General features: G+C 37.8%; 3 protein-coding genes and 1 non-coding gene across 4 annotated transcripts; 2 read left to right on the forward strand and 2 right to left on the reverse strand.

The window, feature by feature from the left end:
* Positions 1-10405: 10405 nt before the first annotated feature.
* LOC113275045 (xyloglucan galactosyltransferase XLT2-like) lies at positions 10406-12418 on the reverse strand. Its single transcript, XM_026524477.1, has one exon. The coding sequence runs from the start codon at positions 12287-12289 to the stop codon at positions 10712-10714; it is 1578 nt and encodes a 525-aa protein (XP_026380262.1). The 5' UTR covers positions 12290-12418; the 3' UTR covers positions 10406-10711.
* Positions 12419-12909: 491 nt separating this feature from the next.
* Positions 12910-12982, forward strand: TRNAR-UCU. The gene has a single exon. It is a non-coding gene; the product is annotated as a tRNA-Arg (tRNA).
* Positions 12983-25286: 12304 nt separating this feature from the next.
* On the reverse strand, positions 25287-25982 carry LOC113273679 (CDGSH iron-sulfur domain-containing protein NEET-like). The gene is made up of 2 exons (XM_026523322.1): positions 25641-25982; positions 25287-25547 (listed from the first exon to the last, which is right to left on the reverse strand). The coding sequence occupies exons 1-2, from the start codon at positions 25856-25858 to the stop codon at positions 25439-25441; spliced, it is 327 nt and encodes a 108-aa protein (XP_026379107.1). The 5' UTR covers positions 25859-25982; the 3' UTR covers positions 25287-25438.
* Positions 25983-26606: 624 nt separating this feature from the next.
* Positions 26607-30084, forward strand: LOC113275046 (putative transcription elongation factor SPT5 homolog 1). The gene has a single exon (XM_026524478.1). It carries the CDS (start codon positions 27454-27456, stop codon positions 29914-29916), a length of 2463 nt encoding a protein of 820 aa, XP_026380263.1. The 5' UTR covers positions 26607-27453; the 3' UTR covers positions 29917-30084.
* The last annotated feature ends 42005 nt before the right edge of the window (positions 30085-72089 follow it).

A 72089-nucleotide genomic window follows, 5' to 3' on the forward strand; every position in this document is an offset into this window, starting at 1 on the left:
TGGTCGTACTTGGACTGTTGTTCAGTCTATGGAAAGATTGTATGAAGTCAGGTCTCCCCAGACTCATTCTGTAGATCTATTGCGGAAAACTTGTACATGTCACAGGTGGAGAGTTAATGGTTTTCCTTGTGCCCATGCTTGTGCTGCCATTCAAGCTACTAGAGAAGACATCTATTCATTTGTTGAGCCATACTTCACCACCGAATGGTACAACAGGACATACCAACACATCATCTTGCCAATCCCCAATTATGACAAGACGAAGTCTTATGATCCTAGTGATAGGGTTATTGTTCTTATTCCTGTTCCTCCACCGGGTAGACGAAGAACACATCGCATCAAGAATGCATATGAGAAGCAAAAGCGGGCTATGATGTGCACACTCTTGGTCACCACAACAGAACTACCTGCCCCATGATTTGATGATTTTTACTATGTTTCATTTGTTCAAAAGATTCTATGAATTTTGGTAATGTATTTTCAATTTTCTTTTGGCTTGGATAATTAGTGTCAGGAAATGTGTACCATTATGTACACCTTCCTGTAAACTTCAGTTTTTCTTACCTGCCTTTTTACAGGTGTACCTCTATGTACACCTTGGTGTACAATGGATGCTTCTAGTCTATTTTTGCTTAGTAGTATTATATGTTTTCAGATATGTATAATTAGTAATTACTTTTGCTATTTAGAACCATTATGTACACCTTCTAAATATTTTATGCTCTTGTAACATTAACAGTAACTGTGCACAATCAAGTACACCTTAATATTTCAAAACCTGGTGAATGAGATAAGTCAAAAACTTGTAACATTAATATTGAAACTAATAAAAATATATTAATTCAAGGTATTTATAGTAGTGATAAGTCATAAACAAATTGATAAAAACTGAAATTTGAAAAGAGATAAGTCATAAACAAAGTGACAAGTCATAAACAAAGTAATAAAAACTGAAATTTGAAGAGTTTTCTGAAAGATAGAAAACTTTTAGAAAAGACTCTTCTTCTTCCTCAACGGATTCTTTTCCATACTCAGGCCCTACTGCTTGTGCTCTTCATCCGTTGCTACATCCCACACCTTTTTAAACACTCCAACTTTTTTCAGCATCTTTGCCACCAATTTTGCTCTCATATCCTGACAAATTTTTTCGGCCCTCTGCTGATCTCTTTCCATACTCTTTCTCTTCTTCATACCTCGTTTCATAAAGTAACAAGTGTACAGGGGGCAATCTGGATTGATTCCTTGTGTAGGGCATTGCATTATGTTTATTTCGTGCGGTTCTATAGGTGCATCACCATTTAGCGCTCTCTTCTTATTGAGTTCCAACTGCACCACATTTGCCAGTTGTTGTGCATCTTTTTTATAGTCCTCATTTGAGTGCAGCGAGTTGTACCACTTCCACTCTTCAGCTATGAAGTCAAATTTCAAAAGTGACCAGTGAAGTCCTACTGCCAATTGTACTGTAGAGTGATTGAGGGGGATTAGAAGAACTTCCAAATTGTCAGGCATGTCCCGTATGAAATCTACCACAAGCCTTTGTACCTCGCTGATGTTGTTGTTCTTCACATAGTACTGAAATCAATAATTTGTTGGAAAATAAAATTAATTAGATATACCTAAATCAGACCTATATAAAATATAACAATCAAGCATTCATGCAAACACTTAACATAGCATTCGTCAATCATATGGCATACTGGTGTATATCTATGTCCACTCCTAAAGAAATCTACAAAGGCATACTAGTGTATATCTATGTCAATCAGGTGTACTAGTATGTATACATCATTAAATTATCTATATATGACATTTTTTATTTATTTTTTGAGAAACTTACACATGCAGTAGGACTCATAATTTCGCATCTCATGTACTTTTGATCATCTGGATGACGGATGTTGTCTCTGACTATTGCATTGCAACGTCGATGGATGTAGAACTGCAGTACCGCTTGATCCAGATACTTGTTGAACATCAGTTCAGCAAGTAATTTTCCCACAATCACAACATCTTCCCTGACTCTCGGATCTTCGAGCCTTGTTAGTTCCCAAGCTACAGAGCTGCGGAATCATAAAGGAAATGTTAACATGGTGTACATAGTGGTGCACATAACTTTTTTTCAATAAGATTTAATTATTCATATAGTGCGAGGTATCGTTTTGTGAACTTACTTCAGGCTTGCATAGTCAAATAATTTTTGTACCCTTTTTTTGTCCTGTCCTGGGTCCATGGCATGGTAAAGTGATGATTGACAGATATCTGGCAGTGGGCGATAAGGATGATACTCATTGACCTTTCTCCTTTTAGGTGCAGGATACAGTTGTTGTTCTTCCTCTTTTTGGACCCCCTTGCCTTTTTGATCCACTTTCGTCCTAACTTGTCTGTTTTTACCATCGTCAGTGAAATCAGCAGGAAGTTTTTTCTTTGCATTTCTCTTTGGTGGTGTTTTGGACACCCTGCCAGCAGCTATTGTCTTCAACATCTCTGCTTCCTTCATCTTCCCAGCTCTTGTCTTTGCTGGTGGTGTCTTCTGCTCTTCTACTTCTTGACTGCTAAAAAATGCATCTCCATGTTGTTGGATGAACTACACTGCTTCAGCAAAGATCGTTTCCCGTACATCATCATTGGATAATGATCTTTGCGATGACTCTTCTTGAGGATCTTCTTGGCTCAACAAATGAAATCTTGGACATTCGTGGATCACGGTTGCCATCTTTTCCTTCACGTCAGATGTTGCCATTCTGTAACAACCTTTTTCAAGCTTTATGAAAACACTTTCAAACAAGTTGTCTAGGAGGTCCTCAATTGATGCATAAGGATCATTCTGCTGATCTTCTCCCTGTGTGAGTAAAAGCAGATCTTCTTCAACCGGAAACATGCCTTTAGGGTCCAGCTGAGATATGGCTTCAGCTGCGATTATAGTAGCCTCATCAATTTCAGTTGTTTCAGTGGCATCCTTGTATGCAGCTGTCTCTGGCAGAGAAGTTCTGAAAAAATGCATTTTTTGTTAGGTTTACACCTTGGTACACATATATAGAAAATGAAAAGAAATGAGATCATTTTATACCTAGGCTTCTTAGCAGTTTTAGACTCAACACCTTGCCTTGTTCCATCTTTTCCATCCTTCTCTTCATTTGTCTTTGACAGAGGAGTGCTAAAAGATTCAAGTTTATAGAAAGGGTATGAGTTATAGCATACTGTTGTACAACTATTTACACACATAAAAATAAATGACTGCCACATTTAATAAGAGTGATTTTATACCTTCGCTTTTCAGATTTGCCACCCTCGTCATCACCACCTTTGCTACCCTCTTTGTCAGTGTCATCACCGCGCATATCACCATATTTGCCACCTTGCAGATCATCATCATGAATATCACCACCTTTGCCACCACCCTCCTCATCATCCTGCTGATCATCACCACCTTTGCCACCACCATCCTCCTCATCCTCATCACCCTCCTCCTCCTAATCCTTATCACTGTCATCCACGTCATCAGCTTTGGCACTTCTATTGCCTTCCTGACCTTCTTCATCATCACCATCATCACTATCATCATCATCATCACTGTCATCCACATCACCAGCTTTGCCACTTGTCTCACCTTTCTCACCTTTCTCCTCCTCCTGCTCATCATCATCACACTCATCCTCACTTTGTAATTGTTTGTTTAATGAAATGATTTCTTACAAGGTTTCAAAAAATAAATCAATATCATCCTTATCATTTTGCACATTCCTCAGATCAGCTTCATAAATTTTCTTGGCTTTTTCTTCAATGAAGCTAACAAGCTTTTGATGTTTAACCTGCAAGTCTGGAAGCTCTTCCAATGCTTTATCTCTTTGCTGTTGTGCTTTGTACAGATTTTTCTTCAGTGCATCTGTGCTATGTTGTTGCATGTTCTTCCTGTACTCTTCCATAACTTGTTGTTGCTCATCACTCCAAGGTTTTACCCATCCAGGTTGCATCTGAAAACATGCCAAAGTATCAACATGGATAACAGGTGTTCATCTTTTTACATCTATGTTACAGGTGTATATTGTTGTACACATGACAAAATTTTGTCACCATTTTGTAAACCTTATCAAGGTGTACATCTAATGTACACATCTAGGAAGAAATCACTATCGTAAGAAAGTTATCGAGTTACCTTTTTCATAGCTTCATTAATGTCTTTCTCTATTGTATTGCTGATGTCACTTATTACCCACCTTAGAAACCTAAGAAAACCTTGTTCATTGCTTGGCGTCATGTTGTTGTTGTGTTCAGCAAACCAAAACTGCATTGACAAACAGGTAAAAGAGTTAGAAATGTTAGGACCCAACAAATACAGTGAACAAAAGCATGTAAATTGGTACAACTTAAAACTTGTGTAAAACAATGTAGACATGTAAACTCACCAACAGGTAAACCATACAACCATTAACTTTAAGTGGTTCCTCAACATTTTTCCTTATGTTATCCATTAAATATTTATGTATATGCACTGGCCAGTTGGTTTTTTTCATTCTTTCGAACGATTCAAAGTAGGGAGAAAATTTTCTCTTGGTAATCCCGCTTCCATTTGCTGTGGTAAAAAAAACAGTGATGCACAGATACATCGCAAACAACACTACCAAGTCCTCAGCATTCCTCTCAATCTCGATATCCAACTTTGGTTTTAACTTCATTATACGCAAGATTCCATTCTCGACATCTAGTTTCCCCAACTTAGATTTTTCCTTCAGTTTCAATCGGTTTATTAGTGAACCGAATTTATGCTCATCTCTAGTTTTGGTACATTCTCCTTCAAAAGGTTCTGATCCCACCATTTGTAATTCAAAAATGAAGAACAAATCTTCTGGCATACTCTCTACTTCCACAAACTTTTTATCCTCGACAGTATTGAAAACAAAGAAATCTCTTTCTGAATGATCATGGCGGAACTGGTTCACAATCTTCAAGATTGATTCTGGACTCTTAAACCACAGATCTCTCTTCTTCTCCTGTTTCTTTTATGAGTTTTCCTCCTCCTTATTTTCAGCTTTTTTGTTAACAAAGACATCAACTACATGCCAAAAAGGGCTCTCCTTTTGTTTCTCTAACTGAAATTCTGTGAACCATACTTTGTCACGTCTCTTTTTACGCACTTCTCCATCCTTTTCAAAGTTCTTTTTCACAAACTCGTTGATTGCATCAAAACCTGATCTATAAGGTTTGTTTGTATCTACGAAAATAGACAAATGAGAATAAGAAAAGAGAAGCATAACACATGATACTCATACAAAAATGTTGGTGTACAGACCAGTACACTGGTACAGATAGTGATTACACTAGGAAAGATATGAGTAAAAAACACATAGCATGCCATGAATCACATTTAACATGGATACTGTTTAACATGCCATTAACCATAACATCACATTTAACATGCCATGAAGCACTGCAACAGCATGGTGGTGTACCAGTATTTACACACAAACAACAATTCTCATAAAAAATTGCTAAAAAACAGACACAACATGAAATGAAGCACTGCAACAACATGGTGGTGTACCAGTATTTACACACAAACAACAATTCTTACAAATGGTCTAAAACACAGAGAACATGAAATGAAGCACTGCAACAGCATGGCGGCAACAACACACATCAAGCCGGAAAAAAAAGGGTGAAATAGCATGCTGGTGCAAAGGTGTGTACACCAGTAAACACAAGTGACGGCACAACACACATTAAGCAGTATGAAGGTGAAATAGCATGCTGGTGTACAAACCAGTAAACTGCTACAGAAACATCTTTAAAACATACATAACATGAATCACTGCAACAGTATTGTGGTGTACTAGTGTGTACACACCAGCAACAATTCCAATAAAAATTGCTAAAAAACAAGATAGAACTAGACATGAATCACTGCAACAGCATTGTGGTGTACTAGTATGTACACACCAACAACAATTCCCACAAAAATTTCTCAAAACACAAGATGGAACTAGACATGAATCACTGCAACAACATTGTGGTGTACAGATTTGTACACATCAACAACAATTCCCACAAAAATTGCTCAAAAACAAGACAGAACTAGACATGAATCACTGCAAAAACATGGTGGTGTACTAGTATGTACACACCAACAACAATTCCCACAAAAATTTCTCAAAAACAAGATGGAACTAGACATGAATCACTGCAACAGCATTGTGGTGTACTAGTATGTACACCGATACAAGAAATTGAATAAGAATTGCTCAAAAATAAACAGAACTGGACTTGAATTTTTACCTTTTTTTCTTTTAATAGATGTTGAAGGATTTGAAGACTTTGGAGGCTTTGGAGGATTTGAAGGCTTTGATTTCTTCTTAGCTAGTGATGTTTTTGAAGTTTCTTGTACTGAAATTGATGGTGAATCTTCTAATGATCTCTTCGATCTCGTTTTTGGTCCTGTTGATTTCCAAATTTCTTCTATTGCAACTAATGGAGTTGGGGATGAAATTGGTGTTGAATCTTTTACTGTTGACTTTGATTTCGTTCTTGGTGATGTTGATTTTTGAATTTCTTCTACCGCAACTTCTTCTTCAGTTAATGCTGAATCTTCCACTGTTGGTGTTGCGTTTGTCTTTGAAGCTACTTTTTTTCCTCTCAACATGATGTTCCTGATACTGCACTCATCTAGATGTTTTGATTAGTAAGATTTTAGGGTTTGGAAAGAAATGTTTTCAATATTTTGAAGAAATTTCTAGGGTTGTCTGCAAAATTTCGACCGATTTTTTTTCTTCTGCTTTTAGTCTGCAAAACAATTAAAATGGATTTATTATTTTGTCCGTTACGCCGCAGTTTTTAATCTTCAATTCAGTTTCTTTTTTTGAGCAAACGTGTCGCAACCACGTTCATTGTGTCGGTTACAAAACTGATTCCATTCACCGCATGTGTGCTTTATAAAACACGCGTGGAGGTCAGCAACGTCTTTATACATTTCTTGGACTAATTTGTTCCTAGTTGGATCGGGTTGGACTAATCTGTTTTTTTTGAGCGATTTTGGGCTGAACCGTTTTTTACCCAAAAGAAAAAGGGCCTGGTACGAGCACAGTTTCATCTGAAAAGTGTACTGTTACATTTTTTTACACGGGACTAAGTGAATCTAAAAGTCCTAAAAAGGAAGGGAAAGTGAACAAATAATGTGGTTGTCAATTTTCATGAGTATAGTTTTCAAAAGGAACACGAGTTTGAATTACAGTTTCTTGATGCCACTTTACAGGTCAAAAAGTCTTTTGTTCAGTCCGGGACTCACGGTTTATGGATTTTGTAATTTTTGTTTAAAGCCACTTTAAAGTCTAATTTAATAAGAAAAAACAAAAAGAATATAAACAAGGAACTAGAAACAAGTGTCGGTCACAAAGACCATTGTGAAAATATTGTTGTATTTTACTATTCCCTCCGTCTTTAAAAGATAGGCAGGTTTGGATGTAAATTTACACAAAAACCTGCCAATTTTTTTAGAGACGGAGATAGTAGTATTTATTTATAGGTTGTTGTTGGTAGAGGAAATGCGTGAGCGTGACACTATCTTACAAAATAATATTGCTGGCTACGTAGGTGCTATTGGGATATTGGAAGTGACAAGCAAGCAAAGTAGCATTATAGATGGTAATTTAGAATCGTGTCCTAAGTGCTAAATGGATCTAATAATTTTGGTGCTATAATGGAAATGACAAATTATAGAACCAAAGAGCTTAAGTCCCAAGGCATCAAAAGCTAAAGAAGAAGTGTAAAAATTGCTTTGCAACCACCAAAAAGAATGCCAATATCGGGAAGTAAAACTGTACATGTAACCAAAAAAAGAGAGACAGCTAGAAAGAAGGTTGTTGAGAAGGAGATACTGATCAAACGGATGATACTTGTGTTTTACATGTAGCTTTCCCCTCCTCACCTTTTGATGGGAAAAGAAGGATATTAAAATTATGAGTTGGTTTTCTTTGCATTATTATAAAGCTTGGACTCAGGGGTCAGGGCCACAACAACGCAAATCAAAAGATTCTTACCTCCACTTTCAAAAGAATGATTTTTTTAGGGATCATGATTTTTTTGAGGGATCATGGTTTTATTAGGCCACCTTCCTTATAGTGATAAGGGGTGTCCTAAACGTTGAAATGACTAACCTAATCTTAATCTAATTTAATTTAAAACCAACCTAATAACCACCTATATATATATAACCACCACCTCCTCCCACCACCATCACCGACCACCGCCGATTACCTCCACCACCACCTCCGATTACCACCACCACCAACAACAACCACCGATTACCACCACCGCTGATTACCACCACCACCACCACCTCCGATTATCACCACCACCAACCACCGATTACCACCACCACCTCCTCCCATCACCACCGCCACCGCCTATTTAAGAAATGTAACAACATCAATGCAATCACAATTAAGTTCGGTTACATAATAATTTTATCGAATATAAAAGAAGCCAGCCGCAACCTGATTCTGCCATGGGACCACTCCGGAGGTATTTTCCAACAAACCCTTTACTTTAATTTGATTTTGATTGCTTCAATCGAATAGAAATCATCAAAATAGGGTTTTAATAGGAGTTACAGAGCCATGTTCGGTTAGGTCGATTTTCCAAAAAACCCTAGTTTACTAACCGAACTTCTTGAAAATGAAGAACATGAAGAACAATTCGGTTCTATTGGATTTAAAATTAAGTCACCGAACTCTCTGTTCGGTTGTTTCGCAAAAAAATTTAAAACTAAAAAGTAACCGAACTCCACCCTTAGAACCGAAAAAAACAAATCCAGTCTAACCGAACTGTGTTGTTGTGGCCACTATGTTGAGTTCCAAAATAACTGAACTTAGCCAATAGAGTTCGGTTTGTTCGAAAAAACTTTTAAAACTACAAAGTAACCGAACATAGCCAATAGACGCTGAAACTTCACATTTTTTTTGTTTGTTAAGTTCGGTAACTTCACAATTTTATCGCAGAAACCGAACTCAGAGTTCGGTTGGTTAGCTGTTAGGTTCAAGTTTGCGAAAGAACCGAACTTTGTAAACTTATATACTCTTATATTACGTAAAGTTCGATTAGATCAAAAGTGCATGCAGTTTGTGAACCAACCGAACATAACATTGTAACTCCTAGAAATTCTATTATTTGAGAGTTCGGTAACCTGCGTGTTTGGAACAAGTAACCGAACTACACTTTCAGATGAGTTCGGTTACTTGTTCATCTCACTGGGCAACCGAACTACAGCTTCAGATGAGTTCGGTTACTTGTTCTTCGTATAAAGTAACCGAACTGTTCAAAATCCAGTTCAAATCCGGATCATTTTGAAGATTAACAAATATTCTAGGAGAGGATGGAGATGAAGAATCAGATGAGTTTTCATCATTTGAATACTCAAACTTAGTGAATTGGAATTTTTTTTTATTTTCCATGTTTTTCTCCTTCATCTTCTCTAACTCTACTCTCTCAATAATTCTACTCAACTAATAATAAACCCATCTTTTAATTTAATCTCACTAATTGTTTTTAACTAAATCATTCACTAATCATAACCTAAAATTAATTAAGAGGGTAGATTAGGTATTAAATAAATAATTAGATATGGAGTGACCTAAAATTACTTCTAATGCCTTTACCCAAAATAAAATCATGATCCCCAAAAAAACCATGATCCACAAAAAATCGTTCTTTCAAAATATGTGTCTACTTTTAATTAGTTAAATTTCTTAATCTCCATCTTCGACTTTATGCCCGATTAGGGATTACAGGAGTTCATTATGAAACAAAACACTGAAAACAGAAGCACCGTCAAAAGCAATAGACAAACTTGGGTTGGAAATCTCATCTACGAAGTTGGTGATGTAGTCATGTAGCTTCTTCTTAGAGCAAGTCTTATGGTGGAATCCAAATTATTCCAAGTGTGGAAAAACCATGGAATGTCAAGTCTAGTGGCTTCCAAGTTGGGGTCTTCCACAGAAAATCCAAGCAAGGTTCCACGATTTAGTGGTATCCATCTAAACGCCAATAAGAATAGCGCTAAAAAAACGCCATTAAGAGTTGCGTTTTTATTTATCCGTAGATTTAAAATGAGTTGTTGAAATCTAAACGGCTGAGAAAAAAACTCCATTCTTAATAGCGTTTTTTTAACTCCATTCTCAATTACGTTTTTTTAACTCCATTAAGAATAGCGTTTCTACTATTCCACCATTATACTTGCGCTTCCATCTACAATTCCAAATGTTGAGATGGCATGGAAGATGGATGGATTCCACCATTAAACTTGCTCTTATGCAACTTTCACTTTGGAGAAAAAAAACGTCAACGTTCTCCCAAGAGAAATATTCACACTATTACAAAGAAATTCACAAAGAATAAACTAAAGGTGACAATCATTAGATGGAATAAATTCTTAAACTCGATTAGACGACAAAGCTTGACCTCCATTTTAAGGCTTCTCCATATCATCTTTAAGCATATGCTTTGGATTCATTATTGTCATAATTAAATTAAATTATTAAGCATTTAGCATAATGCATAATGATTATATAATCTCCCTATATTAGTATCCAAAAAGAAAAAGTAAAAAAGAAAAGTACGTAGTAGTAAAATTCTCACCAACGAATATAACAAAAGATTGTACACAAATCATCGTCTATCCTCCCCCAATATCCTAAACCAATTACTTACACTCTATGTAATTTCTTTATTTCAGTAACTTTCTAATGGTAGTATTTTCATCTTTTGTATCCCACATATTCCTATGTGCCTTAAACCTCTTCAAAACCCCATCAATGGCAACATCAAAAGCATCTTGTGTAGACGACCCTAATCCATCTCTAGAATCAGCGTACACAAATTTAGGTACATACTCGATCACTTTGTCTCTCATTTTCCTCACTTCATTTTTACTGAACTTTTCTAGTACACCTCTAATAGAGGTTCCATTAATCACATCTCTCCGGTCTATATAAACCGAGTAACTCTCCGGCTCGCTTGGTAAAAACCATTCGTACTGATAATAAGCAGACCGGTGCCAGAAGAAAACCGGAATCGAACCGGCAATCATACAGTCAAAAATTGATCTCCTTGTAAAACTATCGCCTCTTGGTTGTAAACAAAAATCCGATTCCAAAAACGTTTCGAGTATCGCTGAACTACCATTAACACACCGATTCCCACCACAATCAACGATTTTACACCGATTCCCACTATCTTTACACTGATCCAACAGTAACCCTCTAAAATCATTCTTAATCGTACCCCTTGTAGCTCCGGCAAATGAGAACAAAGTTTTTCTTACACGTGTACGTGCAAAATCTTGCCACTGAGTCAGCTCCGATTCATTCTTAGGGTGAAATCCAGTAGGATAAGGTACGCCAATATCAAAATAATCCCATGGATTTCTTTCGATCAATAACCTAGTGATATTATGCATCGCAGGCATGTAAATAAAACTAGACCCCCAATCATTATCCTTTGATCTTCTAAAATCCCAACTAATTCTACCCAACATGATGAAATGATCCCAACCCTTTGATCTCTTAAAATAAACCTGTTTCTGTACCCACCTAAGCAACTTCACGGAATGATAATCACGATGAACGGAAGTGTAATTATCTGACCATAAATATTTACCGACGGCGAGACCAGCATAGAACGGTAAATAATAAGCTGAAGCAGAAGTAGGATCAAAAGTACGACATTTATGGCGTAATATACGATTATGGTAAATAATTTCAGAAGCAAATTGATCAGTAAAATACCATGAAGATTTAAGTTTATCAGGAATTACTTTACCAATGATTCGCCCATCATTTGTTGTATATTTACGACCTAACCCCTTATTGGAAATAGCTTCACAACGTGAATTCCATGGATTTAACTCATCACATTTCTCTGATAATTCTCTGTTGAACATTTTTGGCAGCTCATATACATATACTCTCCCGTCACTGCATATATCATTAGTTTGGGTTGGAGTTGGGATTGGGATATCCTCTTCTTCTTTGATGATTGCTGTGGTGGTTGCGGTGGTTTGGGGGGTAGTAATGACGGAGGAGGTGTTTACTAGTGGTGGTGGAAAATGATGAAAAGAGAAAGAAACTGGGAGTGAGTAAATACAGAAAAGGAGAAATATTTGGAGTGATAATATACATAGAAGAATCCATGAACGTGGATGAGTTGAAAGGAAAGTCTGAATTGAAGAGCAGTAATAATAAGAAGAAGAATGGTCTGAAAATGATTTTGATTTTAGTAACGGAGGGTCAGTTTTTGGTAGCATTACGAGGTCAAAAGACTGAAAACTGTTTTGGGTGATTTCCGGTGAGTAACTTACCGGAAATAATGGTGGGATTTAGTTGAAGATGTAAAGACTAGAGAGAGAAATCTGGAAAGAAAATGTGGATGTGGTTGAGAGAAGAAAACAGAGTTGGTTTGGTTTTTAAGTAATCGAGGTTTTCAGGATGGACACGTGTGGGAATAGTGATGACCGGCTGAGATGGGTGATTGACGGCGGAGATGTAAGTCAAATTAAATACACGTGCCGGTTGTTTACGGAAAGATAATCTTTTTCAGGTTAAAATGTGGAAGCCATGATGTTCAGTTCAAGTGTTCGTATCATGACGGAGTACTATGTTTTTGTATTTCTTGTTAGTTGTAAGGTTTTGGACGTGTAACGCGGTGGCTAATACACCGCTACTGTTGTGGGTCCGGGAAATTATCTCGTGGACCCACTCGTGGATGGTGAATACTTGGTGCAGTCATTATACGGTGCTGGCCGATGGTGTTGGGCAGAACATATAAGGCGGCTGAACGCTGGAACCTGTAAGCAATAGAAGATTCAAAATGAGTGTGGTGAATGGTCCGATGTTGACCAACCTTCTTGTTAAAACTAACAAAAAAGCACCCGTGGCCTAATGGATAAGGCGTCTGACTTCTAATCAGGCGATTGTGGGTTCGAGTCCCACCGGGTGTGTTTCATTTTTATTTTGTGTTTGTTAATTATTTTCCGACGATCTAAAACCGCAGCATCAGCTCATAAATCAGTGCCATTTTACATCACAATTCAATGTTATAATTTTCAGTGAAAAATGATCAGTGCCTATTATGAGAGTTGCAGATTAGATGTCAGCATCAGGCATTACATGCTGTTTTCTAGGGCGTCATAATCGGCCATGAGGAGGATGCTAACAAAAAGATAGGATTGCATGCATGGTGTCTTGTTATTGCTGCAGCTAAGGAAATGCTGTATTTATTGTTCAAGTGCCAAATACGATTAAATGGTTGGTTGGCCCCCTTAGTTTGTTGACTCGAGTCTAGTGATTAAAGATGACCACCGACAAATTTCTTTCATGTACAAACTTTACAAAGTTTATCAAGTTTTACATCCAACGTTGACACTGATGTTTAACGCTTTATACCGTGCTAGCTGCCAGGCAAAGTGTCAAGCCTCTTTATTGTGGTCGCTGGATTTTACTCGAAAAAAGTGGCAAATGAGGGTCATATTATTATTATTTTTTTTAACAAAAAAGCAACCTTTTATTAATGGTCGAGGTTACACTGAGTTTAAGAACAAACATAAGAGAATACAAAATAACAAGAACATACCGTAAAAGTACAATACCAAAAAATCCGACAAGAGAAAGATAAGGATTATCAGAGTAAAACAAATACAAGTATGAATAAGATCCGATTAAATCGGAGGAAGAATGGTTTTCTCGCAATTAAAATCCAACCATTTAGTTTGTTTTTCTTCTTTAGAAAGATATGCTCCCAAAATAAGAGAGTTTGCTCAAGTCTCTTGTAAGTAGATGAAGCTTCCGTCGTCAAAAAAAATCATTGTTGAAGATTCAGTCGCCGGATAAGTTGATGATGAAGATTTCGTCGTCGGAAACAATAAAGATGAAGATTTCATCGTAGGAGAACATCAATATATCTTTTAACGCAACCCAATAACCAAGAATTTTCATCAAAGCGAAGTAAACCTCAAAGGAGTAGATAAAACCACCATAATGGTATAAATAAGTAGAAAACATGATAATAACTAAACTAAAACTACTAACTAACATATAAAGCAAGGAATAGTGAAGAAACCTGCTCAGATCCGGTCCATAGAGAAAGGATGTTGGTGATGGTTTTGTTGAAGAAGAAGAAGGAGGAGTGAGAGATGAGAGGGAGGAAGAGGAAAAAGAAAAAAACACTATTGTGAAGCGGCTAATGAGGGTATTATTTTGCATTGGGGTGTATCAATTCAATGGAAAAGGATGTGTTGTATCGGTATACCTCCAAGTAAGTTTGTACCCCTAAAAGGTTGAATCTTATGGAGTATGCCAAAATCTTCCATTCATTATGCCAGGTATTCTGTCAAACCATCCGCGCCACGATGGGAAAACAAATCAACTAGGAAGATGATATCTAGTAATCTTGACTATCACCGCCGGTAGATTTTTTATCGTTGGGGATTTTGACTATATCGTCGATGGTAGACTCTATCACGTCTATAAATGCTCACACCTTCCATCATTCTACTTTACAACTTCTCTTCTTTCTCGAACTTTTTTTAAACAAAAATCTTTGGTCACTAGTTATTTCTCTCCAAATATGAGTTTGAAATAAAAAAGACAAAGAAACATAAAAGTCAAAGGATCAACCAACACCCTAGCAACGGGATTGAATTATAAGCAGAATAGAGAATATCAGACTGAAAATGTTAGACAACTAGCTAGTGATGCTATTGTTAGAGCATTGCTCGGTTGAAGTCACCAAGCGTTGGTATGTCAAAGTTGGTTGTCACATTTTAGTATCAAAACTCATCTAGAGTCTCTTGATTAAATACTAGAGTCAACTTCGTTTAGGTTAGACTAGAAAGTCTAGGAATGTTAAGACATACAAGGATTACTCTGAAGACTTTTAGTTGATTATGTGTGCATCGTATAGTATGATTTCATCCTAGAAAACTATGTATCTTTATATTAGTTTAAGGAAGTAGATGTATGACCCTCGGTTAATGCTCAGAATTTTAGAAGATTTAGAGCGAGCACCAACATATAACTGGCGGGTCTTCAATTTTATCAGAACTTTCCATGACCCTCGGTCAATGCTCTTCGGGTACCAAAGAAATCCTGAATGGTCTTTGGGAAGGGTTGGAGTTAATAACCATTTTTTTTATTCCCATCATTTATTTATTGTCATTCCATATTGTGACATGGTAAATGTACTAAGCCAACAATGTTATTATTTTTAGTATTGGTGGTATACTTACTACCTTATTTGGGTACCTTATCTTCACAATAGCAACGATGTTTTTCCAATCATACGGAAGTACAATTCCAATAATTAGACAAACGATTATATTGAAGATGCTCAACATGTTGCCGTCGTTCAGATGATTCAACAGTTGTCTAAAACAAGTAATAATATTGTTAACATATGCCGTATCAATCAACCCATGAGTTCGAAGATGTGGAAGCCTAGAGGATGCTACAGCTAATCCTTAAGCAATTGTGCCATACAGTCCTATTTATGAAAAGGGTGTTTGGTATTATGGCGAAAAACACCTTCTTCAATTGCAGGGAAGAAAGGTAAAAGTCATCAACCCATATCCAAGTGGAGATATTTCTCACGATGATTGGTTAGTTTTGATAAGGATAGTCTACCTTGGAAACAAGCTAAAGATTTGATCCAGGAGTCTCATGATGAAGCTGATTACCTTTCTTGGTTTAACACGATTTACAAGGAAAATATTTTTATACAACCGCAAAATTTGGGTTGTGTGGTTTTCCCATATTTAGGTAGGATGCCACTTGTTGATGAATATCTTCCATCCCAACCTCCACCAGAGACGGGCGACGTATTTTCGTATCCCGGTAGTTAAATGGGTTATCGGCTATGCCACCATTTTCTTGAGATGTACAAACTATATCTTCGTTAAGAGATATTATTGACAAAAGGGGAGATTGTTAGAGCACTGCTCGGTCGAACTCGCAAGCGTTGCTATCTCAAGCTTGTTTATCAAGTTTATTTGCCAAAACTATAAGTCTTGATTTCTAGTCTATTTATAGCTAAGTCTCGGACTAGGATAATAAGTGTAGTTGAGCTCTAGAATCCACGACGTTCATCATGCAAAGACGAAGAACTATTCAAGGAACTGGTGGAACTTCATCGACAAAAGGGTATGTGGAGACTTGAACTTATCTATCACTCAAAAGTCTATCTATTTTACCTCTTATCTTGAGACAAAAGTCGTATTGCTATATAGACTTCGATTATACATATTTGTTATTTCGAGCCGAGTTTATTTCACTTATCTATTTCTCGAAATATGTGTTGGTAAGCTTTCGCTTTGGCCAAGTTCATCTTTACTCATGACCAAAGTCATGTGGATTATTTCAATAACTTGAAAATCGCTTTGATGAAAAATAGTTTGTGAATAACAACTATATAACATCCTCTAAGAAAGTTTCAATGATTGAAATGAGAGTTTAGAACATGTAACCATCTTTGGATATACGCATAGTATGTTTTCACATTTGTGTAAAAGTCCAAAACCGGGAACCCAAAGTATGCGTACCCGTACGTGTACTGGCGGTTGTTGGAAATCCGGGACAGTATGTGTACTGGCGGAAAGTTCATGTCCGTGAATTTCTGATGGAGTTTGGAAGTGAAAATAAACTCAATCCGGTTACTTAAGTACGCGTACCTGTTCGAATACTTAGGCAGGTTACTTTGTAAAATACGTTTGTTCATGAACTAAAACATTTATATAATAAGAAATGCAATCTTTGCAAACAGTGGCTATAATGTTCATGAATTTATTCGAGTGAACCAAAACCGATTTTGCTTCGATTGTGTCTTGTATACTTCAAAGAGATCTAAGCAATTGAATAACTCTCTAACTAGTTTATTTGAGTCATTTGAACTAGTTATGGTAAAGATGAATAAGGTTGATATGAAAGTGCTCATATGGCTAACAATTGGTTAACTATTGTTGAACCAACTAGGTGTACACCCTTTAGGTACGGTTACTTAAACCTAAATGAAGTTACATTTCATTTGTGTATAACAAGCTAAGTTCGATCTAACGGTTGAAAGATATTATCTTGAATCTAATCAGTTTTTCATCTAACGATGAATATTGAATGCTTTGTTACCAAGGTAACTTAGATTGCAAACCCTGATTTGGAGACTATATAAAGGAGAACTCTAGCAACTGGGAAACTTAATCCCCACACCTCCTGTGTAATACTAGTTGTGTATGCTAGAGTCGATTCTCCTTTAACCTTAGGTTTCTCTCGAGACCCTGTAGGTTAACGACTTAAAGACTTCATTGAAATAGTGAAGCCAAACCCAACTATTTTCTCTGTATTTGCGTGATCTGATCTTGGTGTTTCTATCGTGATTAAGTACAATCATAAGATTGGCTTGAGATTTATATCTCCGATAGGCAATATAGAAAAGTAGTCACAAACACATTAATCTCATCGTTTGTGATTCCACAATATCTTGTTTCGCTAGTCGATTAAGATTATTGTAAGGTGATTGATATTTCTAGGTTGTTCATCGGGAATATAAGTCTGGTATATCAATTGGTTCCTGTTCATCTTGATTTATCAAAAGACGGAACAAAACTCGCATGTATTTCTGTGGGAGATAGATTTATCTATTCCTATAGACTTTTCTGTGTGAGACAAATTTGTTTATTAAAGTCTTTGACTTTGGGTCGTAGAAACTCTTAGTTTTGGGTGAGATCAGCTAAGGGAATCAAGTGCGTAGTATCCTGCTGGGATCAGAGACGTAAGGAGCGCAACTGTACCTTGGATTAATGTGAGATTTATTGGGGTTCAACTACAGTCCAGACCGAAGTTAGTTTGTTATAGGCTAGTGTCTGTAGCGTTTTAATACAGTGTGTGTTCAATATAGACTAGGTCCCGGGGTTTTTCCGCATTTGCGGTTTCCTCGTTAACAAAACTTCTGGTGTCTGTGTTATTTCTTTTCCGCTTTATATTTTGTTATATAATTGAAATATCACAGGTTGTGCATTGAATCGATCAATTGGTAAATCCAACCTTTGGTTGTTGATTGAAATTGATTGATCCTTGAACATTGGTCTTTGGTACCGTTCAAGTTATCTCTCTTATATTCAACCGGGCTCGGAAATTATTATTTTTTTGATTGCGGATTGAATTAATAGATTGAGATATAACTCTTTGATATACCTTTCATAAGATTGAGTTTGACTGTCTAGTTGACTCTCTTGGAAGTATATTGGAGTTATTTCATACAGATTTCTAAGCGAAATATTGGGTGTGGTTGTTAGACCCCCGCTTTTTCAATTGGTATCAGAGCAGGCAAACACGTTTAAGACCTTATAAGTCTGTGTTTGTAGTGATCTAACCTTAGGGACGGCAGTACTATCTCTGATAAAGGCGTCACCAGAAACAAAAGTTTTTTTTCTATAATGTCTATTAAAGAGAAAGATTTGTCAATCTCTAATATAGACGAACCTAGTGTTCTAAAGAAACAGACAGACACTGACATGTGTTATCCTGATTACCCTTCAAAAGTGTCTAACTCCTTTAACGAAAGGGAAGCAGCTGCAGAGAGTAAACTGATTCTAAACCTCGTTAGAATCCAAGATGATATATTTAATCGGTTGAAAAACAATGTCAATGTTCTTCTCAGTATAATAAGAGGTTGTGACTCTAAATAAAAAGCTTCTTGCAAAGAAAATGCTGAAGTTCAGTCTTCACGTATCTTACTCGAGGCGAGCCTCAAAAAGGATGCTTTGGAAATTGAACATCGCTTGAGTAAACTCTCGATTCAAGGATGTTCCAAAAAGTCTAATATACCATCTACTTCTATCACAACTGAAAGAGTTCCAGTTCCAGAAGTAAAACCAGAATCCCTTCCTATTGGAAAAGATGTGCTTATAGCCTCCTCTAATCAAGGATGTTCCACATCACATGGAAGGAAGAAATCTCCAAACGATGATGTTAAGCCTGTAATGTCTAATCACCTTTGTGATCAGAAACTATGTCTGTTTTGTGATTCAAAAGGAGTTGTTAAGCAAAATAGAAACTCCAGGTTGAACAAGAATTCCATTGTTCGTCTTCAATACACCCTAGATTTAATCTTCAAAGGTATAACTGACATTTGTATGTCTAAACCAATTGGTTTCAGTACTCACCCTGTGTATTCTACCAGGAAAGTCAGTTCGATGAGTTCCTCAAATGCTCAGCATAACAGACGTCTTAACAAAAATCGTCCAAAAAGAGATCCGAAATTCTCTTCTGTCAAAAAGGGATATAATGTTACTTTTGATGTGAACAAAGTATCAGGAGAAGGGTGCAAAAATGATGATATGAGAAATAACCTAAAGGTGATAATTAAGGGTTATAAAGAAATCGTCAACATGCTGTCAACTTCCTCTGGTAAAAATTCTTCTGATAAGAACTCAAACTATGTCTCATATTTTGATGACAGTAAGTTTTATGATAATTTCTCACATCAAAAGAAATTCTTTCTTAGATTCCAAAGGAAAAAGAGACCTAACCGAAAACACATTTCATTTAATGAGCTTAGGGCTCATACTTGTGCTAATTAATCACAAGGATTGAAAACTTACTCATAAAAATCATGTTGAGTAAGATGTGTTAATAATCAGGTATACTGTTGGAAAAATTTCTTTCTGTTTAGTTGAGCTATTTTCTTATCGTCCATAGCTAAAGTATTGTCTGCAGACAACTTTGCTTAAGTATTGGTTGTGTCTGATGTTGTTCTTCCTTTGTTTTCCTTTGATTAAAGAAGTTTTCGTTGCAACTTTGTTGCATGCTACTTTTGTGCTCTAAATTGTTTCTCTATGAAGAAATAAAATTTATTGAGCCAATTTTTTTGTGAAAATTTTCACGTAGCAAAAATTCTGTCATGTCGTAAAATACGACCTTTTGTGTTGTATTTTTGTTTGGGTCAAGTTGTGTTCGTACGGGTACCTATTTTACTGTCACCAATCAACTTTGGAAACCCTAAAAGTTACCTTCCCTAAGAAACCATTTAAATACCAAACCCTTGAGTCACGTACGCATACTTTGGGTTATTTTGTGTTTTGTCAAGAATGTCTTCCTCTTCATCTTCACGCTCTAGTGGCTTTGCAAGAGGTTTTCTTAATAAAGGTATTGGTTTCGAGTCCAAAGGGAGGAAGAAAAGAACCTAGTAGAAGATGATCATCCCAATGCCCCATGTTACTATGCCCTTCACATCAGGATATTGAGAATGAGGATATGGTTTCTGCTGAAGTGGTTCATGATTTTCTAAAATACTTTGAGGATGCAAAACTGCAACTCGTTGATACTTTGAAGAGTCTTGATGTGTTAAGAACTGAGTTGAAAAAAGTTACTTCTGACCTTGGTCTCATAAAGACACATGTTAAAGAACTTCCCCATGAGGATATCTTCTCTGAAGATGCATTGGATGCTGTCAATCACAAGCACAAAGATCTCAAGGCTCGTGAGGATTCCGAAACGTCTATTTAATTTTAGTTCGTGATCAATTTTGGTGGTTTAGGAGTCTTTCTTTGTTTATTAGCTTGTTGATTTACTTATTTTGTCTAGGAAACTTCGCAAGAGAATTTATTCTTGTGTTTTTAAGAAGGATAACTAGGGTTTGGAATAGCCATTATTGTGATTACACATAGCTATGTCCAACGTTTTCATATTGCAATGTTCTTAGATTTATTAATTTAAATTCTAAAGTTTATTTGGAAGATGATTTTGCAGTATTAATATTTATGGTTTCATATATTGCAACTTGTTATGGGATACGTGTGTTTGCGTCCGTGAACTATGATTGTCCCATACGTGGTCAAAAGTTAAGTCTTTCATATGTCGGTATGCAAGTATTGATAAAACATTGAATGAACTTTTGACAAACAAAAGATAAGCTTATTATGTCATTATGCAAATATTGATGGAAGATAGGATGAGCTTTTGTTTACAAAGATTAAGTCTATTATATGTCATTGTGCAAATGGTGATAAAGAATAGAATGAATCTTTGTTTATTCTGCAGTACTGCGGCTCCGTAAGTTCTCTTATGTGAGCATTTCCGATTAAATTAATCATGGGTTCACTTATGGTTAATTTAATTGAGATTTTTGGATACAAATTCATATTCTTATGTGATTTGTTATATCCAAAGAAATCCTTCTTTTCTTGTGAAAGTAAGGTCGCTCTTGTTGTTCTTTTGAGAATGACATTTTATGGGGAAGAGTTCTTAATTGAACTTGTGCTTAATTGCCAGATCTTTGTGGGCAGTGCGGCTGTGGAATATTATAGGGGTTATCTTGTATCTTTATAAACTCCTTGATGAATGCATTTAGTTTCAGCTATATGATTGCAACTAAACAAGTTGAGATGTGCTTTCTTTTGGTCATGAAGTGTCTCTATGGAAGTTTTATTAGGATCCCACTAGTTTTCGTACCTTTGCCAAATTTATTGACAAAAAGGGGGAGAATTAATGTGTAGTTCACACTACAAATACATATGGTTTTCGGATCATTATGTAAGGGGGAGTGGTTTTCATGTGAGATTAAGTATTGACTAAGGGGGAGTGATACATATCACCATAATATTGTTGTCGAAGTTATGATACAATTGAACTTTGTAATAATACTATGACACTGTATAACAATGATTGAGAGCTATTGTTTTCTCATTGTTATGGCTACGGATCTTCAACAACAATGATGCTGAATTGAATATCTTTGGAATCAAGGAGATCAAGCATGTGGATGAGAAGTTTCAAAGTTTATTTATTCTGTAATCCATATGTATTGATAGTTTTGTCAGTAAAATTGACAAAGGGGGAGATTGTTAGAGACTGCTCGGTCGAACTCGCAAGCGTTGCTATCTCAAGATTGTTTGTCAAGTTTAGTTACCAAAACTATAAGTCTTGATTTCTAGTCTACTTATAGCTAAGTCTCGGACTAGGATAGTAAGCGTAGTTGAGCTCTAGACTCCACGACGTGTATCATGCAAAGACGAAGAACTACTCAAGGAACTGGTGGAACTTCACTGACAAAAATGTATGTGGAGACTTGAACTTATCTATCACTCAAAATTCTATCTATTCTATCTCCTATCTTGAGATAAAAGTCGTATTGCTATATAGACTTCGATTATACACATTTGCTATTTCGAGCCGAGTTTATCTCGCTTATCTATTTCGAGAAATATGTGTTGGCAAGCTTTCGCTTTGGCCAAGTTCATCTTTACTCGTGACGAAAGTCATATTGATTATTTCAATAACTTGAAAATTGCTTTGATGAAAAATAGTTTGTGAATAACAACTATATAACATCCTCTAAGAAAGTTTCAATGATTGAAATGAGAGTTTAGAACATGTAACCATCTTTAGATATAAACATAGTGTGTTTTCACATTTGTGTAAAAGTCCAAAACCGGGAACCCAAAGTATGCGTACCCGTACATGTACTGGCGGTTGTTAGAAATCCGGGACAGTATGCGTACCCGTACGGGTACTTGCGGAAAGTTCACGCCCGTGAATTTATGCTAGAGTTTGCAAGTGAAAACAAACTCAATCCGGTTACTTAAGTACGCGTACCTGTTCGCATACTTAGGTAGGTTACTTTCTAAAATCGGTTTGTTCATGAACTAAAACATTTATATAATAAGGAATGCAATCTTTGCAAACAGTGGCTATAATGTTCATGAATCGATTCAAGTGAATCAAAACCGATTTTGCTTCGATTGTGTCTTGTATACTTCTATGAGATCAAAGCAATTGAACAACTCTCTAACTAGTTCATTTGAGTCATTTGAACTAGTTATGGTGAAGATGAATAAGGTTGATATGAAAGTGTTCATATGGCTAACCATTGGTTAACTATTGTTGAACCAACTAGGTGTACACGTTTAGGTACGGTTACTCAAACCTAAATGAAATTACATTTCATTTGTGTATAACCAGCTAAGTTCGATCTAACTGTTGAAAGATATTAACTTGAATCTAATCAGGTTTTCATCTAACGGTGAACATTGAATGCTTTGTTACCAAGGTAACTTAGATTGCAAACCCTGATTTGGAGACTATATAAAGGAGAACTCTAGCAATTGGGAAACCTAATCCCCACACCTCCTGTGTGATACTAGTTGTGTAAGCTAGAGTCGATTCTCCTTTAACCTTAGGTTTCTCTCGAGACCCTGTAGGTGAACGACTTAAAGAATTCATTGGGATTGTGAAGACAGACCCAACTATTTTCTCTGTAGTTGCGTGATATGATCTTGCTGTTTCTATCGTGATTGAGTGCAATCATAAGATTGGCTTGAGATTTATATCTCCGATAGGAAAGATAGAAAAGTAGTCACAAACACATTCGTCTCATCGTTTGTGATACCACAATATCTTGTTTCGCTAGTCGATTAAGATTATTGTGAGGTGATTGATATTTCTAGGCTGTTATTCGGGAATATAAGTCTGGTATATCAATTGGTTCATGTTCACCTTGATTTATCAAAAGACGGAACAAAACTTGTAGGTATTTCTGTGGGAGACAGATTTATCTATTCATATAGACTTTTCTGTGCGAGACATATTTGTTTATTAAAGTCTTCGACCTTGGGTCGTAGCAACTCTTAGTTGTGGGTGAGATCAGCTAAGGAAATCAAGTGTATAGCATCCTGCTGGGATCAGAGACGTAAGGAGCGCAACTGTACCTTGGATCAGTGTGAGATTGATTGGGATTCAACTACAGTCCAAACCGAAGTTAGTTTGTAGTAGGCTAGTGTCTGTAGCGGCTTAATACAGTGTGTGTTCAATCTGGACTAGGTCCCGGGGTTTTTCTGCACTTGCAGTTTCCTCGTTAACAAAAATTCTGGTGTTTGTGTTATTTCTTTTCCGCATTATATTTTGTTATATAATTGAAATATCACAGTTTGTGTGTTGAATCGATCAATTGGTAAATCAAACCTTTGGTTGTTGATTGATCCTTGAACATTGGTCTTTGGTACCGTTCAAGTTATCTCTCTTAGATTCAATCGGGCTCGCAAATTATTGTTTGTTTGATTGTGTATTGAATTAAGAGATTGGGATATAACTCTTTGATATACCTTTCTTAAGATTGAGTCTGACTGTCTAGTTGATTCTCTTGGAAGTATATTGGAGTTAGTCCATACAGATTGCTAAGCGAAATATTGGGTGTGGTTGTTAGATCCCCGTTTTTTCACATTAGTTGTGCACAAGTATTGGCATGAATTTATTCTGTAGTAAATGTTAATTTGAGTAAAGTGCATGGCCAATTCGAGTTCAGCAAAAGATGATGCAAGAATGGTTTCAAAGTGGCGGTTATGGTGCGCTTATGCACATTTAAAGATTTTACACATGTGGTTAAATGTTGGGACGAGTTAGGATAACTATAAAGTGTTTTGCAACTGCAACGAAGTTAATTAACCATTTAAGATAGTTTGGCATCAATTGGTACAAGTTAGAGAAGGCTAGTCAGTTATACACAACTTCGAGCGGTTATGGAAATTACCCGATGAACACTTGACTACAGTAGAAAGGCATCGTAAATCCGTAAGATATGTTAGGCTAGCATAGGCTAGGCCTTGAGAGAATTAAGTCCTCAATGGTGAGGCTACTGTAGTCCGGGTACAGACAAGTTTTGTTTATCTTCCTTTGATGCATGCACTAAAATGAGATTATTACATTATGTCTTTGTGTTTATTATGTTGATGACTTTGTGAGATTACTAGTTAGTTTGATGCATGACAAATCTCTAATGCAGTTGGGATGTAATTAGAGATAAAGAAAAAAAGGAGAAAGATTTTTGTTGCTAAAATGCTCAGGGACGAAGATATTTGCGTACTTTGGTGCAAGTGTTCTAAACTTTGTGGACGAAGTTGCTTAACTGAATCACAGAGTATTGCCAGTCATGACCCAAAAAAAAAAACAAACCGCGAATAGGTTGTGAAACACCAAGTATGGTGTGGTTGTTACCGGCGATCAGCGGTGAATTTATCCATATTTAGGTTTAATGGATTTTTTATTTCTTTCTTTCTTCCTTTCATCCTTCCCTTTGTGGGTCTTCTCTACCCCTTCTTCTATGTTTTTATTATTGTTTGATCAATAAAATTAGTTGTTTAAAATAAAAATAATCTTACATAGCCATGTAAACCACATCCATGGCCAACATCAAATATTAATAACTTTGGAACCATTAAAAGAAACTGTTTGAGGAGAATCCCTAATCAAAAATCATGTTGGATCTAAATTGCAAAATAAAAGAGAACATTTTTATAACATGAAAGAAGACGAGAGTGTTAAACAACTAGTAGTAATGTAAAAATCCTTCCCTTTTACATATATGTAACAAAATTCTTCTCCAAACTCATCCAACAAAAATAGAGAGAAACAGAAAATTATTCTTTGGGTTTTTTCAAGAGCAATGGGCCTACGTTATCACCAGTAGCTTTGTTATGTTTCACATGACCTCCATCACATAATGGGAATGTCCCTGACCTCCAACACCTGCACAATCTCATCAATTCTAAATAAATAACAAAACACAAAACAAAGATTAAACCCATACGATTAGCTAATTAATAATGTATATATACTGACCTGCAATAGGCAGTGAGGGGTTTTGACAGTTCAGTGACCACTACAGCGTCCACTACTTTCTCTTCAGTCTTTCTTATATCAGGGTTTATCGCTTCTGCTCTGATACTAACACTATTAACTCTCGTTGTTGTTGAAACCGATCTTGTCATTACACACTTCATTGGTGATGGGCTGTATGATACTCTAGCCCCAAACACATTGACCATTGATGATGCCATTTCTTCAATCTCTCTAGCTAAATTTGTTAATATGTATCTTTCAGGAGTGAACTGTAAACTTCAGGTTGCTTGTAAAGATCTCGAGATAGATAGAAAGAGTGAATGAGAGATGTTGTGATATGAAGAAATACAAGAGTTAGCTAGGATGTTAAACGTATGGAGAGCACGCGCTCTATGTTTCAACCACAAGATTGTGTGGTTTTGGTTAATTACTTTTAGCTAAATAACGAGTCATATTCTGGACTCCAGAGTAGTTTTTTTTAGCGGTTAGTACAAGTGTACAACAGCCCTAGGACGAAAATGCAGACTTAAGGGCCGACCATATATACAATTTTCCATCTCTCATTTCTTAAATTTTCACCTTTCAAGTACATATATCAACATAGATAAGATCCCACGGGAACAACGTGCACATTTATCTGACACTCGTCTTACACTGATACATTACGTTGCGTGAATCCATCCAGATGTTTATTTCCAGCCGGATCTGAAAGGTTTTGTTGCACCACCTAGTCAAGAGCTTTAACTCTATGAGCACAAATGGTACACGATTAGGGGAGCCTTTGAAAAGCATTTTGAGTTTCGTAAGCAATTGGGGGAACTGGATAAGTACTAAAAAGTAACATGTTATGCCTTCTCTAATTTATCCGGCCAGCTTCAACTGTTATAGAAACTAGAAAGTAGAGCAATACTAAGATAAATATCTGCCTTCTCCATCAAACCTGTTTTGAGGCATACCATAAATTTTTGAGGCATACTCAATTTGAGCCGAACTTTGTGTATTTTGCCTAGGTTCGGCTGACAACTTCAGCCGAACGTATGCCTCGAAACATTTTGGTATGTCTCAAAACAGGTTTCAAACTCAAGGATGACGGCTTCATTGGTGTGGACGAATAAACTATTTTCATGGGCCTTTCAAGTTTTCGTTAAAGCCTAGTCAAGGGTTTTGGACTTTTGGTCCTTCGGATAATACCCGCTCATTTTCCGCATATACATTCACACTCAGAACCCTGTTCTGTCTTCATCTCGATTCCCATTTCGATTCCCCCAAATTCGAAACCCTAAACTCATCTTCTAAGCTGTAACGGATCTAATATGCTAGAGTTGTCAAAGCGATGAAGATTAAGGGTTTGTTAGTCCCAGCTGTGCAAGTAAATAATTTAACTCAAACTCTAGTTTCTGAAGTTAATGAAGACCAACAATGGAGTCCTTTTTTTGGTTGGGAATCTGGTGGAGAAGGAATCACAATCATACTATTTGCAGAAAAAGAGTACTGTAGGAAGATGGGGAGTGAGGAGAAGGAGAAAGGGTGTGAGACTAATTAAGGGAATTGAGGATTACATAAAGTTGAAGATTTAAAGATGAGCAAATGGAGGTTGAAGGAAGAGAATTGCTGAATTGGAAGATTTTTAGAAATAGAACTCAATATAGAACCCCCATTTTAAGTCGGTTTCAAGTCATACACCGCCTCAAACTTCAGAGGAATTCTGAATATGGAAACCGCCCCCAACTAGTATAAGTATCACATCCCAGGCACTTCAATTCCTCACAAACAAATTTACTACTACAAAAATCTTTTGTAAGTTGCAGAGCATATGAGAATGGCGAAAGACAAAACCCTTGTTCAGAATCGTGATGATGAAGAGGAATTTTCAGAAAAAGAAGAGTATAAGATTCACGGCAGAAGGAAAGCAAGTAATGGCGGTCGTGGCGGTGGTAAAAGTAGGGGTGGTTCGAGTAGGAAACGAATGAGGTCAACATTTGTAGATGATGTTGCTGAAGAAGCTGATGACGATGAAGAAGAAGAGGAGGATGATGATTATTATGAAAATTATGGAGAAAGTAGGAAGAAGAGGAAACAAAATTCTGCTGCTGCGCCATTCATTGACGACCAAGCAATTGTTGCTAGTAGTGATGAAGACGAGTCGACTGATGGAGAAGGAGAAGATCCCTTTATAGTTTCTAATGATGAACAAGAAGATGATGATGACAGGAGGAAGGGACATGGATACAAGCCTCATCCTTGGTTTTCTGATGGTGAAGAAGATATCGAAGAGATCGAGAGAAGAATTCAACAACTGTATCAAAGCTATGATGTAGAAATTGATGAGGCAGATATCAATGATGTCGAGCAGCAATCTCGTTTGCCGTCAGTTAAGGATTCCAAGTTGTGGACAGTGAAATGTGCGATTGGTCATGAGCGAGAGGCAGCTTTTTGCCTTATGCAGAAATGTGCCATTGATCAACCTGGGATGCATATAAGGTCTGCCATCGCTCTTGATTATCTCCAGACCTACATCTACGTCGAAGCTGATAAGGAGGCACATGTCAGAGAGGCTTGCAAAGGTCTCAAAATGTTAGATACCAGAAAAATAGTGCTTGTGCCGATTAAAGAGATGACCGATGTGGTTTCAGCAAAAGGCAAAGCCCTTGACATTGTGAAGGATATGTGGGTGCGAATGAAGATCGGGATATACAAAGGGGATATTGCAAAAGTTGTTAGTGTGCCTGATATGCGACAAAGGGTTATGCTTAAGCTAATTCCAAGGGTTGACTTACAAGCTGTTGCCGACAAATTAGATGGTAGAAAAGTTTCGAAGAAGGCAATCATTCCGCCTCAACGTCTTGTGAATTCAGGTGAAGCAAGAAACCTTAACATACCAGTAGACTCTAGGAGGGAACGAAGCACTGGAATTTCTTTTGATGTGATTGATGGGAAGACGTTTAAAGATGGTTTCCTATATAAAACAGTATCGGAGAAATCAATTGAATACCAAAATATTCAACCATCTTTCAATGAGCTTGAAAGATTTTGTGAGTCTGGTATGTCCACTTCACTGGAAAACAGGAGAAAATTCCATTATATGAAGGGTGATGCTGTTATTGTTGTCAAAGGAGATCTCATAAATCTGATGGGATGGGTTGAGAAAGTGGAAGACGATAACCTCCATATCAAACCAAATCGGAAGGACCTGCATACAACAATTGTTGTGAATGAAAATTATGTTTGCAAATACTTCAAGCTTGGGGATCATGTGAAGGTCGTCTCTGGTGCTCATGAAGGTGCAACCGGTACTGTCATTAAGGTTAACAGTAATGTGCTCATTTTAGTATCTGATGCGACTAGGGAGGATATCAGTGTTTTTGCTGACAACGTCGTGGATAGCTCTGAAGTAGCTCCTGGAGCTACTACCAGAATTGGAGATTATGAATTACATGACCTTGTCATGCTTGCTGACATGAGCTTTGGGATGATTATACGATTAGAGAGTGAATCACTTCAAGTGCTGAAGGGAGATCCAGATAGACCTGTGGTTGCAGTAGTGAAGTTGAGGGACATCAAATATAAGATAGATGATAGGAGGAATACCGCCAAAGATCGTTCCAGAAATGACGTGTCTGTGAAAGATATTGTGAAGATTCTCATGGGTCCTTGCCAAGGGAAACAAGGTTCTGTCGAACATATACGTGGAGGTATATTGTTCACAAATGACCGCCATCACATGGAGCATTCTGGTTTTATTTGTGTGCAAGCAGAGTCTTGCATAGTAATGAGAGGCTCAAATGCCAAGGTTTCCCTGCCCTCAAGATGTGCAACTTCAAGACAGACAGCTTATATTCCCCCTTCACCAAGAAGATATTCTACAGGACCTCCATTAGATTCTGGGGTGAGACATAGGGGAGCTGCTGCTGGGCGAGGAGGGCGTGATAATTTTGTTGGTAGCATTGTGAAAATCCGTCTTGGAAACTTCAAGGGATGTGGTGGTCGTGTTGTGAGCCGCAATGATCAATTAGTTCGGGTTGAATTGGAGTCTCAGATGAAAACGGTTACAGTTAAACGTGAGGAGATATCTGTAGACGCGGGTGTTTTCACTTCATCCAGTGAAGCACCTCAACAAGGTATTGGAAGTCAGACACCCATGCATCGAGCACAAACTCCACTGCACCCATATATGACTCCTATGAGAGATCAAGGCGGAGAAACACCAGTACATAGTGGTATGCGGACGCCTATGCGCCATCAAGCTTGGAATCCTTATGCTATCTCAACTTACTAGATTTGTACCAGTAATATTCAGTAAAAATTATTTAGTTTTGACATTGTGTTGTAATCTAATATTGTGATCTGTAACCTTGCAAACATTGAATTACAATTATTATTAGTCTGTTGCAGAATCTTCAAAACTCGCAATTCAAATTCCTGCTAATCTGTTTACTTGCTTTTTATTTTGTTCAGACTACTTACTGTCTATTGCGAAAATTCTAGAGCGCCCATTTCTGTTTTTTTTTTCTCTTTCAGATTTGTGTTGTACTGGTTGGTTCCTAATTTTTCGATTTTTGTTAAAGGGAGAGCAAAAAGAGATCTGAGGAGAGCAAAAATCGTAGTCGACTCACTAGTCACGGCCGGTTATATATATATCATCGACTCGGACCGAAGTACCCTTTCTAACCACATGAATTGTTCACATGCCTACCGATTCATCATCGAAATGAAACCTAATCTTCTGCGTCTTGTTCTTCTTCCCAACCCTAGCTAACCACAGTTACGACAACTTAAACTTCCATTAATGGAGGAGAATTTGGGTCTTGGCAATGTGTTAACAAGTAAGACAAAACTGTTGACAAGCATATAGAAATTAAATCCACAAAAGCATCCAAAAACAAATGAATAACCCGTGTTAACAGATAGAGAATTCAAATATCACCAGATGATACATGTACAAAAGGGTTGGTAGGAACGTGCTTGTGAGCTCCGGCTGAATTCCACTACCAAACGAAAAAAAGATAAATGCTCATCATACCATGGACAGTAATTTTCTTAACAATGTCAAATACTAGAAAATTGATTATGATTGTTTGTGCACTAGCAATCCTTAAATCGACTAATATTTTTACGTAGATTAATTTGCAGGATATTCTATTTTGAACTGGTTTTCAGTAATGGTGTTATTTACAGGTTAGGATTTTTGAGAAAGCGATGAGAGGTGATGCTCGATGTGTGTGAGAAATTTGTGTGATCGCAGGGTAATTAAGTCCGGCTCGCACAATTGTATTGAATCTTTCCTAGTTAATGAGTTGACTACAGTTTTTGCTCTCCTCGGATCTCTTTTTGCTCTCCCTTTAATAAATATCAATTTTTCCACAAGTTTATAGCGTCCCAGCACAATGGTGTAGCTATGCCGTGCTTGCAACCTTTTAACGGCGTCACTAAGATATCCAATGCAAGTGAATGCTGACTAAGGCCAGCGAAGCCAACATTTGGCCCATATCATATCAAAAAGTTTTATACACGCATATTTTGTAAATCGGACTCCTTTATATGCACCTTAATAAAAAGTGGAAAAACCAGAGTGGAATGTCAAATTGTGAATGGGCTAGGCGTTAAATCTTTGCAAAATGTGTCAGCATAGGGTGGTTGTCTCGAGCAGGAGCAGTAAAGCAATTGAACTGCATTGGCTAGAATGATTACCCAAAAGATTGTTGCCATCTAAATATTTTTGTCTGGTGCCACTGTAATACAATAGTAAAGTCACTGGGTGATGATAACATTGATTTGAGTTTGAAATTTGCCAACATCAAATTTTTTATCGATCAAAAAGAAATAAAAAAAATATTTTTGATCAACGGAATGAATAACTTATTTTTGGCGGCTAAGATATAACAAATTTTCCAGAGGAAAGTTTGGTCGATGTGAGAGCCAGACCCATTATTCTTACATCAAAAAAGAAAGACCCATTATTCTTGGTGAGAGGCTAACAGAAGCCTTTACTAAATGTTTGATACAAATATACAAGACAATTGGTTTGCGCTATAAAACTTGGTGTCACGCAAATTCACTAGGCAACAAAAAAAGGGGATGCTGTCCTAATCCTCGAATATGTCCCTTAACCGTATCGATTCTTTTTCCAATTTTACCATTCTACAACCCCTTACCATTTGTCGTATACGAAGCATCTGGCCTACAATATTTATAACGTATCCTATATTTTAAAGACCAAATTTCGTCCATTCACCGGTTAATTGAAATCACCCAATATTTTTGCAAAGTTCTAGAGCTCATAAAATGACAATGGTAAGATAAGATTACAGTCATTTTACTTTTTATAAAACATTATAGGTAGCTCAATAAGTCTCGGTTATCATCTATTATGAAAAATAAAACAATATTATCGGGTGAGTCATACAAATAAGTTTGATCATCGTATTGCCCCAAAAGAACACATAGAGAAGCTGAAGAACACTACTAACACCAGAAAAAAAATGTTCAGAACGTTAACGAAGAACACGGGCGAACCTATGAATTTTTGTTTGAGTGGACAAATGTCAGGTCTGGCAGTTTTTTAATTTTCGATAAAGTTGTTCGTACTCAATAGACCTCTTCAAGACCGAACCATGTCAAGAATGTTAAGGTAATGGCAGAAGAGATTAAGATGACAATTTAAAATTATAAAGGGTTTCAAATTCTGTTTTGAATACGTGTATACGGACGAATATCGTATGAAGGTTATCGAACTACATGAAATTTAAAAACAGAATTATCCAAACAAGGATAAGGAAAAGGAAGATGTCAAAAGGAATGTTCTGCTGACAAGAAAGTCATTGGAGAAACCCAAAAAAAAAAGTGTTACCCAAAATTCTCGTGCACCATGATGAAAACTCTCAATCAGCAATATTATCTATTGTTGCTCGTGGGGTTGATAATATTGTCCATTTCTTGTCCTCCAAGTCTCAACAACTGTCTGCCCTCTGGTAGTTCTGGGTGGTCAGGGTGGTGGATAAACTCGGGCCTGACGAGAAGATTGCATTCTCTCAGATCCAAAATGGTGTGGAGGTGCAGTATTTGCTGGTTGCTGAGCCGCTGCTCGCTGTTGAGATACGTCGGCTGCTGGCTGATGAGATGCTACTGCTGCTGGTCGGGGGTTTCTAACACCGTGCCCTGCATTCACAATATCAACAACATTTGCTGCAATTCTCCCAACCACGAGACTTAAAAGGTCCAATAAAGGATACTACATCTCCTGTGCAAGGACATGCAAGGCCAAAATTCTCCTAATTGCTCTTCTTACAGGTGGACGTATGATAATTGCATCAAATCCCAATGCTCACCACCGGTCAAAATATATCGATCACCCACAAGAACACCACCTTCATTAACCACCAATTCCCCAACTAGTGGATGACTAGCATACACCTGAATATACAATAATTTAACTGAGTCAAAACCCAGAAAATACTGAACCAGATTCAATGGAGCGAGGCTCAACATGAACTATTCTTGTTCTTGCTTCGTAATGACATGATTTGACGAAATTTTTTAATCTTGAGTCTATGATAAGAAGATGGAAATTCAAGTAATAAGATTCAAGACACAGACTAGAGAGTCAGTCCCAAAGCTCTTGGAGGTGTACAATTCTTGTCTATTTTGAGGGAGCATGAGACAAGAAAACACCTTTTGAACACAATTAATTTGTGTTGGGGTGAGCATCAGTAAGCTCACCACTTGATCTTGCACAGGTTTATCAATTTCCATTTTTACTGACCGTTTAGATCTTGATTTATTTTTCCTTTAGATTTATCCTTTCCCTTATGAAGAATTTCATTTTTAGGAGAAGAAAGAGAAACAGAGTTACATACCTTTGTCGGGTTTGGCTTTTGGAGCCCTCGGTTGCAGTTTGTTGACATACCTTACTTTTTGATTGTACTTGAAACACTATTTAAGTTCGTGACCCTCAGTGGTACAATAAGGACATGCTTGGTTGAAGGAAGGTTCAGGAGCACCTTCGACTTTGGATGATAGACACACTTGAGATATTTCCGAAACATCAGCAGTGGAATCTTCATTAAAAAGTGAAAAGTCCATTATATCCTCAAATGTTATGGAAGAAGGATCTTCAAAGAGTTTGTCCAGATTGATGCAAGTATCGCTACTTTAGCAACAAGTGTTATACTTGAACTATCCTCTTTTTTTAAATCATAATGATCAGTATTTTTTATCAAGAGTTGCAGCAAGACTCTTGTTGCCAGTATATTTTCTTCGATTTGGGTAGTCATTAGAAAGTGACCGAAACCTCTACACTTGAAGCACTGGGGCATTTCCTCATCATCACTATCATCATTCGCCTTTTTGGAGGGAATATGATCACGTGGCTTAGCTGATGATGGTATATGTTCTCTTGAGAACCGTTTATTCCTCTTCTTGAGAAGATCTCTAAACTGTTTTGTAATAAGAGAAACCAAAATTTCAAGACCTTCATCTGATAATTCGTGAACAAGATCTTTGTCAAAGTTGCCAACACTTTAACTTTTATCAAGTAACTCGATATTTTATATCATATTTAAATTGATATTCATGATCAAATATCTTTAACTTTCCAATAAGGGTGCTTCTGGAAGTGTGGTAAGATCGTTTCCCTAAGTGATGGCATGTTTCTTAGACTCATATCGAGATGGTAAAGATCTCAGAATTTTCATCACAATATCCCTCTCACGAATGGTCTTTCCTAGTGCAAGACAAGCTAGCGCATTCACTATTTCTGACAACTTGTGATTAAATTCCTCAAACAAATCTTCGTCATCCATACAAAGGTTTTTCTAGTCAAAAGTTAGGTTTGAAGTCGTGCTTCCTTAGCTGCAAAATTCCCTTCAAATACTGTTTCTAAGATATCCCAAGCATATTTAGATCTAGTGCACGATGTTGAAGATCTTGGCTTATGGCGTGTGTAATAGCGTTTACTCTATCAGAGTTGTGGCATCACTGATTTCATTAACGCTATGAGTTTCTATGTATTTCGGAACAACAGTTGCTCCTTCTCCGGCCATTGGAATACCATATCCTTTACAAGAAGAACACATGTCTTAAAGTCACGAGGCTGTAAGAAAGATCGCATAACAATTTTCCACCATAAGTAATTTGCGAATACTGGTGGTACCTTAATCGAGATTGCAATCTTGCCCATAATACAAATCGCTTCAAACACAAACTTTTTAGGTCTAAAGGTGTTCACCTGCTTTGATACCAATTGAAAATGCGTGGATAAAAAATACATCACCAATTTTTTCGTTCGATTTGTATGGGAAAAACTTAATACAGTTACAAGTAGACCAACTTAATGATCCTTGACAATATGTATATAGATTTTATACCTCGATCTCTTCTCAATCAGTAGTATAAGACAATGATTCTGTGAACCTGATTGTTAAGAAGAGTACTTGGAAGATTTCAAAAATAAATATCCAAGATCAATCTAGTCGTACCCAAATAATCCAATCGGAGTTCGTCCAAGTAATTAAACTTGTTATCTATCTTTCAAGATACGAATTTTACAAGAACGAGTCTCGTAATCGATCACAATTAGATGTACGTATCTACTTAGACTGAATACGTACAACTTTTTTAAATAAAATTATAAAGATAAACAATAGACTGCGAAAAAGGAAAACACAAGACACCAGAAGTTTTGTTAACGAGGAAACCGCAACTGCAGAAAAACCCCTTGACCTCGTCCAGATTTGAACACCGAGTTGTATTAACCAACTACATATTCTAGCCCTACTATCATACTTCGGACTGGAATGTAGATGAGACCAAATTAACGCTCCAAGCGATTTAGTTACAACCGCGCTCCTTACGTCTCATGAACCTCGGAAGGCTCTACGCACTTCATTACTTTAGTTGACGTCCTTTACATCCTAAGAGTTGCTTCAACCTCAGTGAAGACTTTTGATGCCAATATACCTCCAACAGATAAGCATATTTAATTTCCTTTTAGATCGAGGGATCAAGGTGTGGAAATCTATTTGCAATAGACAAGTTAGCAAACCTCACAAATCCAGAACTTACGACTCCCAAAGAGCACTCTAGATTCTTAACCACCTCTCAAGAACAAACTTCAAAGGATCACTTAAGATCAATTTTGGGATATTTATCTTGAGGATCACAAATTCTGGACGAAGAGAACTTTGTAATTTCTAACTATCTTGCCTAAAAGAGATTACGAAAACCTCGATAACATAAAAGCAAGATCAGGATACACGAACTATCAAGGTAAAAGTTAGTCGGACCTAGCTTCACGAATCCCCAAAGCAACGTCTTTTAGTCGTAAACCTAATTATGTTTCTCAGAGGAAACCTAGGTTCATAGAGGACGAATCTAGATCGACTAGGACACAAAGTGTCAGGGATTGAATTTTCCAGTTGAAAGAGCATCTTTATTTATAGATTTTCAAGGCTGATATTTGCTTAGAGTTCAAGCGAATATAACTTTGGAATCAAGCAAACACTTTAGGTCTTGAAAATACAATAAAATAGTATACACAGTGGTCCGACTCTGGAACATTATATAATGAGGTTTGGAAAATATGCCATGTGAAAAATAAGCAATATGATGTTCATTAAAACACCTAAGAGTTTGATCATGATGCACAAGCGTAAGTGTTTAAGTGATCAATGAAGTCTTGGAAGTGTTTAAGAGATTCATAGCAATTTTAAACATATTTAAAAAAATATATCTTTTGAGCATCTGTTATATTTTACTGGGACAGTTGGTAAGAGGGTTCGTGAACCGTAAGGCTAGTTCACGAGTCTGAGAGTTGTGGTCGTAAAGCGGGTTCGCAAACCCTTACTCGGCTCGAGAATTCATATGGACACAGTTCTCCAACTGGGTTCGCCAACCATATTTGGTTTATGAATATAGATGGACACAGTTCGCCGAACGTATTTGGTTTCACCTTAACATGTGAGAAATTCAACTTGATATCACACAGTAGAATATACAGTATGGTCAGCCGTAACCGAACCGTGTATAATGATAGTTTATGGCCGGTTAACCATTATACCATAAGCTTAGCCATATTCATTTAACACTTTAGACTTTAATCTCGATGCACAATCATAAGTGATTAAATGATCAAATATGTCATAAAAGTGTTTTCGAGAGTTATGAAAATATTCAGCAGGGATGGTATGCAAATCGGGTACGTGTACCAACCCAATTCGTGAAATCAGATTGCCAAGGTACTTGTACCGGGTATGTGTACCCTTAAGGAAATTTTCCGGACAAACTATTTTGGTACGCATACCGGGTAGGTGTACCGTAAGTCAGTTTTGTAACTCTAGTTATTTTGGTATGTGTACTGGGTACGTGTACCATAAGACAATCACGAACTCAGGTTATTTTGGTATGCGTACTCGGTACGTGTACCATGAGCCGTTACTAAGCTAGAGCTATGCGGGTATGCCTATTGGGTATGAGTACCACTGATCTGTAACCAATACAATTACGCCGGTACGGGTACTGTCATGTATCCAGATTTTTAGTAGTTCTATATCTCTCTTATAATGAATTCGAAACATTCTCAAACGACATAAATGATGAATATTATTGCTCGGGGTATTTTCAAATGATCAACTTGAATGATGACTTAATTAGTTCACAAACAATAAATTGTTCTTAACTAAATTCATCAAGTATGTGAATGACTATTTCCTGAATCATAATTCGAGATTTCAACAAGACTAGCTTGACTCAAAACTTCTTTTATGCAATGTTTAAAGTCCATGTACTCATACGACTTAGTCTCATAAAGATAGAATGGTGATCATATGAGTAAATATGGTTCCGTCTTCACATAACTTTTGTTGATGATGTTCTCCAAATATTTCGATTGATCTCCATCTTCAATAGGTGATTCGGTGATGTTTGATACTCAAGTATACACTTTTAATCCTAGTTTGAGACTTGACTAAATGTAGAAATCAAGATATAGTTTTGTGCGACTAAATTTGACAACAAGCTTGATATAAAAAAACTTGCGAGTTCAACCGAGTAGTGCTCTAACTGGTAAGTGATTCTCATTTGTGTATTAAGTGTTTTGATTTATTTAAACTCGGTTGATTAGGTTAGAATCACAAAAACAGTAGAAAATTTCATTTACGGAGTTATAGGCGGCATCAATTTAATGATAAATACTATGCCGCTTATTGCAGCCGCCATTGACATGGAACGACATTTGGTATTTAAATTAGTCAAACTCAAATAATATTTTTAACAGATTTATTTAATGGAAATAAATTTAGAAAGTAATCTTAGGTATTGTTCGGTATTCTGCCAAATGCGTGTTGCACATATGATGCCATAGTTCCTAATCGATATTTAATCTCCATTGACTCAAGGTTTGGGTAGTTTCTTAACAGGGAGAAGGGTTGAAGTACAACTTGACTTCCCCTGGCTAAAGTTACCCCCAAAGCCCGAGAATTTAATTTTACTATGTATTTTGAGGAACTCTTTTGTGAGACTGCTCTCATTTTTTGGAGAATACTTGAATACGATGAAATAAGGTTACTTGATGTAAACTTTAAAGACTATTATCCATATATTTATGGAAAGGGACAAAATTAACGTATATCATTAAGGGTCAAAACTTATTATTAACTGACTAATTAGATTATTAATATTAATTTATATTTGATTAATTGAATTAAACTTAAGTATTAAAGTTTTTTTCTTTTCTTTTCTTCTCTTCTTCTTGGTACCAAGTCTTGAACTCATGACCCTCTGGTAGGTATGGAGTATGAAACTAAACATTGTACATGTACCGCTAGGGACAAGGAGGCGTTGGTACATAAAATCCACTAAAATCCATTAAAATCCGCTAAAGAAACTTAAGTATTAAAGTTAGTTTTAAAAGATTAAAGTTTCTGTGACACGAAAATAAAATTTTCTAAGGTCAAATTGGAAATCCATTTGAATTATCTATGCGAGCATAAATAATGATATTGAAAATGCGGGGTCTAACAACCACATCCAATATTTAGATTAGAAATCTGTATGGACTAACTCCAATATACTTTTATTGATGGTGGATTTTAGTTCAGGGCTAAAATTGTAAACCAGTATTTAATGTGCTGACATCCTGCAAAGGGTAAAGCCGTTTGATAAGTGATGAGTACCTCTTCACTTTATTTATTCGAAGAAATTCAATAAATATACAAAATTCACCCAGAATGGTGCATGTATCAACAATCCCAAATATTCTGTGAATTTTAGCATTATTAATTAATGCATGATTTGCCTAGTATTTCCTGTGTTGATCCTACCCGAACTCTCAGTATTAGCATGGCATGACGACTGAGTGTTCACTCTCAACAGAGTAACATGAATCTCCAAGTGTCAATTTTGGGACATGCACGAAATACCCGTACAGGCTGCATCACTGTCCGACAAAGAGAATCTCGTATTGGCGTGCTTATATTAGCCCGGTCGAGCATATTTAATTTCCTAAGAGAAATCTGGACTGTCCGTATGAGTCTCAGAAACAATCACGACCATACAAGTTGACCGCATGATTTAACCAGCCTAGACGAACCCTAGCAGGAGCAGGCGATCACCGTAATGACCACCGGCGGGCCCATTTATGACCTAGCCGGTCGAACATCACACCTTGCTTCCCAGCGTGCCAAAACGCCAACCCTAAAATAGGGTAGCCGCGCTGCTTTGGAAGAAGCTCGAACGAGCAAGACTGTTCGACAGTCTTAAAACGATCACGACCGTACAACTTCACCAGCCTGATTGGACGTCTTAGATCGCACCATGAACGATTGAGGAGGCGCCAACACACACATTGGCGGGCACAATCTATCCCTACCTGATCGGTTTGCTCACGGCGTGGTCATGGAGCCATGAACGCTTGCCCAAAACACGATGGGCGTGATGCTTTTCAAGGGTCACGAAAATTCCACTAATGTCTTAAATTGATCACAACCATCCAACTTAGCCAACCTATTTGGATGGCTTAGATCGTACCTAGGACCATCAGGAAGGTGCACATATGTTCACTGTCAGCCCAACGTGGTCCCCACACGGTCGGTCCTCCCAAAGGAGAAGCGTGGTTTGCCAAACCGTTTGGCCAAAGTCACGCGTGCGTGACCGTTTACAAACCCTAATTAGGGTTTGCGACGATGCATATCTGTCGTAGTTCGATCGCGTCCATCCATCTTTGCCATCGTAAACGGAGGGTATATATATAGACTCAAGAGGTCCCAAGGATGTCGACGTGATCACCGTGGGCCCATTTGTGCGTGTGACCGGCCGGCCTAGGAGAACCATGGCCGAGCGTCTCGAAACGCACGCCCGAAGGTGGCATGTCACGCGGCTTCCAAATCCTTTGTGGCAATGGATTTATGTCGCAAATAGATCACGACCACTCATCTTTGCCAGTCAATTTGAGTGGCCTAGATCATGTCGTCGTGGGACTGAGAGGTATAGACGTGCACAACAACGAAACGCCTCCATGCATACCGATCGGTCCCACCAAAAGTAATGCCCATGCTTGAGTTCGATCAAGCCAAAGAGGGATGCTTGCGCACCTCTTAAAAACCCTAAAATTCCATCAACGGTCGTAAATATATGTCGTAAACCATCTCGTCCATCCAACTTTGCCAGGTTGGACGGACAACCCAGGTTAAAAGCTAGACGACCAATGAAGCCTCGGTGATCACCGTCCGCCACTCTTCCACAGGGAGTGATCGACCAGGGGGTGGCTCGACCGTGCGACCTCCAAACGATCACTTGAAGATGGTTGGACGTGATGCTATTTTAATACGCTTAATCCGCGACTTATTCGATTAAGCTTTAAAACACCGATGCTTCATACATATTGATTGTTCTTGATGCATTACATGCATCGAGCATACACGATATTTCATGAATACCAACTCCTTAAATAACTTAGCACCATATGCTATTTCCTGTGTGGGTCCCATGATCCGCTCATTCGAGACATCAAGCATGTCACAAACTGGGGGATACTTACTGGGGTATTGGTATGGCGGTTTACAGCGTGCAGCGTGCAACGCACCATTACAAGAACGTGTCGGGAAAAGGTGGACGGTTAACAGTGATGAGGGAAGTGGGAAAAGGTGTGATCGTGTGACAATCACTACTCCTACACGACCCCACTACTCCATCACTTCACCTCCTCCACTTCCTACGAGATGAGGGTTGTGCTCAATGACTTGTATAAATAGGTCCTTCACCTATTTCCAACACAGACGGAGAGAAACCAAGTGTTGTCATAGTATTCAGAGAACACCCAGAACTGATAGCTTACGTTGTGCAAGCCAGTTCATCATTCTGATACAAGTCATAAACAACCAACACCTTCACAATCTCAACACCTTCTTCGCTTCCCTCCCTAATATCAACCCCATCTCCTTCACTTTGTGACCGAAGCAAGTCTGGAACGGCCATTTCTTGGTTTATGCCAGAATTGTATAGATTGATCTCTCGAATCAAAATCACTCCCGTGCAGTGCATTTGTTTAGGGTTTAGATTCGTTTCTCATCCACACACTCAAATTTACCAAAATCAGTAGAAACAGTTTTCATCCATAAACAACTAGCGACCACAGTGGGAGATTAATCTCTCGGTTGTGAAGTCAATTTCTTCAATACCCAATCCCATTTGGCTAATTTCAAAATGGTTGGTCTTAGGACTCCACCAACAACTTCAAATCCCATTCGAAGTTCCTCCAATGAAGATACTCCTCTTCCCAACGGTATATCTGATGGTGTAAGCGGAAGAATCCCAACATTGATCGAGTTATCACGGGTGCAGGAGATTCACACGAAGAACTGGACCTGTTCAAAGAAACAATAGACGGCATACTCTATCTCCTCATCAAGATGATATCGGATATGAGCGGTTCTCCTGCCACATAGATTTCCACACCGGGGACTGATCCTCGCAACGATCCTCCTCAAGTCAATAGTTTCACTATGAACCAGAGGCCGGTGGATTAGGAAGCGGCTTATCTAGTGGAAAGTTTGTGCGAACTTTTACATCTCTCGAAGAATCAGCGGGCGAAGATATTTGCTGCAGCCAACCAGATAGCCCTGGACGTGCATCTAACTCCTTTGCATCCAAAATCCTCGAAAACACCAAAGATGTCCGTGAATAATATCACATTTACAGAAGAAGACATGATGGCGGAAGAAGGTCATAACCGGGCCCTACACGTCACTGCATGTATCAAGGATTCAGAGTTCAAGAGAGCCCTCATCGACACAGCAGCGTCTTCGAATGTGATCACTCTCAAGACACTCAGGACGGCCAAGGTTCGCCCAAGCAAGATCGTGCGACAGCCTACCACGATGACAGAGTTTGAAGGAAACCAAACCAACACGTACGGGTATGTCAATCTAAATTTATCTGTAGGGCCCGTCCAATCAAAGGTGAAATTCAAAGTCATAGAGAAGGAGCCAGACTACCATATGATACTGGGGAGACCATGGCTTCATGACAATAGGATCATCCCGTTGACGTATCACCAGTGTGATATGTCTAAAACACCTAATTTTATATATAGTATTTATGCTTTCTTTGCTATTGTCGTGTGAATTATGTATCTTATGTTTACTTTTGAGTGTTTTAGGTTCAATGGAGTCGTTTGAAGCAAAAGAAGGAGAAATAAGCCATTTGAGAAAAAAGGATAAAATTGTCATTTCATGGACGAACATTATCTGGAGCCAAGCCAAGGTTAAGGGGCAACTATATTTGGAAAAACACTAAAGACATGCCAGCTAAGGATTAAGGGGATGCCAATTTGGGTAGCCCTTATCCAGAAAATGCATGTATTGTTAGCATCCGAAGACAACCCAACCCTAAATTCGAGAGACGTTTTCTCTAGTTCATTCATTTCCCTAAAACTAAGAAAACAAGAAGCAGCAGCTGCCGCTGTTTTATCACCTTAAATTGAGAGTAAATCTTGTTGCTGCTGATCGAGAACTGGGAGATGAGAAAAGGGTAAGATAGAGATGATGGACTTGAAACAGATTCAAGATGGGTTGCATCTGAGATTGCAAGAAATTGGATCTGCATCTCGTATGGGGTTGATTCAGAAATTGAAACTCAGAGGTGAGTTAGATTGAGAAGATGTGAAGATGGGAATTAGGTTGCTGCTGGTGAAATTGAGGTTCTGACGATGGAAATTGGTTAGGGTTTTGAGGCAAGCAAGAATCAGAGAAGAAAGAGTTGGGGTGTGAGTTATTTTGGTGGATTGAGACAAAGATAAAAGGGGATCTGATATTTACAGTAATTGAAAATGGGATTTGAATCTGTTTGAAATGGTTGTCGCTGTTAATCGAAAGATGGAAGAATCTGTTAAGAACGAAGAAGAAAAATGGGTTCTGGTTTTTGGTTCAATCAACAGATGGAAGAGGGGATGATGAAGATGTTGTTACCATGAAGACTATCAAGGGAACAATGGGTTTATGGCTAATTGAGAAGAGCTGAGCTGCTATTGATAGAAGTATGAGATGCAGCTGTTGTTGGTGGTAGTCTGAGAAGGAAATTGATTGAACTGAAATTGGGATATGTGTTGCTGCTGCTGTCGATACCAGAAATGGAGGAAGTGGTGATTGTCATGGGTTAGATCTGTGTATGAATATGGTTTTGGTAGTTGTTGCCACTGACGAATGGTGCTAATGTAACAGATGGCCAAGGAGATGGAGGTTAAGAAGGTTGGAATGCATAATAAAGAAGATGGTGCAGCTGAAATGGCTAGATTATGATTTTACAGGGCATTTTGATAGTAGCTGTAGTGTGGTTGGATTCATCATTGATTTGTGGTGTTGCTCTTGATATTGATACAGGGAACTGAGCATGGGAATGTGAGCTGAGTTGTAACGTATTGGTGGTGATTCTGAGTTTACAAAAAGCTGATGGCTAGTTGGAGACGGCCGTGGGAGCAGCTGAGCGCAAATATCTGGAGTTATTGGTGCAGAGATTGGATGAAGTCAGGGAAGTAAATGCTTGCAGCTGAAATGGTGCTGATGGGTTGAGTTTGTTGAGCTGCGGGTAATGGGCTTCAACTGCAATTGAAGTGGCTTGAAGCAACAACAACAAGTTTTGTTGTGAGTGAATGGAAACTGTGCAGGGAATGAATGTAGCAATAAGTGGTGAATAATGCTGAATTGAGCATTTAGATGTATGCTAGGATTTTTACAGGCAAAGATTGAAAATGGCCTGGAAGTTGGCCTCATTACAGCCATGACTCGGTCGGATTCCGATTCAGACGAGTTAACTCAGCGATTCAGGTGAGCTGACCAGGTAACGGTGCCGTTAAATTGACCGTTAAAGATGACGACGACTACATAAGACCGTTAGTTTGATTCAGGCGACGGAGTAGCATATTCCAGTGACCGTCATGGTATATTCCGTTCAAATTCCGGCCTGCGACACCAGATTTCCGGCGACCAATTTTGACAAAGATTTTCACACGGGTTTCTCTCATACATGGGCTTGGTGGACCACTTAGAGATGGGTTTTGAGAAGACCCAATATTGGAAAGAGTATCCTTTTGGAATGGGAGAAGCATATAAATAGAAAAGTCTTTCTCTAAACCTAGAGATCTCCATTAGGGAGACTTCTACTTTTGTTATAGGGTTTAGAAACATGAAAAATTTTCTCTATATTATTGTTATGAACTCCTTTAACATGAGTACTTAATTTTATTATTGGTTTATGGATTAAGTTGATTTTACATAACATGATTTTGGGTTTAATGAATTAGTTCTGTCTCATGTTTATCGTTCACGATTCTCTGAAAATATAGTTGCATGATTGATGTATTGCAACATGATTGAGTATTTGTTTTGTCAAGTTGCAAATTGCTAGAACTCATATTCATATCTATAGCTAGTTTAGGATTAAGCGATAATCCTTTAACACAATTAGCATAAATATGGTTATAGCCTATAGTGATATATCCTTGTAATCATATGAGAACCATGACCTTTGTTCGAATTGTTTGCGCAATTTATTTCAATTGCATTGATTAGCCTAATTTCATGAATCTTAATTCTCCATGGGAATTGAAATTGATTAGCGCAAGGCGTTAGGTTATTCTTTTGGTAGAATTCATACTTGCATCGTTTTACATGTATGTGTGATGATAAGAGGAGATTGCGGGATATTCTTTCGACTAGGTACCTTAGGGCTTTTGATAATGAGAGATTAAATATCAATTCTAGTTATTAAGACAAGAACGTATTAGTGAATGAAAACGAAATCCTTAGCTAAAATTCTCATCTTATTTGATTTGCTTGTTTATTTCTTTGCTTAGTTTTTATTTTAGTTTACTTTATAAAAATCAGAAAAATCCCCCCATTGTGTTATATAGGAAATCGAAACGTATTGACAACCTAAATCCTCTCTGTGGGAACGATCCTTTCTTGCCCTTCCTTCATTATGTATTTTGAGTAGTAAGAAAGTGTAATTATTTTTGAGCCTACGACAGCGATCAAATTTTGGTGCCGCTGCCGGGGAGGCAGCGGTTGTCATTTGTTTTTGGTTTCTTATTTTTGTTTTTAGTCTTGTTTTGTATTTTGTTTTTATTTTTGTTTTCTGGTTTTTTAACCTTGTTTTGAGAACTCTTGTTTCAGATACCAATTACTATGGACGGAGCATATTGGAACAATGGGTACCGTTATCAACCTCAACAACATTATGACAACTATCACCCTTGCGGAGAACACAATCAAAATCAATCCTTTGGTTATGGTCAATATTCCACGTACCCTTTGAGTTATTTTTATACATACCAACTTTCTTACGGTAGGTATGTAAGTGAGCAACCACAAGGAGGGGAGAATAGTTGTGCTCCTATTCATATTTATTCTAGTTTGGTAGATGAGATGCAACAATTTATGGTCAGCATGGAGTCAGTTTGTAGACAACCAAGCGTGGAACCAATTTCATCGACCGAATGTGCTCATAGTGTGTTTGGCCCAATTTCTGATCGTATTTATGATCATTCACCCATTCAAAGGGAAGATAATTGGCCTAATAATACTGAAGTAAGTGATTCTACTTTTTCCTTGTCTAACGAGCTTTACCAACAAATGGAACACTATTTTCAAAATTTGGATGGATCACTCCAAGAGCTTCAAAAAGGTGTTTCCATTTTAAGACAAGGCATTGAAGAATACAAAGAGGACATGCAAAATTCTGCGAAAGACCAATCTTTGGGAAGTGGTAGCCAATATTATGTTAACTATGATAGTGATGATGACTATGAAAACACATTGCTTGAACCAATTTATGGTGACATCCCCGAAGAGAGTACAATGGAGTCTTTTTGCGATCAAGGTGAAGATGAAAAGGAATATGATGACACTAGTGTAGCTTACTCGAGCATTGATATTTATAACGATCAAGAACCTATTCAAAAGGTAGAGCTTAAGGATGTTGCAATGAGTGTTCTAAAAAAGTTCCTTATGGTGAGACTTGAATCCGCAGTGGAGTATGTACCTTACAACAAAGAGGAGTATGTTGAGAGTGAGACCGTTATGACCAATATTGTGGAAGACCCAATTGAGCTTGCAAAGAATTGTAATGAAGATGTTGATGCCGAGATTTTGGTTAAGGCAGAAACGGACGAAGAATGGTTGCAAGGCTTGATAGAGGACCATGATATACAAGAGGTGAATAATTTACTTGAGTTTTTCAAGGATGAAGAGGATTCCGTGATACAAGAGATTGTGATAGGTCTGTCTAACCCTTTGCATATTGATTCTTCTCCTTTACCTCTTATTGGTTTAAATGTATGAGCTTCGAGAGTATTTTTGAATGACTTTATTTCGCGATATCCTCCATTAGAGATACTTGATTCTCTTACTATGCAGGTTTTGGAACAAGAAACCATGGAAGTTCCCGAATTTTATGTTTTATATCCACTTCCAAGTGTGGACAAGATTAAGTGTGGGGGAAACTTTTATCGGTTCATAGCTTCATTTCTGTTTTATATTACTAATATTTGTGTGAAACTAGTGTTTGCAAAACAGGTTCTATGGAAGGATCCCCAGCTTTTCAGATTGTTGGTATATGGGGAATGACTCTTGCATGGATATAGTCGGTCTGACGACTTTAAACCAAGCGATGCATGGGTGGCAACCCATAGGTTTTGTATCTCTTATCTTTTATTTTTCTTGTCTTGTATTTACTTTTTCTTGTCGCATATCATTATAAGATTTTCCACCTTGAATTTCTTTGGACGATTCAATTTACATTGAGGACAATGTAAAGTTTAAGTGCGGGGAGTGGTCAAGCATTTGCATTGTAAAATTTTCAAAATTTTCAACTTTTGTGTAAAATAGTGAATAAAAAAATCCATCTTGTAGTTAGTTTAGAGTCACATAGTATACATGTCGCTAAGATTACATCGAGATTCTCATAAGAGTGACTGAACTTAGAGATGACAGAGAACGTGATCGGGTTTCTTACTTATATGAGAGTTAAAGTTGGATTTAACCATGACAGTGGCAAATGAGGTGCATACTGAATTCAGTATTAGAGTAGTGGTCCCCTATAGTGGAGACTACCCATATTACATCATGTGAGGCATCGACCTTCAATTCTTTGTACCTGTCTAAATTTGTGCTTTTAGAGTGTGTATCACCGTACGTAAACTCCGGGTAGAATGGTGAGCTAACCAACCTCCCACCAATAGAAGCACTATTTTGATCTCTTGAGTGTTATTTTATCAATCAGGATGGTGACATTGAATTGCTAACTTACATACCACTTGTAATCTTGTTCGCAGTTAGCACCATCTACTTTATCTCTCTCTACACCAACAGATCCATAGAAACACCAGCATCATCAACAAGAGGAGCATCACAAATTCGAAGGAAAGTTGAAGGCGTTCAAGATTTACAAGTAACGGTACAGAAATGAGCAGATTTTAGATTCAAGTAAAGCAACAAGACAAGGAGCAGAATTTTTACAAGTTGAAGACTTGTGTACAAGAGCGAAGATTAGCAAGATGAGAGTTCAAGAAGTTTATGATATCGAGAAATACAAGTTGTGAAGAATCAAGCGGTAAAGTACTTACACCATGGCCTTTGTACTTGCATTTTTATTTTATCTTTATTTGTATTTTAGTTTCTCTTGTCACACAAAAAAAAATCAAAAAAATCAAATAAAAAAAAGAAAAAAAACTTGGGACATGGTCATCAATATGCTAGGTCTCTTGTTAAAAAAAAATTTGAAAAAGAAATAAAAAAGATTGGAAAAAAAAAGACAAGAGAAAATTTTGCTAGGTTCATTATTAGTTTTATTGTATTAATGTTGTTTGGTTTTTATTTTGTATTTGGTTTATTTCTCTTGTCTCATAAAAAAAAAAGAAAAAAAAAAGGAAAAAAAGAAGAAAGAAAGAGACAAGAAAAATGTGTTGTATTATATTTTGGTTTGTTTTTAGTTTTATTGTTTCAATAAAGCCAATGGAAAGAAGGAATATCTATAATGAAGTTTCGAGCAACAAGAAATTAGAGGAAAGAATCACATTGTCAAGATTCTACGAAGTTCAAGAGTTATCATCGACAGTTGAAGACCGAAGACCGAAGATGAAGACACCGACTGAAGACCGAATACGTTTCCATGGATGCTGTGAGAGTGGTGCTAGCTGCACGTCGAACGGATAACGAGGTAAGTAAGCATATTCCCACCTTCGTTAAGTGGTTGATTTCCTTTCTTAGAGATCGTCAGAAAAAAGGGTTTTCAAAATGATTAAAAGATGTGGGTTTTCAAAACAATTCGGATGGTTTTGCCTTCCTACCATTCAACGTGTCGCAGGATTCTCTCTTCACTCCTACCTGGACACATGTGTGACCCATAAAAAGCTATGTATTATTGAGAGAAACTTCATAAAACCCTTTCTTGTGAGGCAGAGTCGAGAATTTTGATCACTTCGAACCCGAATTTCTTTTGATAAGGGATGGTTATTTCTCTCTCAACTTTTAAGGATGACATTGTGTTCATTTATGTGTCTAACTTCTTATTTCTAGTATGCAGAATATTTATGTCTTCTTAGCGCGTTGGATGCTATCATTTCGGAGAACTAGTAAGTTGGTAAAGTAGCTTTTGTGGGTATATCTCTAGTAAGCCTTCACGAGACTATAACTCGTCCACTAGGGACACCTAGGGGTTCAAAGGCTGTTATTCATGCTAAGAGTAACCGTATCCTCGGCGACACAGAGTTGTATGTATGTTTTAGAATTATTTTGTTTGATTTGCTCGAGGACTAGCAAAGTCTAAGTGTGGGGGAATTTGATAGGTGTCTAAAACACCTAATTTTGTATCTAGTATTTATGCTTTCTTTGCTATTGTCGTGTGAATTATGTATCTTATGTTTACTTTTGAGTGTTTTAGGTGCAATGGAGTCGTTTGAAGCGAAATAAGGAGAAATGAGCCATTTGAGCAAAAAGGATAAAATTGTCATTTCATGGACGAACATTATCTGGAGCCAAGCCAAGGTTAAGGGGCAACTCTATTTGGAAGAACACTAAAGACAGGCCAACTGATGATTAAGGGGATGCCAATTTGGTAGACCTTATCCAGAAAATGCATGTGATGTTAGCACCCGAAGACAACCCAACGCTAAATTCGAGAGACGTTTTCTCTAGTTCATTAATTTCCCTAAAACTGAAAAAAGAAGAAGCAGCAGCTGCCGCTGTTTTATCACCTTAAATTGAGAGTAAATCTTGTTGCTGCTGATCGAGAATTCGGAGATGAGAAAAGGGTAAGATAGAGATGATGGACTTGAAACAGATTCAAGATGGGTTGCATCTGAGATTGCAAGAAATTGAATCTGCATCTCGTCTGGGGTTGATTCAGAAACTGAAACTCATAGGTGAGTTAGATTGAGAAGATGTGAAGATGGGAATTAGGTTGCTGCTGGTGAAATTGAGGTTCTGACGATGGAAATTGGTTAGGGTTTTGAGGCAAGCAAGAATCAGAGAAGAAAGAGTTGGGTTTTGAGTTATTTTGGTGGATTGAGACAAAGATAAAAGGGGATATGAGATTTACAGTAATTGAAAATGGGATTTGAATCTGTTTGAAATGGTTGTCGCTGTTAATTGAAAGATGGAAGAATTTGTTAAGAACGAAGAAGGAAAATGGGTTCTGGTTTTTGGTTCAATCAACAGATGGAAGAGGGGATGATGAAGATGTTGTTACCATGAAGACTATCAAGGGAACAATGGGTTTATGGCTAATTGAGAAGAGCTGAGCTTCTATTGATAGAAGTATGAGATGCAGCTGTTGTTGTTGGTAGTCTGAGAAGGAAATTGATTGAACTGAAATTGGGATATGCGTTGCTGCTGCTGTCGATACCAGAAATGGAGGAAATGGTGATTATCATGGGTTCGATCTGTGTATGAAGATGGTTTTGGTAGTTGTTGCCACTGACGACTGGTGCTAATATAACAGATGGCCAAGGAGATGGAGGTTAAGAAGGTTGGAATGCAGGATAAATAAGATGGTGCAGCTGAAATGGCTAGATTATGATTTACAGGGCATGTTGATAGTAGTTGTAGTGTGGTTGGATTCATCATTGCTTTGTGGTGCTGCTCTTGATATTGATACAGGGAACTGAGCATGGGAATGTGAGCTGAGTTGCAATGTATTGGTGGTGATTCTGAGTTTACAAAAAGCTGATGGCTAGCTGGAGACGTCCGTGGGAGCAGCTGAGCGCAAAGAGATGGAGTTATTGGCGCAGAGATTGGATGAAGTCAGGGAAGTAAAGGATTGCAGCTTAAATGGTGCAGATGGGTTGAGTTTGTTGAGATGCGGGTAATGGACTTCAACTGCAATTGAAGTGGCTTGAAGCAACAACAGCAAGTTTTTTTGTGAGTGAATGGAAACCGTGCAGGGAATAAATGCAGCAATAAGTGGTGAATGATGCTGAATTAAGCATTTAGATGTATGCTAGGATTTTTACAGGAAAAGATTGAAAGTGGCCTGGAAGTTGGCCTCATTACAGCCATGACTCGGTCGGATTCCGATTCAGACGAGTTAACTCAGCGATTCAGGTGAGCTGACCGGGTAACGGTGTCGTTAACTTGACAGTTAAAGATGGCGGCGATTACAGAAGACCGTTAGTTTGATTCAGGCTACGGAGTAGCATATTCCAGTGACCGTCAGGGTATATTCCGTTCAAATTCCGGCATGCGACACCAGATTTCCGGCAACCAGTTTTGACAAAGATTTTCACACGGGTTTCTCTCATACATGGGCTTGGTGGACCACTTGGAGATGGGTTTTGAGAATACCTAATATTGGAAAGAGTATCCTTTTGGAATGAGAGAAGCATATAAATAGAAAAGTCTTTCTCTAAACCTAGAGATCTCCATTAGGGAGACTTCTACTTTTGTTCTAGGGTTTAGAAACATGAAAACTTTTCTCTATTTTCTTGTGATGAACTCCTTTAACATGAGTACTTAATTTTATTATTGGTTTATGGATTAAGTTGATTTTACATAACATGATTTTGGGTTTAATGAATTAGTTTTGTATCATGTTTATCGTTCATGATTCTTTGAAAATATAGTTGCATGATTGATGTATTGCAACATGATTGAGTATTTGTTTTGTCAAGTTGCAAATTGCTAGAACTCATATTCATATCTATAGCTAGTTTAGGATTAATCATCGAGCGATAATCCTTGAACATAAGTAGCATAAATATGGTTATAGCCTATAGTGATATATCCTTGTAATCATATGAGAACCATGACCTTTGTTCGAATTGTTTGAGCAATGTATTTCAATTGCATTGATTAGACTAATTTCATGAATCTTAATGCTCCATGGGAATTGAACTTGATTAGCGCAAGGCGTTAGGTTATTCTTTTGGTAGAATTCATACTTGCATCGTTTTACATGTATGTGTGATGATAAGAGGAAATTGCGGGATATTCTTTCGACTAGGTACCTTAGGGCTTTTGATAATGAGAGATTAAATATCAATTCTATTTATTTAGACAAGAACGTGTTAGTGAATGAAAACGAAATCCTTAACCAATATTCTCATCTTATTTGATTTGCTTGTTTATTTCTTTGCTTTGTTTTTATTTTGATTTACTTTATAAAAATTAGAAAAATCCCCCCATTGTGTTATATAGGAAACCGAAACATATTGATAACCTAAGTCCTCTCTGTGGGAACGATCCTTTCTTTCCCTTGCTTCATTATGTATTTTGAGTAGTAAGAAAGTGTCATTATTTTTGACGCCTACGACAGCGATCACAGTGCCTGAAGACTATGCTGAATAAAAAAGTCGTTCGTATTCCTGCATCATTGTCTCCTTACGGACCACTATGTGGAGTGGAATTGTATGAACCAAGAGAAGCTCCGCGGGAAGAATCAGACAAAGCTCATTGCATCCCACTCCCCACGTGTGCGTCAATCCAGAAGAAGGATCGACTTGCATCATTGAAGGCTAATCCCCATGATGCATCTTTGCTGACAAGGCGTCCCGATTCTTCTTCATCATGTGAAGCCACGACCCACGCTGACACTAAGAGGGAACAAACTTTTGTGGCAATCCGTGACCAGAAAGGGAAAACCGTGTATCGACGCCGCTGTTAGCAATTAATAGGGGAGACTGTTACCCAGTCTCTCCACCCAATGGAATAATACAACAACAACGAGCCACGCGAGGAAGTGCTAGATGCTCCACGACAGCTGCAAGATGGCACCAACTCCACAACTGATGAGATCAAAATCCTTAACATCGGGAATGAGGAATCTCCTAGGCCTATCTCCACCAGCTCAACCTTGTGTACCGATGAACGCACGAAGCTCGAGGAAATTCTTAAAGAGTACCAGGACATATTCACTTGGACGTATGAAGAAATTCCCAGTTTAGATGAAAAATTGGTCACCCATCATCCACATGTCATACATGGATCCAAGCCGGTTAAACAATCTCCGAGGAAGTTCAGACACGAGGTAGAAGAGAAAATCAAGACTGAGATTCATAAGTTGCTAGATGTTGGCTTCATCAAACCCATTCATCATCCAACCTGGTTGGCTAACGTGGTTCCGGTAGAAAAGAAAAATGGACAGATCAGGTGCTGCGTGGATTTCAGAGACTTGAACAGATGCTTCCCCAAAGATGATTTTCCTCTGCCTAACATTGACATGTTAGTGGATGCCACCAGCGGACACGACGTGTTCTCCTTCATGGATGAATATAGCGGCTACAATCAGATAAGGATGTATGAGCATGAAACGAGTAAGACATCTTTTCGAACTCCTCTCGGAAATTTTTATTATACTGTAATGCCATTTGGTTTAAAGAATGCCGGTGTAACGTATAAACGCGTTATGACGACAATCTTCCATGACATGATGCATAAGCAAGTTGAAGACTACGTGGATGATAAGTAGTCAAATCAAAAGCTCGGGCCGCCCACACAGAGTCTTACGACAAGTATTCGAGTGTCGTGAATGCAAGTTGAATATGAATCCTTTGAAATGTGCTTTCGGCGTTTCTTTTCTGGGATTCCAGGTGACTGCTGAGGGAATCAAAGTGGACCCATCAAGACCCAAGCTATCCTCATGATGCTGCCTCCATGAACAGTGAATGAACTCAAAAGCTTCATGGGCAAAGTGAACTCGACGTTTTATACCTGTTTTAGCCCAGCTTGTTGCTTCATTCACCCCCTTGCTGAAGAAAGGAGCAAGTTTGGTATGGACCGCACTACAACAGGAAGTGTTTCGGAAGATTCAACGAATATTGTCATCTCCAAATCATCATAAAGGGTTCGCCTATTATGTCAGCCTGGACGAGAGCGAACCCGGGACATCTTCAGATCTACTGGAGCCGACACCTCAAGGGAGCAGCCTCAAGAAGATAGTGATGTTCGCATCATCATGTCGAGAAAGAATCCGCAGCTTGGCGAATCACTCTGTCATACTTAAGAGGAATGCTTCAGCAAAACAGCGAACATCCAAATGATTATGTCAAGTGGTCCCGAATTCAGGCACTGGAGGGTCACGATCCAAATGTGACTGAACAACAAGTGGTGTAATTGTGCACCAATAGGATGGTACCTGTCTATCGTGCTTTGTCGAAGAACCTACGCTTTCAGACATCCTATGAACTCCGTGAAGCTATTAAACGCTCAGTTGCGACAGCACCTGCCTTGCTAGAAAGAACAAGCCTGCCAGTAATGAAGAGCCTCAATAATGTTTGTGGAAGCATACATCTCACCAACAGGCAATACAACCTTCATCCTTCTGTAAGCAGTTTTGCTGAAGCAGCAAGAGGAAAACCACCGAGGTACAACATCCTGCGCGTCCAAAATCGCCAACTCCAACTCCAGTACCACATGCACGACTGCCACAATGATGAAACAACGTCCAAGATATTCCATATCTGTATCGACGGTAGAAACATCAACGTCCAAGATATTTCATATCTGTATCGACCGTAGAAGAAGTAGTTGCGTTACCAAAGGAGATTGCACCTGGGATTTAAGAGGTACATACAGATTCTCCATGAAAATAGCTTCATCATATTTGCATAACCTATTAGTTAAGTCATTCGCATGAAGGAACTTCCCTACTCCTCAAAGACACGATCCAAAGATGATAATGGCAAAGGAGTGTGGCTGGGGACTGGTTAGCATTGCCCATCTCAAAGATGGTGAATTTAGAGAGATGCAAGCACGCTATCATTATGATTCCAAGATGTCCAAGGACGAGGATATACTCAAGAGAGCAGACGTATTTTCAAAGACCAGTGATGTTCCTGGACGTCTGTGAAACGCAATGCAGACGTAAAGACGACCTCATGAACCCAGCGTGACAACATCTATCAAGTCGAAGGCTCAATGGATACTCGTGGGCAGGGGACTGTCTCCCTCCTTTTCATTCCATGAGGCAACATCAAGAAGCTATCGGTTCCATAATTAGCTTCTCCCTCTAATAAAGAGACAAGCTCTACCACTATATGAAGACCACCAAGTTCGTGCCCGTAGCTGTCACGCCTCTTCTTGCCAGTCTCTTATGATCACAGCTGCATCTAAGAACCGTTGTTCGTTTGTTGATACCAGTGCCCGAGCTTCACCATAGCAACAACCACTACGGACATAGGTAATCCGAACTTCTGCATATTTAATTTCCCACTGAGAAGTAATAAAGTCACGGAGGAGAGATGGCGATATCTTTATTCTGGTAAACCCACCGACCATACAAGATAGACCATATAAATCACGCTTGGGGACTGAGGCTCAGCATGAAAATCCTTCGCCGTCAGTCAAGGACTTCTTCAGCACAAGAGAGATGGTCAATCAAGGAGCATGTAATTCGCAAGGGAAAATCGAACTGAAGAAGAAGCCGCTTCAACGCTCGCCAGGAGAAGCCTCTTCAAAGCTCTCTTCATAGGAAGCCGCTTCAACGCTCTCTCCAGGGTCCGCCTCGACATTCTCTTCAGAAGCTGCTTAAACGCTCTCTCTCTCCAGGATCCGGTTCGATGTTCGCTCCAGAATCCGCTTCAACGCTCTCTCCAGAAACCGCTTCAACACGCCCTCCGGAAGCTACATCAGCATTCTCTTTTGGAGATGCTTCAACATATTTTCAGAAATTGCATCAGCATCCTTTTAAGGATATTCCTCATGATAGAGCTCGTCCACATCAGAGTCGAGGATTATGACATGAACCGACATCATGCTAGGGGAACGCTTACCTGGACGCCTTTTGAGCATGACATGTTCCAAGGACAGGACGACCCGTCTCTCTTGGTAACATCTAACTTTGTCTCTTAAGTTTTATCTTTATTTATCACCATCTCATGCCTACCCCACAATAATGCAACCATTATGTGCTAGGAAGGGGACTTAATGTTGATGGTGGATTTTAGTTCAGGGCTAAAATTGTAAAACCAGTAATTAATGTGCTGACATCCTGCAAAGGGTAAAGCCGTTTGATAAGTGATGAGTACCTCTTCACTTTATTTATTCTAAGTAATTCAATAAATATACAAAATTCACCCAGAATGGTGCATGTAGCAACAATCCCAAATATTCTGTGAATTTTACCATTATTAATTAATGCATGATTTTCCTAGTATTTCATGTGTTGTTCCTAGACGAACTCTCATTATTAGCATGGCATGACGACTGAGTGTTCACTCTCAACAGAGTAACATGAATCTCCAAGTGCCAATTTTGGGATATGCACGAAATACCCGTACAGGCTGCATCACTCTCTGACAAATAGAATCTCGTATCGGCGTGCTTATATTAGCCCGACCGAGTATATTTAATTTCCTAAGAGAAATCTGGACTGTCTGTATCAGTTTCAGAAACGATCACGGCCACGCAAGTTGACCGCATGATTTAACCAGCATAGACGAACACTAGCAGGAGCAGGCGATCACCGTAATGACCACCGGCGGGCCCACTTATGACCTAGCCGTTCGAACATCACACCTTGCTTCCCAGCGTGCCAAAACGCCATCTCTAAAATAGGGTATCCGCGCTGCTTTAGAAGAATCTCGAACGAGAAAGACTGTTCAAGACAGTCTTAAAACGATCACGACCGTCCAACTTCACCAGCCTGATTGGACGACTTCGATCGCACCATGAACGATTGAGGAGGTGCCAACACACACATTGGCGGGCCCACTATATCCCTACCTGATCGGTTTGCTCACGGCGTGGTCATGGAGCCATGAACGTTTGCCTGAAACACGATGGGCATGATGCTTTTCAAGGGTCACGAAAATTCCACTAATGTTTTAAATTGATCACAACCATCCAACTTAGCCAACCTATTTGGATGGCTTAGATCAAACCTAGGACCATCAGGAAGGTGCACATATGTTCACTGTCATCCCAACGTGGGCCCCACACGGTCGGTCCTCCCAAAGGAGAAGTGTGGTTTGCCAAACCGTTTTTCCAAAGTCACGCGTGCGTGACCGTTTAAAAACCCTAATTAGGGTTTTCGGCGATGCATATCTGTAGTAGTTCGATTGCGTCCATCCATCTTCGCCAACCTAAACGGAGGGTATATATATAGACTCAAGAGGTCCCAAGGATGTCGACGTGATCATCGTGGGCCCATATGTGCGTGTGACCGGCCGCCCTAGGCGAACCATGGTCGAGCGTCTCGAAACGCACGCCCGAAGGTGGCATTTCACGCGGCTTCCAAATCCTTTGCGGCAATGGATTTCTGTCGCAAATCGATCACGAAAACTCATCTTTGCCAGTTAATTTGAGTGGCCTAGATCAAGCCTTCGTGGGACTGAGAGGTATAGACGTGCACAACAATGGACCGCCTCCATGATGCCCATGCTTGAATTCGATCAAGCCAAAGAGGGATGCTTGCGCATCTCTTAAAAACCCTAAAATTCCATCAACGGTCGTAGATATATATCGTAAACCATCTCATCCGTCCAACTTTTCCATCTTGGACGGAAAGCCCAGGTTAAAAGCTAGACGACCAATGAAGCACCTCGGTGATAACCGTCCGCCACTATTCCACAGGGAGTGATCGAGCAGGGGGTGGCTCTTCCGTGCGGCCTCCAAACGATCATTTGAACATGGTTGGACGTGATGCTATTTTAAGACGCTTAATCCGCGACTTATTCGGTTAAGCTTTAAAACAACGATGCTTCATACATATTGATTGTTCTCGATGCATTACATGCATCGAGCATACACGATATTTCGAGAATACCAACTCCTTAAATAACTTAGCACTGTATGCTATTTTCTGCGGGGGTCCCACGATCCGCTCATTCGAGACATCAAGCATGTCACAAACTGGGGGATACTTACTGGGGTATTGGTTTGGTGGTTTACAGCGTGCAACGCGCCATTACAAGAACGTGTTGGGAAAAGGTGGGAGGTTAACAGTGATGAGGGAAGTGGGAAAAGGTGTGATCGTGTGACAATCACCACTCCTACACGACCCCACTACTCCATCACTTCACCTCCTCCACTTTCTACGAGATGAAAGTTGCGCTCAATTACTTGTATAAATAGGTCCTTCACCTATTTCCAACACAGACGGAGAGAAACCAAGTGTTGTCATAGTATTCAGAAAACACCCAGAACTGATAGCTTACGTTGTGCAAGCCAGTTCATAATTCTGATACAAGTCATAAACAGCCAACACCTTCACAATCTCAACACCTTCTTCGCTTCCCTCCCTAAGATCAACCCCATCTCCTTCATTTTGTGACCGAAGCAGGTTTGGAACGGCCATTTCTTGGTTTAGGCCAGAATTATATAGATTGATATCTCGAATCAAAAGCACTCCCATGCAGTGCATTTGTTTAGGGTTTAGATTCATTTCTCATCCACACATTCAAATTTACCAAAATCAGTAGAAACAGTTTTCACCCATAAACAACTTTCAAGAGAATCAACTAGACAATTAGACTCAATCTTAAGAAAGATATATCAAAGAGTTAATATCTCAATTTCTCGATTCAATCCTTACTCAAGCAAACAGAAATCTACGAGTTTAATTGAATACAAGAGAAATAACTTGGATGGTACCAAAGACCAATATCCAAGGATCAATCAATTTAAATCAACAACCAAAGGTTGGATTTACCAATTGATCGATTCAACACACAACCTGTGATATTTCTATTATATAAAAAATTATAATGCAGAAAAGAAATGACACTGACACCGTAAGTTTTGTTTACGAGGAACCGCAAATGCATAAAAACTGCGGGACCTAGTCCAGATTGAACACACACTGTATTAAGCCGCTACAGACACTAGCCTACTACAAACTAAATTCGGTCTGGACTGTAGTTGAACCCCAATCGATCTCACACTGATAGAAGGTACAGTTGCGCTCCTTACGTCTCTGATCCCAGCAGGATACTACGCACTTGATTCCCTTAGATGATCTCACCCACAACTAAGAGTTGCTACGACCCAAAGTCAAAGACTTTAATAAACATATCTGTATCACGCAAAAAAGTCTATGGTAATAGATAAATCTGTCTCCCACAAAAATACCTACGAGTTTTGTTCTGTCTTTTGATAAATCAAGGTGAAAAGGAACCAATCGATAACCCGGACTTATATTGCCGAAGAACAACCTAGAATTATCGATCAACTCACGATAATCTTAATCGACTAGCGAAACAAGATATTGCGGAATCACAAACGATGAGACGAAGATGTTTGTGACTTCTTTACTATCTTGCCTATCGGAGATATCAATCTCAAGTCAATCTTACGATTGTACTCGTACGATAGATACAACAAGATCAGATCACACAACTAAAAGAAAAGTAGTCCGGTCTGGCTTCACAATCCCAATGAAGTCCTTAAGTCGTTAACCTACAGGGTCTCGAGAAGAAACCTAAGGTTAAAGGAGAAACGACTCTAGCTAACACAACTAGTATCACACATGAGGTGTGGGGATTAGGTTTCCCAGTTATTAGAGTTCTCATTTATATAGTTTTCAAATCAGGGTTTGCAATCAATGTTAGCTTAGTAACAAAGAATTCAAAACCCACCGTTAGATGAAAACCTGATTAGATTCAAGCTAATATCTTTCAACCGTTAGATCGAATCTTAGCTTGTCACACACAAATGAAATGTATTTCATTTAGGTTTGAGTAACCGTACCTAAACGTGTACACTTAGTTGGTTCACAACAGTTAACCAAATGGTTAGCCATATGAGCACTTTCATATCAACCATATTCATCTTCACCACAACTAGTTTTAATGACTTCAAAATAACTAGTTAAAGATTTGTTCAATTGCTTATATCTTTTGAAAGACACAATTGAAACAAAATTGGTTTGATTCACTTGAATCGATTCATGAACATTATAGCCACGGTTTGCAAAGATTGCATTCCTTATAATTTAAATGTTTAAGCTCATGAACTGACCGATTTGATAAACCATCTTAAGTATGCATACGGGTATGCGTACCTAAGCAACCGGATTTGAGTTGGTTTTAGTTTCCAAACTCAGCAGAAGTTTTCGGGTAGAAAACTTCCGCCAGTATGCATACGGTTACACATACTTAACGTGACTAGTTAAGATCTGTTAATTCACAAACTCAGCAGATATTCACGGGCGTGAACTTCCGCCAGTATGCGTACTGGTATGCATACTTAACCTGTCTCCTTCACCAATTTCTTACATACACATGCATACACTTGGTTCCCAGTTCATGGATTTATACACTAATGTGCGAACACATGCTTAAATCCAAAGATGGTTACATAATCTCAACTCTACACTTCAATCATTGAAACATTCTTAGAGGATGTTATATAGTTGTTATTCACAAACTATTTTTCATCAAAGCGATTTTCAAGATGTTGAAATGTCAACATGACTTTCGTCACGAGTAAAGATGAACTTGGCTAAAGAGAAAGCTAACCAACACATATTTCGAGAAAAAGAAATAGCAAATGTGTATAATTGAAATCTATATACTTATACGACTTTTATCTCAAGAGTAGGAGATAGAGTAGATATACTTTTGAGTGATAGATAAGTTCAAGTCTCCACATACCTTTTAGTCGATGAAGTTCCACTGGTTCCTTGAGTAGTTCTTCGTCTTCATATGATGATCGCGTTGGAGTCTGGAGCTCAACTACACTTAACTATCCTAGTCCAAGACTTTATCTATAAGTAGACTAGAAATCAAGACATATAGTTTTGACAACTAAATTTGACAAAGAAGCTTGAGATAGCAACGCTTGCGAGTTCGACCGAGCAATGCTCTGACAATCTCCCCCTTTGTCAATTTTAGTGATAAAACTATCAATACATATGGATTACAAAATAAATAGAACTTTGTAGCTTCTCGTCCACATGCATGATCTTCTTGGTTCTTCAACATTACTCGAAATCTTTGTCACTTCCAAGTACTCCCATGATTCCATAGATGTTCAATTAAGCATCATAGTTGGTGAAAATCTGTAGTCATAACAATGAGAAAAGAAAAGCTCTCAATCATTGTTATACAGTGTCATAGTATTATTACACAGCATCAAAGTTCAATTGTATCACAAAATACTATGGTGATATGTATCACTCCCCCTTAGTCAATACTTTCATCTCAACATGAAAACCACTCCCCCTTACATAATGATCCGAAAACCACATGTATTTGTAGTGTGAACTACACATTAATTCTCCCCCTTTTGTTAATAAAATTGGCAAAGGTACGAAAACTAGTGGGGTCCTAATGAAATTTCCATGGAGATGCTTCAAGACCAAATAAAAGCACATATCAACTTGTTTAAATGCAATCATAAAGCTGAAGCTAAATGCATTCATCAAGGAGTTTATAAAGATACAAGATAACCCCTATAAAATTCCACAGCCGCACTCCCCACAAAGATATGGAAATTAAGCGCAAGTTCAAAAAGAACTCTCCCCCATAAAATGTCATTCCCAAAAGAACAACTAGAGTGACCTTACTTTTATGAGAAAAGAAGGATTTTTTTTTTTTTAAAAAAAAAAAAAAAAAAAAAAAAAAAAAAAAAAACTTAGACAAGGAATAGATCTACTAGAAATAAATGTGGAATCAAAGTAATATTACTCAAGGAATTCCAAACTCAATTGCGCAACATATCGAGATAAGCGCAGGGGCAAGAGTTATGTAGAGCTAATGAACCAGAACAACACCAATAGACTGCCGTAAATGTTGAAACGTAGCAGTGTCTAATGGTTTGGTGAGAATATCAACCAATTGTTGTTCGGAAGGCACAAATTCCATGTTGATGATACCATTCTCATAAAGATCTTGAATAAAATGGTACCTTATGTCAATGTGCTTAGTCCTTGAGTGCTCAACTGGATTCTCCGTTATGCAAATAACACTAGTGTTATCGCATAAAATTTTCATCATTCCAGTGTTGATTCCATAATCAGCAAGCATTTGTTTCATCCATAGAAGATGAGTACAACATGAACCTGCATCAATGTATTCTGCTTCACATGTTGATAGGGATTGTGAATTTTTTTTTCTTGCTATGCAAGCTACAAGATTTAATCCTACATGGTAGAACCCCCCTGAAGTACTCTTTATGTCTTCCACACATCCTGCCCAATCTGCATCTGAATAAGCAGTTAGATCAGTGTTAGTATCAAAAGTATAAGAGAGACCATACCCGGAGGTGTGATTAACATAACATATGATCCTTTTTGCAGCTGCAAGATGAGATTCCTTTGGATTTGCCTGAAACCTAGCACAACAACCAACGCTAAAAGCAATATCAGGTCTAGTAACTGTGAGATATAAGAGGCTTCCAATGATAGATCGATAAAGTTTTTGATCCATATTCACACCTTTATCATGTCGATGTAGTTTACCAGTGGTAGGCATAGGAGTCAGTTTAGGAGTTAACTTATCAAGGCCTAATCTTGAAACAAGATCCTTTGCATATTTCTCTTGAGATAAGTAAATTCCATCCTTGTGTTGTTGAATTTGTAAACCCAAAAAGAATTTTAATTCACCAACATTTCTAATTTCAAACTCCTTACCAAGAGAGACTTGAAAGTCTTTTGCAAGTTTCTCTGATGTTGATCCATAGATGATATCATCTACATACACTTGAGAAATCACAACATCTTTTCCACTCCATTTGGTAAACAGTGTTTTATCAGCTCCACCTCTCGAAAAACCTTTCCCAAGAAGAGATGAGGTCAGTTTTCCGAACCAGGTACGAGGTACTTGTTTCAACCCATATAGTGCCTTATTGAGTTTAAGCACGTGATCAGGGAAATCAGGGTTTTCAAATCCCTTAGGTTGAGCTACATAAACTTCTTCCTTTAAGTTTCCGTTTAGGAAAGCAGATTTGATGTCCATTTGAAATATCTTAACCTTAAGAAAACAATCATGAGCTAATAATAATCTAATGGACTCAAGGCGTGCCACAGGAGCAAAGGTTTTGTCAAAGTCGATTCCTTCAATTTGTGAATATCCTTGAGCGACAAGTCTAGATTTGTTCCTGACAATGGTCCCGAACTCATCAGACTTGTTCTTAAATATCCATTTAGTACCAACAATATTGACATTGGGAGAACAAGGTACAAGCTTCCATACATCTTGTCTTTGAAATTGATTTAACTTGTCATGCATTGCATTTACCCATATGGGATCGCTAAGAGGTTCATCAATATTTCTTGGTTCTACTTGTGAAAGATAACAACCAAAATTGCACATATTTTGAAGTTGTCTCTTGTCTTTGCAGTAGAATCTCTTCCTCCAATGATACTGTTGGGATCATGATTCTTTTGAACCCAGAGGTGTCGTGGAGGGACACGTTCTTGTTCAACAGGAGCAGCCTGATCAGTGCTCTTCTCCTCGTCACTAGAAAAATCAGGATCAATAATAGTAGGAATAACTTCAACTGATTCTGGGATTTCTTTGACTTTCTTAGTTGTCTCGGTTGGAGGCAATTCAGCAGGAGAAATATCATGGTGAAAATTACTAATATCATCAATGATAACATTAGCAGATTCCATCAAAACTTGGGTTCTGAGATTGAACACTCGGAAACCACGACTGTCAGAAGCATAGAAAAGAAAGATACATTCATCACTTTTAGTATCAAATTTCCCTTTTTGTTCTCGATCGTTTAGGATATAGCACTTACTTCCGAACACCCTGAGATAGTGTAAATTGGGTTTCCTACCATACCACAACTCATAAGGAGTGTTTAGAGTGTTAGACTGTAGATAGACACGGTTGATCAAGTAACATGTTGTGAAAACAACTTCTCTCCAAAACCTTAAGGGTAGGTTTTTGTTATGGAGCATTACCCTGGCCATTTCCTGAATGTTCCTATTCTTTCTTTCTGCAACTCCATTAGCCTGAGGAGTAATGGGTGGTGAGTATTGTTGAATAATCCCCCCAGTTTGTCACAGAATTCAAATACTTTGGTGTCTTTGAATTCAGTGCCACGTTCACTTCTAATTTTCTTTAGTTTGCGACCTTGTTCGTTCTGGATTCTATTAACAATAATCTTAAATTCAACAAGGGTTTCATTCTTATGAGTTAGGAATGCTACCCATGTGAATCTGGTGTAATCATTTACCATAACTAAAGCATACTTCTTTCCTGCAACAGTAGGTTGTTGAATAGGTCCGAAGAGATCCATATGAATTAAATCGAGTGGAGCTTTAGTGAGAATATCTCGAGATGATTTATGGTGAACTTTCGTTTGCTTACCCTTTTGACAGGCACCACATACACCATCAATCTTCACATTGGTTTTGGGAACGTCTCTAACAAGTTCTTTGTTAATGATCTTAGTTAGAAGACGATAATTGATGTGACCAAAAATCTCATGCCAAAGATGTGTAGATTCCACCTTAGTCAAATTGCAACAGTTGCTAAACTGAGTATCAATAAGATAACAGTTATTTTTACCACGAGTACCCTGAAAAATTACTTTCCCAGTTTTGTCTACAATGTCACATCCATTTGCATTGAATACAAATTTATGGCCTTTGTCACAGATTTGACTAATGGAAAGAAGATTTACAGTCATACCTTTAACGTATACTACATCATGAATTTCAGAAACGCCAGGAAGCTTGATCGTACCCTTCTTGCTTATGTAGCAACAACTCATATCTCCGAAAGTTACTGGTCCTCCTTCGAAGTCGCTTGAAGATATAAACCACGAAAGATCACCAGTCATAGTCTGCTGCATCCACTGTCAAGAAACCATTGAAAGGGCGATGTTGATTTTAAAGCAAATGCACCCATACTAACACTACTTTCCCGTTTAGGATTTCTTGTTAGTTTTGTACACTTTTCTAGAGAAGTAAGAAGTTGTTCAGTTTTCTTATGGATATTATTTGCAACCTTTAAACTTTTCTGGAAGGGTGTACACGTATGCTGAAAGTGATTGTAAGAGTCACAAAACATACACGGGCCAACATCTATAATCTTATTTGAGAAATTCTTACTCTCATCAGGTTTCACAAAGTCTAAACCTTGTTTATCACTTGACTGACTACAATTCTTCAGAGAAGAATCGACGGAGTTATTCAAATCCATAGAAGGGATTTTGACAGACTTCAAATCCTTATACAATGCAATTTTTGCAATAAGATCAGAGTTGATCTAGATTTGTTCATCCAACCTTTTTTGGAGAATAAAAAGTTTTTCAGAATATTCTCTAAGATTAGATTTTATTCCTGGTGAAGCGTTTATAAAGACTTTTCTGTCCATGTAGTCAGATCGCTACAAACACAGACGTTTGAGGTCTTAAACGTGTTTGCCTGCTCTGATACCAATTGAAAATGCGGTGGTCTAACAACCTCACCCAATATTTAGATTAGAAATCTGTATAGACTAACTCCAATATACTTTCAAGAGAGTCAACTAGACAGTTAGACTCAATCTTAAGAAAGATATATCAAAGAGTTAATATCTCAATTTCTCGATTCAATCCTTACTCAAGCAAACAGTAATCTACGAGTCTAATTGAATACAAGAGAAATAACTTTGATGGAACCAAATACCAATATCCAAGGATCAATCAATTTCAATCAACAAAGGTTGGATTTACCAATTGATCGATTCAACGCACAACCTGTGATATTTCTATTGTATAACAAAATATATTGCCGAAAAGAAATAACAGACACCGTAAGTTTTGTTTACGAGGAACCGCAAATGCATAAAAACCGCGGGACCTAGTCCAGATTGAACACACACTGTATTAAGCCGCTACAGACACTAGCCTACTACAAACTAACTTCGGTCTGGACTGTAGTTGAACCCCAATCGATCTCACACTGATCCAAGGTACAGTTGCGCTCCTTACGTATCTGATCCCAGCAGGATACTACGCACTTGATTCCCTGGATGATCTCACCCACAACTAAGAGTTGCTACGACCCAAAGTCGAAGACTTTAATAAACATATCTGTATCACGCAAAAAAGTCTATGGTAATAGATAAATCTGTCTCCCATAAAAATACCTACGAGTTTTGTTCTGTCTTTTGATAAATCAAGGTGTAAAGGAACCAATCGATAACCCGGACTTATATTCCCGAAGAACAACCTAGAATTATCGATCACCTCACAATAATCTTAATCCGCTAGAGAAACAAGATATTGCGGAATCACAAACGATGAGACGAAGATGTTTGTGACTTTTTTTCTATCTTTCCTATCGGAGATATCAATCTCAAGTCAATTTTACGATTGTACTCGTACAATAGATACAACAAGATCAGATCACACAACTACAAGAAAAGTACTCCGGTCTGGCTTCACAATCCAATGAAGTCTTTAAGTCGTTAACCTACAGGGTCTCGAGAAGAAACCTAAGGTTAAAGGAGAAACGACTCTAGCTAACACAACTAGTATCACACATGAGGTGTAGGTATTAGGTTTCCCAGTTGCTAGAGTTCTCCTTTATATAATTTTCAAATCAGGGTTTGCAATCAATGTTAGATTAGTAACAAAGCATTCAAAATCCACTGTTAGATGAAAACCTTATTATATTCAAGATAATATCTGTCAACCGTTAGATCGAATCTTTGCTTGTCATATACAAATGAAATGTATTTCATATATGTTTGAGTAACCGTACCTAAACGTGTACACTTAGTTGGTTCACAACAGTTAACCAAATGGTTAGCCATATGAGCACTTTCATATCAACCATATTCATCTTCACCACAACTAGTTCTAATGACTTCAAAATAACTAGTTAAAGAGTTGTTCAATTGCTTAGATCTTTTGGAAGACACAATTGAAACAAAATTGGTTTGATTCACTTGAATCGATTCATGAACATTATAGCCACGGTTTGCAAAGATTGCATTCCTTATAATTTAAATGTTTAAGCTCATGAACTGACCGATTTGATAAACCAGCTTAAGTATGCATACGGGTATGCGTACGTAAGCAACCAGATTTGAGTTGGTTTTAGTTTCCAAACTCAGCAGAAGTTTTCGGGTAGAAAACTTCCGCCAGTATGCGTACGGTTACGCATAATTAACGTGACTAGTTAAGATCTTGTTAATTCACAAACTCAGCAGAGATTCACGGGCGTGAACTTCCGCCAGTATGCGTACTGGTGTGAATACTTAACCTGTCTCCTTCACCAATTTCTTACACACACATGCATACACTTGGTTCCCAGTTCATGGATTTATACACTAATGTGCGAACACATGCTTATATCCAAAGATGGTTACATAATACTCTACACTTCAATCATTGAAACATTCTTAGAGGATGTTATATAGTTGTTATTCACAAACTATTTTTCATCAAAGCGATTTTCAAGATATTGAAATGTCAACATGACTTTCGTCACGAGTAAAGATGAACTTGGATAAAGAGAAAGCTACCCAACACATATTTCGAGAAAAAGAAATAGTAAATGTGTATAATTGAAATCTATATACTTATACGACTTTTATCTCAAGAGTAGGAGACAGAGTAGATATACTTTTGAGTGATAGATAAGTTCAAGTCTCCACATACCTTTTAGTCGATGAAGTTCCACTGGTTCCTTGAGTAGTTCTTCGTCTTCATATGATGATCGCGTTGGAGTCTGGAGCTCAACTACACTTAACTATCCTAGTCCAAGACTTTATCTATAAGTAGACTAGAAATCAAGACATATAGTTTTGACAACTAAATTTGACAAAAAAGCTTGAGATAGCAACGCTTGCGAGTTCGACCGAGCAATGCTCTAACAATCTCCCCCTTTTTCAATTTTAGTGACAAAACTATCAATACATATGGATTACAAAATAAATAGAACTTTGTAGCTTCTCGTCCACATGCATGATCTTCTTGGTTCTTCAACATTACTCGAAATCTTTGTCACTTCCAAGTACTCCCAAGATTCCATAGATGTTCAATTAAGCATCAGTTGTTGAAGATCTGTAGTCATAACAATGAGAAAATAAAAGCTCTCAATCATTGTTATACAATGTCATAGCATTATTACACAGCATCAAAGTTCAATTGTATCACAAAATACTATGGTGATATGTATCACTCCCCCTTAGTCAATACTTTCATCTCAACATGAAAACCACTCCCCCTTACATAATGATCCGAAAACCACATGTATTTGTAGTGTGAACTACACATTAATTCTCCCCCTTTTTGTCAATAAAATTGGCAAAGGTACGAAAACTAGTGGGGTCCTAATGAAATTTCCATGGAGATGCTTCAAGACCAAATAAAAGCACATATCAACTTGTTTAAATGCAATCATAAAGCTGAAGCTAAATGCATTCATCAAGGAGTTTATAAAGATACAAGATAACCCCTATAAAATTCCACAGCCGCACTCCCCACAAAGATATGGAAATTAAGCGCAAGTTCAAAAAGAACTCTCCCCCATAAAATGGCCACGGTTTGATAAGATTGCATTCCTTATAATTTAAATGTTTAAGCTCATGAACTGACCGATTTGATAAAGTAACCAGCTTAAGTATGCGTACGGTTATTGAAAATGTGGGGGTCTAACAACCACACCCAACAATTCATTTGGCAATCTGAGAGGACTTACTCCAATACACTTTCTAGAGAATCAACTAGATAGTCAGACTCAATCTAGAGTAAAGTATATCAAAGAGTTTAAATATCTCTAACTATTAATTCAATCTGCAATCAGCAAATAGAAATCTGCGAGCCCGATTGAATATAAGAGGAGTTACTTGAACGGTACCAAAGACCAATGTTCAAGTGTCAATCAATGTTAATCAACAACCAAAGGTTGGATATTCTAATTGATTGATTTTCACGCACAACCTGTGATATTTAAATTATATAACAAAATATAATGCGGAAAAGAAATAACACAGTTACTAGAATTTTGTTAACGAGGAAACCGCAAATGCAGAAAACCCCCGGGACCTAGTTCAGATTGAACACCACACTGTATTAAGCCGTTACAGACACTAGCCTACTACCAAATGACTTCGTCCTGGACTGTAGTTGAACCCTAATCAATCTCACACTGATTCAAGGTATAGTTGCGCTCCTTACGTCTCTGATCCCAGCGTGATACTACACACTTGATTCCCTTAGTTGATCTCACCCACAACCAAGATTTGCTACGACCCAAAGTCGAAGACTTGATAAACAAATCTGTCTCACACAGAAAATTCTACAGGATTGAATAAATCGGCCTCCCACAGAAATACCCAAGAGTTTTTGTTCCGTCTTTTAACAATTCAAGGTGAACAAGAACCAATTGGTAAACCGGTCATATATTCTCGAAGAACAGCCTAGTATTATTAATCACCTCACAATAATCTTAATCATCTAGCGAAACAAGATATTGTGGAATCACAAACCATGAGACGAAGATGTTTGTAACTACTTTTTATCTTGCCTATCAGAGATATAAATCTCAAGCCAATTTTACAATTGCACTCAATCACGATAGGAACAGCAAGATCAGATCACACAACTACAAAGAGAATAGTTGGGTCTGGCTTCACAATCCCAATGAAGTCTTCAAGTCGTTAACCTACAGGGTCTCGAGAAGAAACCTAAGGTTAAAGGAGAATCGACTCTAGTTATGCAACTAGTAACACACAGGATGTGTGGGGATTAGGTTTCCCAGTTGTTAGAGTTCTCCTTTATATAGTTTTCAAATCAGGGTTTGCAATCTAAGTTACCTTGATAACAAAGCATTCAATATTCACTGTTAGATGAAAAACCTGATTCAACCAAACTAATATCTTTCAATTGTTAGATCGAACTTAGCTTGTTACACACAAATGAAATGTACCCTCATTTAGGTTTATGTAACCGTACCTAATCGTGTACACCATGTTGGTTCACAAATAGTTAACCGAGGTTAGCCATATGTTTACTCTCATATTAACCTTATTCATCTTAACCATAACTAGTTCAAATGACTTCAATTGAAACTAGTTAATGAGTTGTTCAATTTCATAGAAGACACAATCGAAACAAAATCGTTTTGATTCACTTGAATCAATCATGGACATTATAGCCACGATTTGCAAAGATTGTATCCCTTATGATTTAAATGTTTAAGTTCATGAACAGACCGATTTGATAAAATAACCAGCTTAAGTATGCGTACGGGTATGCGTACTTAAGCAACCGGATTTTGAGTTTGTTAAGTTTCCAAACTCAACAGAAATTTTCGGTTTGAAAAACTTCCGCCAGTATGCGTACGGGTACGCATACTTAAGGTGACTAGTTTAGTTGTTTGTAATTCCCAAAGCCAGCAGATATTTTCGGTTCGAAAACTTCCTCCAGTATGTGTATGGGTACGCATACTTAAGGTGACTAGTTTAGGAGTTTGTAATTCCCAAACCCAGCTGATATTTTTCGGCTCGAAAACTTCTACCAGTATGCGTACGGGTACGCATATGTATCTTGTCTCCTTCACCAATTTGGCATACACACATATGCATACACTTGGCTCCCGGTTTATGGATTTATACACTAATGTGCGAACATACTATATATGCTTATATCCAAAGGTGGTTACATTATCAACTCTACATTCCAATCATTGAAACATTTTTAGAGGATGACAATAACCATTTTCACACACTATTAGCATCAAAGCAATTTTCAAGTTATTGGAATGTCAACATGACTTTCGTCACGAGTAAAGATGAACATGGCTAAAGCGAAAGCTTTCCAACACATATTTCGAGAAATATGTAAGAGAGATATACTCAGCTCGAAATCTCAAATATGTATAGTTGAAAACTATATCGTAAATACGACTTATGTCTCAATATAGGAGATGGAGTAGAAATAGACTTTCCTAGTGATAGATGAGTTTAAGTCTCCACATAACTTTTTGTCGATGAAGTTCCACAAGGTCCCCTTAGTAGTTCTTCATCTTCAAATGATGAACGCCGAGAAATCTAAGCTCAACTACACTATCTATGTCCTAGTCTGAGACATCTATAAATAGGATAAAAATCAAGACTTATAGTTTTGGTCACTAACATTGACAAACATGCTTGAGATAGCAACGCATGCGAGTTCGACCGAGCAATTATCTAACAATCTCCCCCTTTGTCAATTTTAGTGACAAAACTATCAATACATATGGATTACTAAATAAATAAAAATTGTAGCTTCTCATCCACATGCTTGATCTCCTTGGAATCTTCAACACGACTCGAAATCTTCGTCACTTCCAAGTACTCCAATGATTCCAAAGGTTGTAAGTTTAGCATCATCGTTGTTGAGGATCCGTAGCTATAACAATGAGAAAACAAATGCTCTCAACCATTGTTATACAGTGTCATAGTATTATTACACAGTATCAAAGTTCAATTGTATCACAACTTTGACAACAATATTATGGTGATAGTATCATTCCCCCTTAGTCAATACTTTATCTCAACATGAAAACCACTCCCCCTTACATAATGATCCGTAAACAATATGTATTTGTAGTGTGAACTACACATTAATTATCCCCCTTTTTGTCAATAAAATTGACAAAGGTACGAAAATTAGTGGGATCCTAATGAAATTTCCACGGAGATACTTCATGACCAAAGGTGTATTAACATACCAACAAATTTAGATGCAATCATATAGCCTAAGCTAAATGCATTCATCAAGGAGTTTATAAAGATACAAGATAACCCCTAAAATATTCCACAGCCGCACTCCCCACAAAGATTTGGTGATTAAGCACAAGTTCAAAAAGAACTCTCCCCCATAAAATGTCATTCCCAAAGGAACAACAAAGGCGACCTTGCTTTTACAAGAAAAGAAGGATTTCTTTGGATACTAACAAATACCATGAAAACATGAATTCGTAATCCAAAATACATAATTAAATTAATCACAAGAGAACCCATGATTAATTTAATCGGAATAGATAACTAAATTAACCACAAGAGTGTGATTAATTCAATTGGTCATGCTCATCATAAGAGAACTTGCGGACCAACACAACTAAACAAATCCTGAAGATGATCGATTCAATTGATTATGCTCAATCATAAGAAAACTTATGGAGCAACACAGTACATACACAAAAATGTTGATCGGAGATCGATCAATACGGCGGAATATACAAGTATTCATTCTATCTTTCATTACTATTTGCACAATGACATACAATAGGCTTTAGTCCTTGTAACAAAAGTTCCATCCTTTATTTTATCAAACTAATGACATAAAGGCTTTAACTATTGTTTGTCAACAGTTCATTCTATCTTTTATAAATACTTTCATATCAACATATAATAGAGATAACTTTTGAACAAGTATGTCTGTACTTCTTATGGATGTAGCAGTTTAATTGAAAGAAACCATCATTCAAAGTTAAACATAAACGCTATTACAACCATTAAAGCAATAGTTTAAACGTAGATCAACATAAGAAGTGCAGCAAATAACAGTAATGCAAATACAGATATTAATCACTCAT

This window comes from Papaver somniferum, chromosome 4, assembly GCF_003573695.1.
Source record: "Papaver somniferum cultivar HN1 chromosome 4, ASM357369v1, whole genome shotgun sequence".
Classification (NCBI taxonomy): domain Eukaryota; kingdom Viridiplantae; phylum Streptophyta; class Magnoliopsida; order Ranunculales; family Papaveraceae; genus Papaver; species Papaver somniferum.

Excerpts from the sequence above, each read along its gene's own strand:
- LOC113275046 (XM_026524478.1), top strand. The coding sequence starts at position 27,454 with ATGAGAATGGCGAAAGACAAAACCCTTGTTCAGAATCGTGATGATGAA.
- LOC113273679 (XM_026523322.1), bottom strand. The coding sequence starts at position 25,858 with ATGGCATCATCAATGGTCAATGTGTTTGGGGCTAGAGTATCATACAGC. Across the intron at positions 25,548-25,640 it reads CCCCTCACTGCCTATTGCAG|GTGTTGGAGGTCAGGGACAT; the intron begins GTCAGTATATAT and ends GAGATTGTGCAG.
- LOC113275045 (XM_026524477.1), bottom strand. The coding sequence starts at position 12,289 with ATGCTACCAAAAACTGACCCTCCGTTACTAAAATCAAAATCATTTTCA.